Consider the following 71,736-nt stretch of genomic DNA (forward strand, 5'->3'; position numbering starts at 1 on the left):
GAAATTTCTCCTTAGCTTTTGGTTTTTTCTCTCCTTGATTAGATTCCATCTGTTGCTTCTTATCCTGCCCTCAGGAGAATAGCTTGACTCCCTCCTAAGTCTTTTAGAATAAATTTTATTCTATAATTCAATACAAATACTTCACCATAAAAATATATGAAGAATGGAAAATTAAATTTTAATACAGCTAGGAGAAGGAAACCACTGGTTATCATTTAATGCTGAAATCTTTTCTTAATTCCATCTCTCCTAACTTTATCCAGTAGAAAAGTTCTTTATATCAGTGAGATATTCCAAAAGCAAAAGGGATGAGCTAAATGAAGAATCTGTCAGCAGTTGTATCACCTGCAACTATATGGATCTAGTTAGAGAGTTCACACTTCCTAAGTGAAGGACAGAGACCCTTTAGCTAATTTATGTTTTGACTTTTATTTTCCATGGATGGTGAGTTGTAAAATATTTTCTTTGTCATTCCTTATTTCTCTGTTTAGTCCCTGCCACAGTCGCAATGTGTAGAAAACTGTCATCCTGGATTTGTCAAGCAGGCTCGGGAAGGAGAGCCAGTTTGCTGCTATGACTGTGTTTCTTGTCCAGAGGGGACCATTTCCACTCAGGAAGGTGGGTCACACCAAAGAAAATGGCAGGCCTTGAGGTAATGAATGCATTCAAAGCCTTTTCATAAAAGTGCAAATTAAAAGACAGATTGAATCTCAACTGTTTTCTTTTTTTAAAATCAAGTTTTTTATTTTAATCTACATATACACATCAATACATAAACAGTGTGGCACCTATGCATCATACATTTTAGTGCAAACAAAAATAATAATATTAATCATATCTCTTGATACACATATTTGCATTCAATTATAAACCTTCATTGTTTAATTATTGAATATTTCAGTGCATTCTTCTAGTGCCAATCACCATATTATTTAAACATACATACTAATTTCATTATTCAATTTCTTTTTTTATTTTTTAAGTTAAAAAACCTCCATTCTTTTGGCAAGTAGTGTAGTTCCAGCTTTTACATCTCAATACAAACATGACCACAGTTACCTATTCATCTTATTTATTCAATTTCATATCACATTATTACTTATTGATATTAAATTCATTAAGCTTATTTCATCCAATTTCAGTTCATGTCTTAACTTATTTCATTTTTCTTAGGATACTCATATCTATCTTTACAATATTATCTAAAATTCTTGTCTCATTTCTATATTCATTACCAATATTACCTTTATCTGTCACATTTGCAATTTTATCAATCCTTATTCTATTAGTTCCAAAAATTGTCCCCTTTAGTTGTTTATTCAAGCTTACCAACTTCATTCTACTTTAATAACCATATTTTCCTATTTACTACATGTCAGATATACACATATTTTAAATCAGATTTCACATAGTATTTTCTCAAATCACCTTATAGATAATCTATACATTGCAAAAATATTAGTCTAGTCAATTAATTATAGAAACTGATATTAATCTTTCCATAATGATTCTCATAGTTTTATACATCACTGATTGTCAATAATATATAATATTCTCATTGTAAATTCCCATTTCCATATTTATTTCATTAAATTCCGATCTAATATAGTGATAATCCTTAAAACAAGAAAAGAAAGAGAGAGAGAGAAAAAATATCAGTTCCAATCTTACCTATTTTCAATACTTATTCTTATATATCATAACACATTACCTTGTGGAATCCCCTTCCCTATCCCTTTTTACCCATTATCTCTCATCTTCTTAAAAATGTAATTTCTTTTCATTCTTGTTTGCTTCCTATTTCTCTTTATTTTCTGGTCCTTTCTCATAATTCCCCCTTTTCCCATTATTATTTCCCTCCATTTCTCATTCCAATAACTTATTTTATCCCACACTCTCTCTTGATCTTTCTTTTGTACTTCCCTCTTCTGCTTTTTCCATCTCCTTTGTTTCACTTTCCGACAATTCCCCCCTTCATTGTTACATCAAACCACAAGTTTTAATTTTAACCCCCCTCCGCTTAAATGATTGTTGCTCCACTTGATCTTCAAAACTGGTTTCCTCTTTGTTTGACTCCCCCTCTGGTTCTCTTTGTTCTTCTTCAAGCTGAATTGCCATTTCTAAGTTCTGTAATATATCGCTGCACATTTCCAGACTCACTTTCATCATTTCCTTCATAACTTGTAAATCCAGTCTTATTTCAACAAGTAATTCCCCCATTGTGTCTGCTCCTTCCCCCCACCTTCCTTGATAAATATATCCAATCCAAAAATCCATTATGTTATTTCAACCAGTGTCTTTTATATTTATTTTCAACAATCAATGCCCATAAATCTTTATTTCCAGGTCTTCTGTTAGGTCCTCTTCCAACCTTTTCTCAAAGTCACCGGGTGGTTCCAAAACAGAGTTTTCAAGTATCTTTCCCCTTGTAATATTCTAGTATCACTTTTCAGGGTTTTTATTTTATTATGATGGAGTTTCTCTTATTTTCTTTTAAATTCCAAAGTCCAATTTTTTAGAAAGACCAAGCACTTTTCAAAGAATCACTGAAAATTTTCCTGTACCATCAGATGGTGCTCTTAGTTCTATTTCCACATTCCACTCTTTCTTTCACTCTTTCCTTTTTATTATAACATTTTTATTAAATTCACTAATTTCAATTATTAGCTATTATTTCTTTTCAACACGTTCAATTCCAGAATTTACTTATGCCTATTTAGTGCCAAAAGTCCAATAGTTATCCAATTTAATTTCCAAGCCTTTTGTGGTCAAATATTTTCCTTTGAATTTTCTCCTCTAAGTTAGTTTGTTGCAATAATTCAAGCCAATTTTATAAATTCCAATTTCCTTCTCACTCTCTCTGGTCATCACCTCCACATGCTTTCCTCCAAAATAGTTCTTTGTTTCGTAATTCCAGGGTATCTTAAAGTCCATGTATTTTGCCTCGTTCACACTCCACTCACTACTTCACTGCTCCAGCACAGTCTTAGTTTCCTGGACTGCTTCTTGTCTTCATGGTGGCCATTTTGGACCACCGCTGCAACTTGTCTTTGGAAGGGTTTTTCTTGACAAGGAGGGGAGATGAGGCTCCCCTCAATGCTCCAAGCAATTCCCCCTTTCTTCACCACCTCACCAGGGTGGTTCCGGTTCTACTTTGGACCCTCCAACAAGTGAGCTCAGAGTGAAACTGCACAATTGTGGATTCCACTCTGATGATGAGCAACCAGAAGTTTTATCAAATCTCAACTGTTTTCTTGTTCATTTTTCTAATTGCTCAATTTATTTCAGGGGAGGAATAACAAAAAGAACTTGAGAAAAGGACTAGTTAGAAAGAGAACTGTTTAGCACATTGGACAAGATTTACTACTGCCACTTTTAAATTTTGGCTTTACAGTATCTGCTGAACAGAACAGAAAAGCAGAATTAGAAGGGACCTTGGAGGTCTTCTAGTCCAATCCACTGCTTAAGCAGGAGATTCTATACCATTCCAGACAAGTGGCTGTCCAGTCTCTTCTTAAAAACCTCCAGCAATGGGGTACCCACAATTTCTGAAGGCGAGACATTCCACTGATTAAATGTTCCAACTATGAGGAAATTTCTTCTTAGTTATAGTTTCTTTGCTCCTTGGTTAGTTTCCATCCATTGTTTCTTGTCTTGCCTTCTGGTGGTTTGGAACATAGGTAGACCCCTTCTTTGTGGCTTCTCAAATATTGTAACATTAAAGTACCCATTGAGTGTGGTTTGTCAGCCATTTATAGTGTTCTTCTATATATTAACTTCTAGCAACATCAGATATCTTTGAAACTTGAGGAATTATATTAGGATAATTATTGGAAGGATTATTGCAATACACTAATTATCAGCTCAATGGGAAGGTATCACTGATCCACAATGTGTTGTGTTAAATTATGGGAAGCCCTCATTCTGTCCATATTACCAATGTTTCCAATAGCCATTTCAGATTATTTGCAGGACGAGCTTTGTTTGCTAGCTCACTAGATTTCACAAAATAGAAATCTTCTGAGTCCAGAATATTAAGATTTACTATCCTACAGGATTCAGGAAGTGTATCTAGAAAGTTTAACTAATTCATTATTAATGTCTAATACTGTAGGTTCCTATGAAGGGTATGGACATTAAACATAGAATCCTACAGTCCCTAAGATTTGCCCAAATTCCTTGGATTTTAGGTACATATTTATATAATAGAAAATTGTATTCTTATTAATTTTATTCTGAGAAGATGTTAAAACATGCACTTGGGAAAATGTTTCTGGTACAGCTGTTGTCCCAAGAAGCTTCTTAAAATGTGAATGCATTTTGGTATTCACAGATACAGAAAAATGTACCAAGTGTCCATCTGATCAATATCCAAATGAGGACAGAACCCAGTGTATCCCCAAAATTATAACCTTCCTGACTTTTGAAGAAAATCTGGGCATCATCCTTGTATCTTTTGCCATACTCTTGTCCTTAACCTCATTCCTTGTTTTAATTATATTTATTAAATACCGAGAAACTCCCATTGTCAAAGCCAATAATAGAGACCTCTCCTATATCCTTCTGGTCTTCCTTTTGCTTTGCTTCTTGTCTCCTTTGCTCTTCATTGGTCAACCAAGAAAAGCCACCTGTCTTCTTCGGCAAGTAGTGTTCAGCATTGTCTTCTCAGCTGCTGTTTCTTCTCTCCTGGCCAAAACGATCATGGTGGTGTTGGCTTTCCTAGCAACAAAACCAGGAAACCAAGTGAAGAGATGGTTGGGGAAGAGCTTGGCCAACTCCATCATCCTTTCTTGTTCTGCTGTCCAAATTATCATCTGCTCCATCTGGCTGGGAGTTTCTCCACCTTTCCCTGACTCTGACCTCCACTCCCAACCTGGAGAGATCATCCTGCAATGCAATGAAGGTTCTGTTGTCATGTTCTACCTCACACTTTGCTATATGGGCATCCTGGCTGCCATCTGCTTCACTGTGGCTTTCCTGGCCAGAAATCTCCCTGGGACATTCAATGAAGCCAAACTGATCACCTTCAGCATGCTACTCTTCTGCAGTGTCTGGATAAGTTTTGTGCCAACCTATCTGAGCACCAAAGGGAAATACATGGTGGCTGTGCAGGTCTTCTCCATCTTATCCTCCAGTGCTGGTCTGCTTGGCTGCATCTTCATCCCCAAGTGCTATATTATCATCCTGAGGCCAGACCTGAATACAAAGGAACAGCTTACGTCCAGAAGAAATGTAGAAATGTGAGGCAGAGGAATTTTAAGTCTCAATAGTTTCCATCATTCCACACCTAGAAGATGATCCAAGCTCCTCTCCATACATAAGAGGGCCAAGGATTTTACTTGAAATAATTAAAGAGAATTTAGAATGCCCCCAATCTTGTTCTATAAAATTCCAAGATGTCCAATGAGTTTTTTTTTTTAATTCCCAAAGTAGCATATCTGTCTACTGCCCTTAGACTTTTGTGACACAAGAAAACATATTCAGGTTTTTAAAACATGACACTCATGCAATGGGAACTTGTTGATACACCCCAAAAGTATGGGGAGGTTGGATGCTCTCTAAATTCCATTGTTTTAGTTTTGGGTTTTGGCAATAAGATTCTTTCAATCCCTTCCTGGGGGAGAGTCCAAGTCACCTTTCTGCAGCCATCTTGTTCAGCCTTTCTCTGAAAATTGCCATTTGAAATAGGAAAAAGGAAATGCTCTATCTACAAATTGTATAATAAAAGTGAAAAGTGCCTGAACGTGATTGAGATTGTCATTAAGATTGCAACTCAAGTGTGTGTTGAGGAAAGTTGGACATTCTGGCTGATCTCAGATGGCCTAAATATATTAGAGATCTTTCCAGTAGTAGGTGGATTCTCTATAGAAGCATTATGCATTTATCTTTTACTTAGTCATATTGGAATTTTATATAATGCAAACACAAGCAATAAAATATAATCCAAGCAGCATCCTAAACTTTAAAAGAGCTGATTTTAACAAATTCAGTGACAGCCTAAACAAAATTTTGAGAACAAAAATCCTAAAGGGGAAAACACTATAGGAAGTGTGGGAAATGTTGAAATATATAATAATAAAAGCCCAGTCCAATACCACTGAAAAACAAAAACAAAAAATCCAAGAAGAAACCAGCATGGTTGCACAAAAATCTCTCTGATAAACTGAAAGACAAAATGGATAAGTACAAAAAAAATGGAAAGAGGGATACATAACTAAGGCAGCATATTAACAGTTAGCCTGAATCTGTTGAAGCAATGGCTCAGAATGAGCAAAGATTTACAACAAAAGTCAAAGACAATAAAGTAAGTTTCTTTCAACATATAAATAACAAGAAAAAAGTCCAGGAAACAGCCATTCCACTAAAAAGAGTAGGTGGCAAGGAAGTAACAGGCAGTAAAGAGAAAGCGGAGCTGCTTAACTTGTTCTTTGCATCAGTCTTCACACAAAAAGAAACTATAGCCTAACCTACCAAAAATCTAACTGTGAAAGACAGACCAGAAATAAAAATTAAAATAAGCAAGAAAATGTTTATCTCATCTTGATGAATATAAATCACTGGGACCTGATGGTTTATATTCCAGAGTTCTAAATGAACTGGCAGATGTTATCTCACAAACATTGTACCATATCTTTCAAAAATCCTGGAGCATCGAGGAACTACCAAAGAATTGGGAAAGAGCTGATGAAGTTCCCATCTTGTGGGAAAAAGCGGGTGGGGGGGGAACAGACTTTGGATACCACAGACCTGTCAGCCTAACATGAATACTAGGGAAGATATATATAAGGGGGATGGCAGGGGGTTGCTAAGTGGCAAAGGGGGTGGCAGAGGAGTGCTGGAGGTGGGCTCCTCACAGGGCACAACTCAGCTTCCCCCCGCCCACTCCTCTTGCTTGGCTTGTTGGTGGCCAAGAGGAAGGCAAGCCATGGCTGACTGTTGCTGCTTGGGTCCTGCCTGGATTCTCCACAGTTGCTTAGCCTTGCCTGCTAGGGGCAGGGTTGGGGGAGGGCAATCAGGGAGCATGATGCTATGCCTCCTGCATCGCCCCTTGCTTGCCACCCCTTCCCTCTGACGCCCACCAGCCTGCATGCTTTGGCTGAATGCGGGCTGCTGCTGTGAGAATGGTGTGAGTCAAGCCTCTTGAGAGTGGATCTTCCACCAATGGAACTTGCATAGTGGTCGCCCGCACTCAGCTAAAATGCTCGGAGGGATGCCTGGCAGAGGGTGATGCAGGTAGTGTAAGCCTCATGTTACCTGGTTGCCTCCTGCAGTCCCCTTCAGCAGCCGCGACACCCAGCAGCTGACAAGATGTGGGCTGAAGGGGAGACGAGTAGTGATGGGTCTGCCCTGACTGGCTCACCTTTCCCTCTGTCACCAGCTGCGGGAGGAAGGTAAGTTTGTAGGCAGTTGGGAAAGCCCAAACCACTGTAGTTTTTGCTTTCCCAACCACCTACAAACTTACCTTCCTCCCACAGCTGGTGGCAGAGGGAAAGGTGAGCCAGTCAGGGTGGGCTGGTTCACCTTTCCTGGAGCTCACTTCTCCTGCAGCTCCTGCAATGGGTGATGCTGCAGCCTCGCTTGAAGTTCCCAGCCCTTTCCCCAAAAGAGGGAGGGGTGGAAGTCCCTTTGTTGGACCCAGAAGCCTTGCCTGCCAGTTTTTCCATGCAACACAGGATTGGGCATGAACAGAAAATTGCACCTGGTCCCTGGGACTCTGGGAGATTTGTCATGAGCGATGCTGCTAGATGACTACCTTGTTGGAAGAGAGAGTGTGTTAGGTGGGTCTCCTAGCTTAGGAGGAGAGAGTGAAGGAGGAAGGGAAGGGATAGAGAGAGAAAGAGAGATGGAAAGAGAGAAAGAAAGAGAAAGAGAGGAAGAGACAAGAAAGTAAAGAAAGAAAAGGCAAAGAAAGAAAACGGGAGAGAGAAAGGAAGAGAAAGGGAGAGAAGGGATAGGCAAAGAAAGGGGGTTGGAAGGAAGGGAAAGAAAGAAAGAAAGAAAGAAAGAAAGAAAGAAAGAAAGAAAGAAAGAAAGAAAGAAAAAAAGAAAGAAAGAAAGAGGGAGGGAGGGAAGGAGAGAAAGGGAAAGAGAGAAAGAGAGAAGGAAGAGACAAGAAAGTAAAGAAAGAAAAGGGAAAGAAAGAAACAGGGAGAGAGAAAGGAAGAGAAAGGAAGAAAAGGGATAGGCAAAGAAAGAGGGTTTGGAAGGAAGGGACATAAAGAAAGAGAAAGAAAGAGAGAGGGAGGGATAGAAAGAGAAAGGGAGAGAAAGAGAAAGAGAGAAGGGAGAGACAAGAAAGAAAAGAAAGAAAAGGGAAAGAAAGGAAAAGTGAGAAAGAAAGGAAGAGAAAGGAAGAAAAGGGATAGACAAAGAAAGAGGGGGGATGGAAGGAAGGGACAGAAAGAAAGAGAAAGAAAAAAGAAAGAAGGAAAGAAAGAAAGAAAGAAAGAAAGAAAGAAAGAAAGAGAGAGAGAGAGAGAGAGAGAGAGAGAGAGAGAGAGAGAGAGAGGGAGGGAGGGAGGGAGGGAAAGTGAATGAGATATCTAGTCCAACCACCTGCTCCAGCAGGGTTAGAAGGGAGTGCTAGCATGTATGTTTGTGTGTGTGTGTGTGTGTGTGTGTGTGTGTGTGTGTGTGTGAAAAACAGGTCAAGTAGCTCTGGGGAGGTCAGTCATAAATTAGAACACTTGCTAAGCAATCGGTCATTAAGCGAGGAACTCTGGTATTTGGTTTGCCAGTCACGTGGCCACCTGGCCATGCCCACCCAGTCACATGACCCATCCTGGTCATGTGACCACCAAGCCACACCCACCCAACAAGCCATGCCCACCCAGTCACATAACCACCAAGCAACAACCACAAATTTTAGGCCACGCCCACAGAACCAGTTGTTAAAAAATTTGAATCCCACCCCTGGGTGGGGGGCACTGAGGATGAGTTTGTAGCACCAAGGGGGTGGTGGACTGAAAAAGTTTGGGAACCACTGATGTAAAGTTTAATCAAACTTTGTAACTTTGGGTGACCTTTCACAGCAGTCTCTGCAGAAAAGACACCATGATGAAAGACAACAGAAGTAAATTCCTTGGGTGTTGAACTATTTTCCTCCAGCATCACTTTCTGGACTTGTCCTGACTGGAAGGATCACAATACCCCCAGGGATATACATGTGACTTTTTGTTTAAATGTTATTCTCCAGCTTACCCTTTTCACATGTAGTCTTGGAAGAACTTCAAAATCCTCAGAGAAAATGTTTTTTCTCATTATAATTATCACCATCCTGGAGTTTTCAGTCCTCATCTGCGACTACTCTATTGACTTTGATGTAAACATCAACTGAAGCAACATGAAATGATCTTGTATCAGAAAGGATAAATGCATCAGGTCACACTGTAGGGCACAAAATTTGGGACAGCCATATATTGTCCTTCAGACTGTACCTTTCTCTCCTTTTCAGGTGAAGATTTGTTTGCCTGTCTGAATCAGGAAAGTAAGGATGTTTTGAATTCTCCTAATCCTTCTTGTCTCTTTTCTTTAGAAACAGAAAGGGGATTTATTTGGCTCTATAAATTATGGATTTCCTGCTTCTGATGGCGTTGGTGTCTCAGGGAGTCTCTGTGAAGCTTGGAATGAAGTGCCCACTAAATTTGGAGATCCGGGATGAGAGAAAACCATGGAACTATTACATGCCAGGAGACTATCACATTGGTATAGTCACTTCGATGTCAAGAACATCACTCGAAATGTTGCCTTTCAAGGTGGCTCCTATGAGTCCGTCTCTTTCGTAAGTTCTTCAATGTGATGGAGTTGCATTCCCTCCGCTTGCAGTTCTAACACTGCCATTTTCTTTTTATTTTATTGAGTCCTATGTTGCAGGAGCTGTCTAATGTCTTGAATTGTTTTGATTTCTATGGCTCTCCTCTTTTGTGGAATAGACCCAAAACCCAATATAGGACAAATAAACAAGTCCAGATTATTTATCCATTCCCATTCAATGCTGAGCTCATCCTTTGAATTCTGAGGTTGGTTTGAAGTTATGATTGAAGGGGTTATAGATGCCTTGCCCAGCCCATTTCCATATTTAAATAACTACTCATTGATATCCAATTTCTGATCCTTAGATGTATAGATCAATAAGAAGAGAGCTGGAAGTGACCTTGGAGGACTTTTATTCCAGCCCTTGGCTCAAGCAGGAGAGCCTATACAATTACAGACAAGTGACTCTCTTCTTAAAAACTTGTGGTGATGAAGCACCCACAACTTCTGAAGGAAAGTGTTCTACTGGTTAATTGTCCTCAATGTTTCTCCTAACTTCAGGTTGCTTCTCTCCTTGATTAGTTTCCATCCATTGTTTCCTGTCTTGCCTTCTGATGCTTTGGAAAATAAATTGCCCTCTCCTCTTTGAGGCATCTTCTCAAATATTGCAATACTGTTATCATGTCCCTGCCCCCCAGTCCTTCCTTCTCTAGATTTTCTACAGTTGCTTATTTGGGTCATTAATGAAACAAAATCTTCATTTTATGTTGGTTGTACTTTAACTTTTGAATGATTTAAAGTGCAGGTTACTGGGCAAATGAAAATTAGGAATGCTACAATTTGTGATTCTTAACTGCGGTGGAAGACTATCTCCATCCCATCTTCTCAATGCTCATAATATATATATATATATATATATATATATATATATCATCATGGGTGGCTATGATTTGCCCAAGGGTTTGGATCTGTATTAGCTTAAGACTCAGTAGGCTTGTGGCAACAAAGAGGATTAAATTGAAAAAAAATGTTTCTGTTGATGATGACAACAACATAAACATTATTTATAGTACAGTAAATAATTTTAAACTGCCAATCAAAAGTCCTTCTTTTCTCTAGACTTTCTACAGTTGCTTTTCTGGCTCACTAAGGAAACAACCTCCTCATTTTATGTTGGTTGTACTTCAACGATTGAATGATTTTAAGCAAAGTTACTGGGCAAATGTAAATTAGGAGTGCTACAAAAAACAGTGTATTTTAACTGTGGTGGAAGATTATCCATCTTTTTCAATGCTCATAAAATGATATGATCATGTGTTGCTAACATTTGCCTCTGGCTTTGGATCTCTATTGCCTTAAGACTCAATAGGTTTGTAGAGACAGGGTACTAAATTGAAAAAAATGTTTCTGTTGATGGTGATAACAACATGAACTATTTGAATTATTTACATGGATTATTTACAGTACGGCAAATAAATTTAAACTACGAACCATAATTTATGCCATTCAAATGATCAATAAGAATCTCCAGCTTCCAGACAATCTCACATTAGGCTACAACTTCTATGACAACTATGTTAATGCTATTGGCACTGCAGAAGCCTTGATGGACATTCTCTCTACTGGAGAAGCCAATGTGCCCAACTACAGCTGTGGAAGGAAGGAAAACCTTTTGGCTCTTGTTGATGGAGCTAAAATGGACATCTCCATCCAGATGTCAACATTAGTAGCCACCTACAAAATCCCACAGGTTTGTCTGTGTGTATGTGTGTGTGTGTGTGTGTGAGTGCATGTGCGTGTGCACGCGCACTTCTCTATTTGGCAAAGTGAGTGGAGTTGCAGTGTATGAGCCATAAATCCAACCATATTTTGTCTATATGGATGCGGTGCCCTTATAAGACACTGGGCTTGTCAATGGGAAGCAGGGGTGGGATTCTACCAGTTTGCACCTATTCACTAGAACCAGTTGTTAACATTCTAAGCAGTTCGAAGAACCAGTTGTTAGAAGAAATTCCTGGCCTAATCCTGTAAGGAAGGCAGGAAGGAAACATTCTGGTGTTGCTTACAGAAACTGCCTCTTCGTCAATCCTTATTACATTCTTGGCAGGACTAGACTTCCTGTCTCTGGACCGTCTCTGGAGTTTTTTTCCCCTCCTTTGCTGGTACTTTGCTTGTGTGGAGTGACCATTCAAAGTTACAATGGCACTGAAAAAAATGACTTATGACCATTTTTCACACTTACAACTGTTGCAGCATCCCCACAGTCATGAGAGGCCAGGAGAGGAGATGTGTGCCTTGATGTGAGTGATATTGAGTTGGCCATGCCCAGTCAATAACATGACCACCAAACCACACCCACCTGGTCACATGACCACCAAGCCATGCCCACCAACTAAGCCACTCCCACAGAACCAGTTGTTAAAAATTTTTAATCCCACCCCTGGCATTTGGAGACAGAGGCACCTTGTGATGGGGTGAGCTTCCATCCTTGCCACAACTCCTGTCAACCTAGCAGTTCAAAAGCATGCAAACGCAAGTAGATAAACAGATAACACTTCAGTCAGAAGGTAATAGTGTTCTGGGCTTCTCGGCTTATAGTCATGCTGAACATTTGACCATGGAACTTGACTATGGGTCCCTCGGCTAAGAAACAGAGATGAACACCAGAGATGAGTTGGACATGACTGGACAGAGAAATCTTTACCTTTATTTTGTCTATCAAATTCAAGGCTTGTTTTTCACTATGGCCTTTGCAGGCATTGTGGCTCTGGATTGGCATAGTCCAGGGGTCCTCAAACTTGGCAACTTTAAGATTTGTGGACTTCAACTCCCAGAATTCCTCAGCCAGCTATTCCTCAGCATTAAGTCTTACAATTGCCAAGTTTGAGGACCTCTGGCATAGTCCATGTGGAAGGAGGAAAAAGTAGTCATATCTTCTTATGACACCATCCCTATTGTTTTGGGGGCTTCCACTGTGCCTTTGTGAAGATGAAAAGAGACTCTGTGTTCAATCAAAAAGGAAGATGAAGCTTTGAGGAGGCATTTTGCACAAATTCTTAACCCAAATAATATTTTACAGGGTGAACAATTCTGTGATTCATGAAAAGAATTGCAATGATTGTCTACATGTTTTAAAATACGTACAACTTATGAGCTTTTGGGGACCAGACCATTCACAACTTTATTTAAAAATTACAAACACATTAGCCAACTTGTCAACTATTTTTGACCCTAGTATATTCACAATCAAATTCATCATACTTGATTATAAACGGAGGGCCCCCGAGAGGATTTTCCTCTGGATGAATTATTTTAAAAATTCCTGACTGGTGGCAGGTTCCTTTACAGAGGTAAATAATATCTATCTAATAATAATATCAACCAACAAGCTTGGAGAACAATCTTTCACCCTCATAATATCTATCATACCCACTTGGGTGAAAGTTTGCCAATTCTAGTTCCTAACTGAGAAAACGAAATAGAAATGATCCCTGCAATTACTGCTTCATTATTCTAATAGATGTTGTGGCTCAAACACATGCTAGCTTCTTCTTGAGGAGTGCTGAGATAGATAAATAGAGAGAGAGAGAGAGAGAGAGAGAGAGAGGGGAGGGAGGGAGGAAGGGAGGAAGGAAGGAAGGAAGGAAGGAATGCAAATGCTCTCAGTGTACATAAAAGAAAAGATACATTCATCAAGAATCATAAGGTACAACACTTAATAATAGTCATAGGGTACAAGAAGCAATCAAATCATACTAGGAAACAGTCAATAAAAATCATAAGGATACAAGTGACAAAGTTACAGTCATACAGTCATAAATGGGAGGGGATGGGTGATAAGGAGTGATGAGAAGATTAATAGTAATATTAGTGCAGACTTCATAAATAGTTGGACAGTGTTGAGGGAATTATTTGTTTAGCAGAGTGATGGCATTCTGGAAAAAACTATCCTTGTGTCTAGTATTTTTTGGTGTGCAGTGCTCTATAGCGTGGTTTTGAGGGTAGGAGTTGAAACAGTTTATGTCCGGGATGTGAGCGGTCTGTAAATATTTTCACAGCCTCTTTTTGACTCGTGCAGTATACAGGTCCTCAACTGAAGTCAGGTTGGTAGTAATTGTTTTTTCTGCAGTCCTAATTACTCTCTGAAGTCTGTGTCTGCCTTGTTGGGTTGCAGAACCAAACCAGACAGTTATAGAGGTGCAGATGATAGACTCAATATTTCCTCTGTAGAACTGTATCAGCAGCTCCCTGGGCAGTTTGAGCTTTCTGAGTTGGCGTAGAAAGAACATTCTTGTGCTTTTTTTGATGATGTTTTTGATGTTAGTTGTCCATTTTAGGTCTTGTGATATGATAGAACCTAGAAATTTGAAAGTCTCTACTGTTGATACTGTGTTGTCTAGTATTGTAAGAGGTGGTAATATGGAAGGGTTTCTTCTAATGTCTACCACCATTTCCAGTTTGTTCCAGTTACACCACGAGGCAACCTTGTACAACCTCCTGTCTGTATGTGAATGGGAAGATGAAAAGAGCCACCCTTGCAGGCTTTAGACCAAGGGTCTTCAAACTTTAAGACTTGTGGACTTCAACTCCCAGAATTCCTGAGCTAACATGACTGGAGGAGGAATTCTGGGAGTTGAAGTCCACAAGTCTTAAAGCTGTCAAGTTTGAAGACCCCTGCTTTAGACAGAGCTGATCCAATGTTGGTAACTGCTTTGTCTTCAAACATCCAATTAAAAAATTTGGCAGCCAGGGGAAACAAACTTATGCTGCATTTATAGATGTTAACACCTCTATCAATGCATGCATTTGTTTATAAATACTTAAAGGTATTTTACTGCGTTTCAGGCAATAAAGAGAGAAATATGGAGGAAATTGATTGCTCTTAAAATGGAACTCAGACTGTTGGCTCTGCTTAAAGCCCTTTTTGCAATCACTTGTTTGAAAGTGCAGTTTGGACTCAACAAAAGCATGAGGAGAAAGATGAATACTTACCAAAGATATGACAAGGGTGCACACTTGCTCCATTTTTATTCAATCTGGACACTAATGCAGAGGTCTCCAAACTTGGCAACTTTAAGACTTGTGGACTTTAACTCCCAGAATTCTCCAGCCAGATAATTCCGGGAGCTGAAGTCCACAAGTCTTAAAGTTGCCAAGTTTGGGGACCCCTGCATTAATGACTTACCAGGGCTAAAGAAAGGTCCTGAAATACATATGCCTAAAGACCTACGGCTGTTCAATTTTGGTGTGGAATGCCTCTTTGATCCCTCTTTCAAACCAGCAGTATCCTCTTTGTCCAAAATGTGGACTTTGTTGTCTTCAAAAGAGTGGCCTTTGTCCTTTAAATGCAGATGGACTTCTGAATCTAGTCCTGATGGATTTGTTCTTCTATTTTGTGCTATGGGGTTTTTTTTGTGCTATGAAGTGATTGTTTTGTTTCCCCAATGCACAGAACTGCAAATGGCTTGCTGCCTTGTACTGCATATACCACATTGCTCAGTTTGTGTCTGGGTGTTTTATCCTTTGAGATACACAAGCTTATGCTTTAGTGTATTGTAAGGTACCTTCCAACACTTTTATTCTGTTATTCTATTATAGGCAATTATTTGAACAAAACAGTTCTAACAAAACCATCCCAGGACATACACAAATTTTGGGCTTGAGGCATGACACTGTGGATATCTGCATATGTGGGTCTGATTGTGGTAAATTGGGGGAGTGAAATGAGTGAATGCAAATCATATTTTGTTCTTTTTAACTTTTATTTTATTTATATGTACAGTGGTGTTAAGTCTTGTTCATGTTCTGTACTTTATATCCTGTATCTTGATATGGCTTAATAAATAATTAATAGCAATAGGAATAGCAACAACACTTAGACTTATGCATAATACTTTCCTGGGCAGTTCAGCATATTAACAACTTGCCCCTAACAATCTAGGTCCACATTGTATCAATCTCCAAAGAATGGAAGGGTGTATCAACCTTGAGCTGGTCAGGATCAAACTCCAGGTTGTGAGTAGAGCAGGGGTGTCAAATGGAAGGCCCAGAGGTTGGTATCAGCCCACAATGTGGTTGGATCAGACCAGTGTGGCTTCAGGCGTATCTACCCAATGTGAAGAGGGAACATTGGGCCAGAGTGGCTTTGGATGAGTCTCTCCAATGTGAAGAGGAAACATTCCAGCAGTTTGGCAAGGAGCGTCAAGCTGTCCATGCCCACCCAGTCAGCCATGCCCACCCAGTGCTCTATGCCCAGTGACTGGTATCAAGTTGGCCATGCCCACCCAGTCAGCCATGTCTGCTCGGTCCCCCAAGGTCAACTGCAGCCCTGTTGCGGCTATCAATGGAATTGAGTTTGATGCCCCTCGAGTAGAATTAGCCTCCAATACTGCAATCTAACCACTGTGCCACCGCAATAAGCTTTTCTAAGATGTTCATGAATAGAAAGTTGGATTTATTAAAATCTAGTATTTTAGACTTAATCTGACCCTAAATATAGCAGTGCATTCTTTGTTGTTGTTTTTAGATCAGTGATGCCGTTGTTTCAGAGGCTCTGCATGATAAAAGTCTATTTCCTTTTTTCCACCGGATCCTTCCCCTAAAAGGAATCGCGTATCCAGCAATTGTCCAAGCGCTCCTCCATTTCAGATGGACCTTGATTGGGCTCTTTACTTCAGACACAGAGGAAGGAGAGAGTTTCATGAGGACTTTTACTCATATGCTTGTCAGGAATGGAATTTGTGTTGTTATATCTCAACGATTCTCAGCAACTGGACATACAACACCCCTCAGGGAGGCCATCTCTAAGTGGAAACAAGTCAATGTTTTTGTAAACTACATAGAATATGCTAATGTTTGGGACAGAATTCTTACTTTACAGTTAACATTTGAAGATGTGCCAGAACCTATTGGAGGGAAAGTCTGGATTGTGGGAACTATTGGGTATTTGGTAATGGGACAGGAGAGCCTTTATAAATATGTCCATAATATTTGGAGCTTTGCATTTCAGGAGAAAAAAAGGACAGATGTCTTTGAAGATGACATTTTTGAAGACAAACACTTAGTGAAATTTGAAGATCAGTGTTTTCATTGTTCTTTTGCAAAGCACATGTTTTCAGTCAAAGGCCAAAAAAGGTGCACTCAGAAAACAGTCCTGAAGTCTCAGGCAGAAAGGAGAAGTCAATTTATTCCAGTTCTCTGTCATTCGCACAGTGTTATTAAGACTCTGGCCTACACCTTGAAAGCTACGTATTCCTCCAGATCCAGAAGGAGAAGCAAGCAGGGCAAAGAGAGTTTGGGGGCTCCAAGGCTGCAGCCATGGCAGGTATGTAGTCCATACCAGAATCCATAAAAGTCCAAAGGAGAGTGCGGGGAACTTTCTCAACCCCCCTGTACAACAAAAGATTAACAACTTGATCAATGTAATCATTCAGGAAATAGAGTTGTGGAGATGGGTGATTTTTCTTAGCACAAACCTTAATATTACTAACTGCAGAAACATCTATGTTAGAACTGATTAGTTCTATGTTAGTTCTATGTTAGAACTGTTTGTTCTATGTTAGAACTGATTACATTAGTTCTATGTTAGAACTGATTAGTTCTACATTGCTTGGAATTGAAAAGTTCAGTATCAATTAGCACTCTGTCCCCACTATTCAGTGTAAATGCTTCTCTAGTGTAGGAAGAAAAATCCAGTCCAGATGCAAGCCAGGAGGAAAAAAATACTGAAAATAAAATGGAGGCTGGCAACAAGGAAAGAAGGTCTCTGTTTATTTGCTTTTCCAGAAACTTCAGTGACAGAAGCATGTTTCTGGGGTGGCTGACAAAATGGCTGAGTGAGTGGATGGATTTTTATAGGATTCTGGGGTTTGGAGATTGAGATGCTCCAGGTGGTTGTGCAATGTAGTGAGCCTTGTGACTTTTGCTATTCTAATGATAGTGGGTAAATCCTATTATGTCTTAAAGTTCATGTTCTGTCCTTAGAGTTTGAGTGGGGTGGTGTAAATTCTTAATCCAATCAGCTCCGGGATAAACTTTCTGACAGTGAGAACAATCAACCAATGGAACAGAAGTTGCCCTTGGAAGTTGTGGGAGCTTCATCACTTGAGACTTTCAAGAAGAGATTGGACTGTCATTTTTCAGAAATGGTGTAGGGTCTCCCGCTTGGGGGGGGGGTTTGGACTAGATGACCTACAAGGTCCCTTCCAACTTTGATTATCTGTTATCTGTTAAGCATGAAAAACTACTGCAAAACAAATGTTGCAGAGAACTGAACCAGACATTGTAAAAATAAAATTGCAGTCACAAAAGGCTTACCATGGAAGAAAGATAGCTCTTTTGAAAGTACTGATGTTTTTGAGACTACGCATTTGTTCAGGGCCACACTTCTTATGCACTTCTCTCTATTAAGAAAACATAAATATTTTTCCCCCTGGAAGCTCTGTATTCTTAAAACGATATCAAAATAGCTTTGTCAAAGGATTGATATAAATGTTGCATAGCAAAATCATATTTTATCCAATAGTTGTCTGCATTATAAACATTATAGAAGAATAAGTGATCAAGAACTAATTTTATTTTTCTTATATGTATCAATGTATTCATAACTATGTTTGTATAATCTTGTAAGCAATTGACAAACCAAATAAAATAAAATAAAAAAATAAGTAATTGTTATTCATAATTCCTCAGTTTTAAAAGGAATATTGAAAATTATTTCAGTACAATTTTAAGGCCGCTTTTATACACTTAATTATAGTATTTAGTCTCCACTTAAGGTTCAATTTTCTAGTCATCACAACAAGAAGTAGATTGCTAATAATTCACTGAAATCAAGTTAGATTATTAAGACAATATGGTGATAATTACAAATGTATGGCAGGAGGCTAGATAGTAGGAGATTGTAAGTTCAAATCCTCCTTTAATCATGAATGCTGTCTGGGTGACTTTTGTGATAATTTGCAGCAGAAATTCAATTCCAGAAAGCCTACACAGATGACTGATTCAGCAGGATTCAATTAACTTCTTTATATACATAATAATATGAAGCAAAGTTTACAATACCAATAGTAGAGTCTTCCAACGTAATACAAGCAGAGCAGAGAACAATACAGAACAGTTTCAGTTTAGAGCGAGAGCTTAATACAGAGCCACACCCGGGGTAACTTCTATTTTCAGTTTCCAAAAGCCCCCATTGGGTAACTTAGTTGCTATGCCTATTCATTGGCTGACTTTGTTACTAAGCTCTACTCTAGTTCATGAATATACTCTGACAACTTTAGCCTGTCATTCACTCTCAGCACAACCAACCAACAACAGGGTTGTTTTTGTGGGGAAAATAAAAAGGGAAAAATATGCTGGATATCTTAAAAGCCTTGAGTTATTTGTAAAAATAATAAATAATAAAAACAATAAAATAACAATTTTGGTCAATTACATGTCATTTTTTTTCAATCTATGATTGACCAATTTATCTGAGCTTTTCTTTCTTTTGAAGATAGTGGTTAAGAAACTAAATTGTCTTCTTTTAAATTTCCTGGATATTTCTCTTCTAGTTCCATCCCTTTCTGGAGAAGAATGAGTTTTGTAACATTTCCCATCGGAAATTGTACTTGGACCAAAATGGAGACATAACAGCAGATCTCGACATCATAAGCTGGGTATTTTTTCCCTTGTTGGGTCCCAGTGATGAGCAACTGGGGAGTTTTGAAAGGCAGAAATTTACAGTCAATAAAGATACTCTTATATTCCTCAAGTTACTCAACAAGGTGAGAGAAATATTGGTGTCCATTCTCTAGCTCCATTCTAAGCACCTATTTCAAGTTGGCCAAGTCAAGTCACCAAGATGGTTGATCTTCACTGAGAACTGAATTTAAGGAGTAGACATCTCAATCTTCTTAAAGTGCTTTGAAGGCATTGGTACTAGTGATCAAAGTTTCCTTTATATGTTAAAATATGGAGCACTGCTTTAAGGTGATTCCATACTGTCCAGCATGAATTGCTGGGTGACACATTTTCAACTTTGTTTGTTTCTTATTCTAGAATAGCAAAGGAGAAGGCAATTCTGTTAAAGTTCAGGGAGAAAGCAATTCTGTTAAACAGTTCCCAAGTTCAGGTTTGGGCTGAATCCAGTGAAACTGAATCAAGAGTGGATAGATACCTTCTTGGTCTCTGTGGCAAATATGCTTTGGGATTCAGATAGTTGTCCACTGAAAGGGAAGCTCCATAGTCAGTAATATGGAGGCTATGATTTTGTGACAAGAATTATTGACGGTTGCCTTTCATCCTCTCGGATAGAGGAATAAACCATCTGCTCATAAAAAATAACAGATAATCAGAGTTGGAAGGGACCTTGTAGGTCATCTAGTCCAACACCCTGCCCAAGCAGGAGAATCTTCACCATTTCTGACAGGCGGGAATCCAATCTCTTCTTGAAAGTCTCAAGTGATGGTGGTCCCACAACTTCCGAGGGCAAGCTGTTCCATTGGTTGATTGTTCTCACTGTCAGAAAGTTTCTCCTTATTTCCAGGTTAAATATCTCTTTGTTCAGTTTCCATCTATTATTCCTCGTCTGGCCTTTGGGTGCTTTAGAAAATAGGTTAACCCCTTCCTCTCTGTGGCAGCCCCTAAAATATTGGAAAACTGCTATCATATTTCCCCTGGTTCTTCTCTTCACTAGACCAACCATTTTATTTATTGTTTACTGTTTATCTTATTTGGTTTGTCAAATTGCTTATAAGATAATAGGTATAAGTAAAAACATAGTTATGAATACATGGATACATATAAGAAAAAGTAAAAGAAACAATTAGACAGGGACAGTAGGCATGTTGGTGCGCTTATGCACGCCCCCTACAGACCTCTTAGGAAAGGGGTGAGGTCAATAGTAGACAGTCTAAGGTTAAAGTTTGGGGAGTTTGGGGAAGAAACCACAAAGTCAGGTAGAGTATTTCAGACATTGACCACTCCATTGCTGAAGTCTTATTTCCTGCAATCAAGTTTGATATGATTAACCTTGAGTTTGTATCTATTGTGTGCTCTTGAGTTGTTATGGTTGAAGCTGAAGTATTCATTGACAGGTAAGTCATTGCAATGTATGATTTTATGTACCATACTTAGATCAGACCAAAGATGGCATAATTCAAGGTTTTCTAGGTCTAGAATTACAAGTCTGGTGGCATAAGGTATTCTACAACGAGTAGAGGAGTGGAGAACTCTTCTTGTGAAATATTTCTGGACTTTCTCAACTGTGCTAATATCAGATACGTAATGTGGGTTCCAGACTGATGAGCTGTATTCGAGTATTGGTCTAGCAAATGTTTTGTATGCTCTAGTTAGTAGAGTGATATTATCAGAGAAAAAGCTATGTAGGATTAGGTTAACAACTCTTAATGCCTTTTTGGCTATGTAGTTACAGAGGGCTCTAGCACTTAGATAATTAGAGATGAGTATTCCAAGGTTCTTTACAGAGCTTGGATCATCAATAACGTCTTGACTATTCAGCCTGTATTTTATTTTCTGATTTTTTTCCCCAATATCTAAGATAGAGCATTTGTTTGTTGAGATTTGAAGTTGCCATTTGTTTGACCATTCTGATACATAGTCAAGATCTTTTTGAAGGATGGCAGTATTGTCTGTGGTATTGAACAGCTTTACATCATCAGCGAAAAGAACGCAGTTGCTCTTAATATGATCACAGAGGTCATTTATGTAGAGTATGAAGAGACTTGGTCCTAGAATACTGCCTTGAGGGACACCACTATTGGCAGGTACAGAATTTGATAGGACGCTCCCAATTTTGACCATTTGTTGTCTGTTTTGATAGAAATGCTTCTATCCAGTTATGCAGTTGTCCAGAGATACCATAAGATTTTAGTTTTAGGAGTAGTTTGTCGTGTACCACTGAATCAAAGGCTTTACAGAAGTCTATGTAGATTGCGTCTATTGCTTTGCCCTGATTGAGTTGTGTAGTCCACATGTTTTTGCAGTGTAAGAGTTGCAGATTATAGAATAGTTTTTTTCTGAAACCAAATTGTTCATTGGAGAGTAGGTTGTTTGTCTCTAAGTGGAGGTAATGGATTGGTTAATAATTGATTCCATGACTTTACAGGTGATGCAGCATAAGGAGATTAGTCTGTAATTTTCAACTAGACTGGGCTCTCCCTTTTTGAAGATGAGGATGACTGTGGCTTGTGACCATAGTTTTGGTATGCCAAGTTCGTCTTCATATATTTTAGTCTCCAGTCCCCTAATCATCCTTGTTGCTCTTCTCTGACTTTTTCTAGAATCTCAACATCCTTTTTATAGCGTGGTGACCAAAAGTGGATGTAGTACTGTAGGTATGGTATTACTAAGGCTTTATAGAGTCGTATTAGTACTTCCCTTGATCTCGACTGTATCCCTCTGTTAATGCAACTTATGATTGCATTAATATCAGCATTCCAGGGAACATGCATTCCTGTCAGTAACTCCAAGACAAGCATAATCCCCAAATTATTTTTATTAGAATAGCACCTGGCACAGCTGTGAAATTCCAAAACTAAAAGTTTCCTGGCTTTCCCACAATGTCCCAATCTACAAACCATCCCCTTTTTACTCATCATCACATAACATGAACCAATCCCAAAGTAAGTTCCAATTCTTTCTGCACCATACTCTTTAACCTTGAACTTATCAAAAGAATTATATTTTGTCTACTAAGAGCTACTCAATTGACATCAACCCCCCTCCCACATTCTCCAGCTATGTGGCAGTGATGAATCATGATTCCATAGCTGACAATTAGCTTTTTTGGCTGCTGCTTCACCCTGCTGGCTCATATTTTACTGGTTGTCCACTGAGACTCCAAGATCCCTCTAACAGTTACTGCTATTGAGCCTGGTTTCACCTAGTCTATATGTGTACTTTGGGTTTTGTTGTAATGACGAGGCAGTCGAGTTGTTTGATCATGAACAACTGAATCATGATGATCTTTATTGGAGTCTACTCTTGCATTTATACACATTTTTAATTATCCTTCATCATTGGTTAACTTTGGTTACTGCTTAACTTTCGTTACTGTTTAGCATAGTAATCCATACAATTAATTATCTCTAGTTAAAGTCTAACATATGTTTACTTCCTCTCTCTAATCCTCCTTTAGATTAGTGACTTTGTTTACCTGAGTTGTATTTGCTTGGAAACATTCTTTATCTGAGGTTTGCCATCCGAGATTGGAACATTCCTGCAATTACAACTCTACAGGGTTTTTCTTGCCTAAGTGTAGGCATTGAATTTCATTTTGTTAGATATGGCCCACTCTTCATGTCTGTCAAGATCCATCTGGATCTTGAGCCTATCTTCTTGAGTGTTAGCTATTCCTGCCAGCTTAGTATCATCTGCAAATTTGGTAAGTTGCCCTTTTATTCCCTCATCTATGTTGTTAATAAGATATTTAAGAGTACTGGGCCTAAAATGGAATTTTATGGCATCCCACTGCTTACTTCCCTCCATGTAGACCCATTAAGGACTACTCCTTGAGTATGGTTTGTCAGCCAGTTGCGAATCTATCTGGTGGTGGTGCTATATATCCCACCTTTTTCTAATTTACCAAGAAGTTGTGGTCTACTTTGTCAAATGCCTTACTGAAATCTAAGTATATTATGTGCACAGTATTTTACTGGTCTACTAATTTAGTCAGGAAGGAGATCCAAAGCATTCAGTTCACCTGAAATCATATGGTGACATGATGTCCTGACCCAGAAACCTGGAGCCCTGAAACATGATCCATAGAAAAGACACGCCTGATATTGGAATTGCAAAGGACAATTTGAAAGGAAATGTTATTTAGATTTGGGTTTTGGCATGTAAGAAGGCATTTTATCTGATAATCCTTGAATGATATTGTTTATCTTGATTGTTTCCTATATTAAGTCTTGCTGAGCAGAAATGAGGCTCCAAATTTACCTAGTAATAAATGAGGGTCTGTCTTTCCATGTCAGTTAGTGTCACCTAACTGTAGCTCTTCAACAGAAAGGACCATGTCTTGGACATGAAGTCTATCTGGGCCTTAGAATTATCTTTTCCAACAAAGGGTCATACATGTTCATCTTGTGCAGCAATGATGATGTTATGTAGTTTGCGTAATGAAACATCTACAGGAAAACAAGCAAACTCAGAGGGCACCAGAGACTCCTCATTCCAACTCTGAATTACAAATACTCCTTTACTGGGACATTTTTTCATGACCATACCTCTCCATCATCTAACTATAGTTTAGACACTAGGCACTTGGTTTTATTCTCACATGACTAAGGTGTTAGCCATAGAAATTAAAGAAAACATACAAATAAACAAAGAGCTTCTCTTTTATGGTTGACATCTTTAATTGTAAGGATTGTTTGCTAGCTGTCTTAACTGGGAGACTATTTTAGACTACTTTCAGCAGTTTTGCAATGTTTGATGTAGTTTTGAAAAAACTTTTGTGCAGTGATAAGCTTCTTTCTTCATCATAGTTTTATTATATTTTCATAAATCTAATAAAACTTTAGTAAATTTTTCAGAATAAATTTGATTCTATAATTTAATATGAATATATCATTATACTTTAAATCATGGATATATGAAGAATGGAGGAATAAATTTTTATACTGGTTGTCACTTAATGCTTAAATCTTTTCTTAATTCCATCCCTCCTAACTTTATTAAGTAGAAAAGTCCTTTATATCAGTGAGATATTCCAAAAGCAAAAGGGATGAGCTAAACGAAGAATCTGTTGGCAGCTCTATCTCCTGCAACTATTTACAGCTACTTAGAGATTTCACACTTACCTAAGTGAAGGCCAGTGTCAGGGCTCTGCCGATCACCCTAATTAAATCATGAGCCTCGAGCCAAGCTTCAAAAAATTCCAAAAGATTTATTAGGAGCAACATGCTGGCATTAACCTAAATGAAGCCAACTCTGGCATATGTAATTTACCTGTGATCCTGTTTCCCTCCTCCCCCCTGAGTGTATCATAAATCAGATTCTCCAATGAAGTGCATTCACGGGCTGGGTGTTATTAACCACATTCTCCAATAAAGTATTTATGCTGGCAGAAGATCCAGTAGCCTAGCTACAACCTTTGTAAGATAAGTCTGGAATGTGCTTCTGGTTTTAAGGTGCCGTACTGCTCCTTCAGATTTCCTTCTCCTTGTTTGTGGCAACTCAAAGACAGGCATAGGAAAGTTTCATGAGTTGACAGCCAGGGACTCTTTGGCTAATATACATTTTGACCTTTATTTTCCATGGATGGTGAATCCTAACATATTTTCTTTGGAATTCCTTGTTTTTCTGATCAGACCCTGCCTCAGTCTCAATGTGTAGAAACCTGCCATCCTGGATTTGTCAAGAGGGCTCAAGAAGGAGAGCCAGTTTGCTGCTATGACTGTATTCCTTGTCCAGAGGGGACCATTTCCACTCAGGAAGGTGGGTCACACCAAAGAAAATGGCAGGCCTTGTGGTAATGAATGCATTCAAAGCCTTTTCATGAAAGTATAAGTTAAAAGACAGATTGAATCTCAACTGTTTTCTTGTTCATCTTCTAATTGCTCAATTTATTTCAGGGGATGAATAGCAAAAAGAGCTTGAAAGGGGAATTAGTTTGAAATAGTAGGGTTTGGCAGATTGGGCAAGCTTTACTACTTCCAGTTTTATAATTTGGGTTTATCTGCTGAACAGAACAGAATAACAGAGTTAGAAGGAAGCTTGGAGGTCTTCTAGACCAACCCTCTGCTCAAGTAGGAGACCCTATACTATTTGAGACAAGTGGCCGTCCAGTCTCTTCTTAAAAGCCTCCAGTAATAGGGTACCCACAATTTCTGAAGGCAAGACACTCCACTGATGAATTGTTCTAACTGTGAGGAAATTTCTCCTTAGTTCTAGGTTCTTCACTCCTTGATAAGTTCCATCCATTGTTTCTTATCTTGCCTTCTGGTGGTTTGGAAAATAGGTAGAAAATAGATAGCTTCAGTGCAGGCAGCCACTGCCCTCCATCCTGCAGTCTGGCTGGGAGGAAGCCCATCCAGTCACTTGCTTGCCAGTTTGCCCTGCTCCTCTCTGACTTGCTGTGCCCCAACCAGTTTCATGGAGAGGCTCCCGGCCAGCCCTGAGGAAGCTTCTGTGGGAACGAGGCGGCAGGAGGAAAGGGGGCTCAGGCAAATTGTCCTCCCATGGTGGCATTGCCTGACTTGGGCATGAGGCAAGTGAGGAGCTTGAGGAACAGCTGACTGCTCAGGTGAGGTGAGGAGGGGAGAAGGAAGGCAGTGGCAGAAGGAGCCTTTTGTGCTTGCGGGAGGGGCAAGGAGTGCCTGGTGAGCTGCGGGAATCAAAGCCATCTGAGGGACTTTCTGCCAGTCACTGGAGTTTGAATCCCACCTTCAAAATAAAAGCCAAATGGGAAATTTTGAGACAATCATCAGAGGACTTTGAGTTCTAATCCTCCTTTAAGCATAAAAACTTCCTGGCTGACTTTGGGCCGATTACCAGGAGACTCTTGAGTTCCATTCCCGCCTTAGTACTTATTGATTGAGGATGTGAAACTTGGAAATGTTTTCTCAGAATAATGTGGATACCAAACTTAGGGTTTCCTAGAGTGTGAGATGGCTGAGTGTCCAATATTGTGTGTGGTGTGAGGGAGGAAAGTGAAATTGTGGGAAAATGCCTGTTCCATGTTAGGCAAAGCCATAATTCTCTACCTTCTATTTATGGGAGAACCAGAGGCATTTATGTGGTCACAAATCTGAATAGAATAGCATGGAATGGAATGGAATGGAATGGAATGGAATGGAATAGAATAGAATAGAATAGAATAGAATAGAATAGAATAGAATAGAATAGAATAGAATAGAATAGAATAGAAGTCTTTATTGGCCAAGTGTGATTGGACACACAAGGAATTTGTCTTGATGCATATGATCTCATTCTACGTAAAAGAAAAGATACATTCATCAAGAGTCAAGAATCATAAGGTACAACACTTAATGATAGTCAAAGGCTACAATAATCAATCAAATCATACAAGGAAACAGTCAAGATAAATTGTAAGGTATAAGTAACAAAGTTACAGTCATACATTCACAAGTGGAAGGGGATGGGTGATACGGAGTGATGAGAGGATTAACAGCAATGCAGACTTTGGTCTGGTCCATCAGAGTTTTTTTTAGCCTGCTTAAAATGGAATTTGCAAAGGGATTCTATTCACAATTAGGAGCCATTCTGAAACCTAAACATTGATTACCAATTGATCAGAAATCTGTGGTTGGAAAGTGGAATAGCTTCCCTGGGTGCTTGTACATAGAAACCTAGAGTTTATTCACCCTTATTCACCCCCTTTATACATAGCCTGCCATTTACAATCTCACAGTTGTGAGAAGAATTTCTGTGGTAAGCAAGGCAATTTCTAAGCAAGTCATGCCTGATTTTCAACCTTTTTTTGGTCATGGTTTGGTGTGGATTGCTCATCGTATACACAGAATCATTTGGAAGAGAGGCTGTGTTTGAAAAGACGTGAAGACAGACTACCTTATTTTGGTGATAACAGATAATCAGTGTTGGAAGGGACCTTGTAGTTCATCTAGTCCAACTCCCTGCCCAAGCAGGAGACCCTACACCATTTCTGACAAATGACAGTCCAATCTCTTTTTGAAAGTCTCAAGTGATGAAGCTCCCACAACTTCCAAGGGCAACTTCTGTTCCATTGGTTGATTGTTCTCACTGTCAGAAAATTTCTCCTTATTTTCAAGTTGAATCTCTCCTTGTTTAGTTTCCATCCATTATTCCTTGTCTGGCCTTCAGGTGCTTTAGAAAATAGAGTGACCCCTTCCTCCCTGTGGCCGCCCCACAAATATTGGAAGACTGCTACCATGCCTCCCCTGATCATTCTCTTTACTAGACTAGCCAAGCCCAGTTCATCATATGTTCAAGCCTCCAGTCCTTTAATCAGCCTGGCTGCTCTTCTTTGAACTTTTTCTAGAGTATCAACATCTTTTTTATAGTGTGGAGAGAAAGGTGTTGATTGGTCTTATATCCTAGGATGGAATCTGCCATGTTGTGCTTATTTCGAAGACCTGGCAAACCATCTGGTGAGAAGAGGCTGGATGAGGGAAGAAGTGGCTGGGAGGGGAGGGGCAAGGAGAGGCCAGATGAGGTGAGGTGCCCCTCAACGTGAGTGATATTGAGTTGGACATGCCGATCCAGTCAAATAAACACCCAGTTGCACTTACCCAGCCAGTCATTAGGGCAGAGAACTGGTTGATAAATTATTTGAATCCAACCAATGTACAGTTCCAAAGATTTGCCCAAATTCCATAGGTCACTGGTATATTTTTATGTATTTGAAAATGGTATTCTTATTAACTTTATTCTGAGGAGATGTTAAAACATGCCCTTGGGAAAAAGTTCCTGGTAACAGCTGTTGTCCCAAGAAGCTTCTTCAAATGTGAATGGAATGATTTTTAAAAACAATTCTTTTGGTATTCCCAGATACAGAAAAATGCACCAAATGTTCCCCTGATCAGCATCCGAATGAGGACCGAGTCCAATGTATCTCAAAAATTATAACCTTCCTGTCTTACGAAGAAAATCTAGGCATCATCCTTGTATCTTTTGCCTTACTGTTCTTCTTAACCACAACCCTTGTTTTAATCATATTCATTAAATACCGAGAAACTCCCATTGTCAAAGCCAACAATCGGGACCTCTCTTACATCCTCCTAGTCTCCCTCTTGCTTTGCTTCTTGTCCTCCTTTTTCTTCATTGGTCAACGAAGGAAAGCCACCTGCCTTCTCAGACAAGCAGTGTTCAGCATTGTCTTCTCAGCTGCTGTTTCTTCTCTCCTGGCCAAAACGATCATGGTGGTGTTGGCTTTCCTAGCAACAAAACCAGGAAACCAAGTGAAGAGATGGTTGGGGAAGAGCTTGGCCAACTCCATCATCCTTTCTTGTTCTGCTGTCCAAATTATCATCTGCTCCATCTGGCTGGGAGTTTCTCCACCTTTCCCTGACTCTGACCTCCACTCCCAACCTGGAGAGATCATCCTGCAATGCAATGAAGGTTCTGTTGTCATGTTCTACCTCACACTTTGCTATATGGGCATCCTGGCTGCCATCTGCTTCACTGTGGCTTTCCTGGCCAGAAATCTCCCTGGGACATTCAATGAAGCCAAACTGATCACCTTCAGCATGCTACTCTTCTGCAGTGTCTGGATAAGTTTTGTGCCAACCTATCTGAGCACCAAAGGGAAATACATGGTGGCTGTGCAGGTCTTCTCCATCTTATCCTCCAGTGCTGGTCTGCTTGGCTGCATCTTCATCCCCAAGTGCTATATTATCATCCTGAGGCCAGACCTGAATACAAAGGAACAGCTTACGTCCAGAAGAAATGTAGAAATATGAGGCAGAGGAATTTTAAGTCATTCCACACCTAGAAAATGATGCAAGCTCCTCTCCATGCATAAGGGGGCCAAAGGTTTTGCTTGAAATAATTAGAGAATGTTTAGAAGATAATATCCCCAATGCTATACTATAAAATTCCAAAAAGTCTACTGAGTTTTTATTTCTCAAAGCAGCATATCTCTGTAATGCCCTTACCCTTTTGTAACCCAAAATGCCACATCACATCCAAGTCTTTGAAACATGACACTCATGCAATGGGATCTTGTTGATATGCCTATCAAAGTTGGGCACTCTCTAAATTATAAATTGATTTTTGGCAACAAGATTCTTTCAATTGCCTCCTGGGGGAGAATCCAAGCCTTTTTTCTGAATCCATTTTGTTCAGCCTTCCTCTGAGAACTAACATTTGAAATAGGAAAAGAAAATGCACTATCTACAAATTGTATAATAAAAGTGAAAGGTGCCTGAACATGATTGAGATTGTCTTTAAGATTACAAACCAGGTAGATGTTAGGGAAAGTTGGAGGTCCTGGCTGATCTCAGGTGGCCTAAAGAAATGATAGAACTTTCCTGTAGTACTTGGATTCATCCAGAGGCCTCACCTGGCACCTTGCCAGCCAAAATGGAGCTTCCAAGGATCTGTCCCTCAGAAGCCCTGTTTGGCCTTCCAGAGGCTTCCCCTGACCCTTTGCAGGCCAAAAGAGAGCATCTGGGGGTTGGATCCAGCCGTCTGAGGTTCTGTTTGGCCTTCTGTAGGCCTCCCCTGGCCTGTTTCAAGCTGAAATGGAGCCTCCAGGGGCTGGATCCAAGACCCCAAGGCTTGGGATCCCTAAGGGGCCACTCACCACTGGAGGTAGTTGACAGTGCAAAAAGATCTTCCCATTCTGTCTATCTGTCAACGTTCCAAGTTATACACCCATCACAAACAGAACTCTGAGGCGAGTTAGTTCCTCACAGAACAGTTTTATTAGGAGATATCATCTTTGCACAAACAGGTGGAAAGCCAACTTTGAGTGTAACTTGAGGTGGCACACTTAAACTGACATTTTAGGGGGGGAACCAATTTATAGAAAGGGTATTATTAATCAGAATTTAAGAGGAATATACAAATGTGACAGTTAAAAGTACTAAAGTATAATACTTATGAAGTTAATATATGTTAATTAAATAATAAGATAAACATTTGAAATAATATAATAAAATAGAAAATGTATAAAAGCATTGTTAAGATAAGAAATTGAATAAAACAATTGAATATGTAATTATGGTCATATTTGTATGTATATTTGAAAACTGTAATTATGCTGTTTACTAAAAAGAGATGTTAAAATGTGGAAAACTGAATAAAACCTGTTTTAAAAAAAAGAATCAGACTCCAACAAGAGCATGACAAGGACCTTCCAACTGCTGGCTGGCCAGAGGAGGAGCAGAGAAGCAACCAGGCAATCAGAGAGCACCCAAATTGGACAATGTGACTTATTGTTTGGTGGAAAAGGGAAATTTTCATTTTTTAATGAGATGGAAGGTATAGGAATTATTATCTCCCCTTTTAAATCCCATTAAATACTTAACATTTTATTACCTAAAACATTAAAATTAATAATCCCACTTAACACTATACAACATATACACTGCCCCCCAAAAATAAAGGGAACACTTAAACAACACAATTTAACTCCAAGTCAATCACACTTCTGTGAAATCAAACTGTCCACTTAGGTAGCAACACTGATTGACAATCAATTTCACATGCTGTTGTGCAAATGGAATAGACAACAGTGGAAAGCATAGGCAGTTAGCAAGACATCCCCAATAAAGGAGTGGTTCTGCAGGTGGTGATCACAGACCATTTCTCAGTTCCTATGCTTTCTGGCTGATGGTTTGGTCACTTTTGAATGCTGGCGATGTTTTCACTCTAGTGGTAGCATGAGACGGAGTCTACAACCCACACAAGTGGCTCAGGTAGTGCAGCTCATCCAGGAAGGCACATCAATGCGAGCTGTGGCAAGAAGGTTTGCTGTGTCTGTCAGCGTAGTGTCCAGAACATGGAGGCACTACCAGGAGACAGGCCAGTACATCAAGAGATGTGGAGGAGGCCATAGGAGGGCAACAACCCAGCATCAGGACCGCTACCTCTGCCTTTGTGCAAGGAGGGACAGGAGGAGCACTGCCAGAGCCCTGCAAAATGACCTCCAGCAGGCCACAAATGTGCATGTGGCTGCTCAAATGGTCAGAAACAGACCCCATGAGGGTGGTATGAGGGCCTGATGTCCACATGTGGGGGGTTGGGCTTACAGCCCAACACCATGCAGGATGTTTGGCATTTGCCAGAGAACACCAAGATTGGCAAATTCACCACTGGCCCTCTGTGCTCTTCACAGATGAAAGAAGGTTCACACTGAGGACATGTGACAGATGTGACAGGGTCTGGAGATGCCGTGGAGAACGTTCTGCTGCCTGCAACATCCTCCAGCATGACCAGTTTGGCAGTGGGTCAATAATGGTGTGTGGTGGCATTTCTTTAGGGGGGCGCACAGCCCTCCATGTGCTCGCCAGAGGTAGCCTGACTGCCATTAGGTACCGAGATGAGATCCTCAGACCCGTTGTGAGACCATATGCAGGTGCGGTTGGCCCTGGGTTCCTCCTAATGCAAGACACTACTAGATCGCATATGGCTGGAGTATGTCAGCAGTTCCTGCAAGATGAAGGCATTGATGCTATGGACTGGCCCACCTATTCCCCAGACCTGAATCCAACTGAGCACATCTGGGACATCATGTTTCACTCCATCCACCAATGCCACATTGCACCACATACTGTCTAGGAGTTGGGGGATGCTTTAGTCCAGGTGTGGGAGGAGATCCCTCAGGAGACCATCTGCCACCTCATCAGGAATATGCCCAGGCATTGTAGGGAGGTACGTGGAGGCCACACACACTACTGAGGCCACACATGCTACTGAGCCTCATTTTGACTTGTTTTAAGGACATTAAATCAAAGTTGGATCATCCTGTAGCGAGGGCGGAGCTGGCGTCACGACGATACAGCCTGCGGTCTTGGAGGTCTGAGATCGCTGCCAATATCTTTGCTCCTGGATGGTCCTATCGGATCTAAACCATCCCGAAGAGATGGTGAAAGTGAAGAGTGCATCCTGTTGATTCCAGGGACACTGCAAAGTCCCTGGTAGATCCAGAAGAAGCTCTTCTTGCCAGCAGCAAAGAGGCAGCCATTAAAGCTGCTGAAGTTGGGACAGCTCCGAAACGAAAGAGAACAGAAAGAGAGAGTGTGCCAGTTTGGTGAGAACTTTTTCTTTATTCTAAGATCTGAAAGGACACCCTAAGGAAAAGAAAGATTTTGTAACATTTTAGGCTAGAGACTCCCTTTTAGTTATTTCTTTTTTTTAAAGGAGGGGGAAAGTGAAAGCAAAGAAACTTTGTAACACTGCCAACTAGAGGCTTGGAAATATTCTATTTCTCTTGTGACCAGACAAATCTGAGAAAGAAAGAACTGAGACTTTTTTTCAAGAACATTGCTATTTGATAAGATAGAGGGAAGAGCATGGGCGAGTATTATTGCAGGTGCTCTTCTGGGTTTCTATTAACAGCTGAAGTCTGGTGTTGAAGTTTATAGGAAAAGATAAAGGTGATAAGTTTTTGGAGAAGAGTGTTATAACAAGAGCCTTGGATAACTAAACAAAGTGCAGTGTGTTCTTTTGATTTTTCCTAAACTGTGCTACCCCTCCTCAACAGTTTACTTTTTGAAATAGCTATTTGGAATTTTAGTTCTTTGGAGCTTGTCTTTGCTTTTTTCTTTTTCCTTGTCTTTGGAAGTTAAATTTTTATGCTTGCTTTTTTTCCCCCCATCTACCTCCAATACTGGGTTTTTCTTTCTTTTTATCTTCCTGGCTTTTTTTTTCCTTTTTCTCTTATGCAGCCTTTTATATTTGAGACCCCTTAATTGGATTAAGGTGTTGAAGAATCTGAAGAATTTTTCCTCTTTTGGGGGGAGCTTTTTATTCCTCACTTTTCTGTCTTTATTAGGATTTTACAACTTTTTCTCTTCTGTGTATGTTTATGGTTTTTTCCTTCATTTTTGAATTTTTATTGTTATCTAACCAATCGATTGGATTAAGGTATACAAGAACCTGAAGAAACTCTTTTTTAATTATTATTACTATTTGGCTTCTGTTTCCCTACTATTTTTATTTGGAATTGCAATTGATTACTCCACAATTGGATTAAGGTCTAGAAGAACCTGAAGATTTTGAATTGTTTGAAATGAGTAGGAAATTAACAGCTCCTGGTTCTTCAACTTCTACTTCCTCCTCCCCACTATCTGGAGGACAACGTTCAATACAGACAATGTTAAGGCAAGAGGAAGAACAAGAAAAAGAAAAAGTGACCCTGCAGATGATTATGCAAGGAATTCAAAGCATTCAAACAAGATCAGAGAATATTGAAAAGAGAATAGAGAATATCGAACAAAGAACAGAGAACATTAAACAAAGAACAGGGAAAACTGATGAAAAAGTTGAGAACATCCAACAAATGATGATGAAGTATGATGAGAGACTACTAAAAATTGAAGAAGAAGATAAACAAAGAGATAAGAAGATTGGAGACATTGATAACAGATTAATTGTGGTTGAACAAGATAAAAGTGGTGTGCTGAGATGGGAGATGGACAGATCAGAATTTTATCTTAGATTCCAAAACATAGAGGAAGAAAAAGGACAAAATCTAGCGGAGGTAATGATAGAAATATTGGCTGAAGCTTTGGAAATAACTGAAGAGAAGATGATGGATGGAATAGATGAGGTCTATTGAGTTTTCACAAGATACGCAATGAGAAATAGCCTACCAAGAGAAGTTCACATTAGATTTACAAAGAAAGCCATTAAAACACAAATATTGCAAGTGGCAAAAGAGAAAACATTGAAATATAAAGATAAGGAGATTGTGGTTTTGAAACAAGTACCCAGAAGAGTGAGAGAGATGAGAAGAGAATACCAATTCTTGACCAAATTGCTACTTTAAAAAGAGGTGAATTTTAGATGGCTGATTCCAGAAGGTTCAATGTTCATATGGCAAGAACAGAGATACAGAATTGATTCAATTGAGAAAGCTGAATCATTTTATACAAAATTTTTCAGAGGGAAACAGGAAGAGGCAGAAAAAGAAATTTCACTAATTGAATTCCAAGAGGACTGCCAAATGATGACTGAAAAGGAAGACGGTGCAGTAGGTGGAAAGGAGGAAGCCAAAAAAACAACGTGAACCAAGATCCATGAGAGCTGCCAAACCTAATTATAATTTTTGTGTGATTTTGTTGTCAGCACATTCAACTATGTAATGAACAAAGTATTTAATAAGAATATTTCATTCATTCAGATCTAGGATGTCTTATTTTTGTGTTTCCTTTATTTTTTTGAGCAGTGTGTAATAATAATAAGTCTTTATTGATTAGCCCTTGGGCCATGTCAAAGTGCAAAGTTCCAGCAACAATTTGTTACTAAAATTTAATAACAGCAATACAAAATGAAATTTGATAAAATACTGTTTAAAATGGAACTTGATAAAATAAAATTTAAAATGGAATCTAGACAAAATATGATTTAAGATGAAATAGTAATAAAATACAATCCAAAATAAAGTTGTAATAATGTACAATAATTTAAGATATAGATAAAATATAATAACATTATATTTCGGAGTCGCCCTTGCAATCTACCCCAATCAATCCACATATACAGATCTCAACCAAATCATTTTGTTTAAATACTGTGCTACTTTAAATGTTATTTTCAAGTTCTGGCCAGACATAAGGTAAGTTATTTTGATATGGGTATCCCAATGGGTCATTCGTCTGATATATGACCAAGGTACCTGTCTCTCATCCTCTTATACAGGCAACAGTCAAACAGGATGTGAGCCAGGTCCTCTACCTCTGCTGCTCTGCAAATGCAGAGACGCTCATTGTATGATATTGCATGAAATCTCCCGTATCTAACCATTGTGTCAAGCTGTTCAAATCTTTCTCTCGTGAATATCTCCCTAAGATGTTTTGGGAGTTGTGACTTCAAGTAGCTATCTACTTGGAAAGTACATTTGTATTTACTCAACCATTTCAGGTTACCTTCCTTACTAAGGATAGCTATATCAATTTGTGCATCTATATCCTTAATTCTTTGGGCAACTCTTATTTTAAGATTGTTCTCCTGTTACACAAGAGATAGGAAGACCACAGCTTCTTACAAAATTGGTTAGTTTAATGATCCAGGAGATTTGTGATCGTAGTTTTATTTGCTCTAGTAGGCATAATTTGGGTAGTCTATCAGTCTCCATTTCATTAACTTTGCACCTGTAGTCATAAACTCTAATTGTAGATAATGCCTGAATTGTATAAATTGCCAATTCAGCTCTAACTGCTGCAGCAGGTGTTCTTGGGTCTACACCCAAAATATATCTCAAATGCTGGGACTGTGTTTGTTCTAGGATTGTGCTTGAGTAAAGACCCCAAATTTCTGCTCCATACAAGAGCATTGTGGTAACCTTAGCCTTATAAACCTTGATGAATGGGACTAAGGACCCTGTATAACTATGTTTTTTTTAGTTTGAGCAAAAAATTCAAATGGGCTTTTGCTCTAAATGTACTCCGTTGATGATGGCAGGCCCAAGATCCAGTCTTGGAAAAAGTTACGCCCAAATATACAAAGGAATTAACCTGTTCAATTGGTTCGCCATCCAATTGCCACCTATGTCTCTGATGGTTTCTTCTACATAACATATATAAATCAGATTCTGCATGGTTTCCCCTTTTTAATTTCAAAAGGTTTATCTACAATTTCAGAAAAAAAGGACATATTAATCTACTCATTTAATCTTAAACCCTGATATTAATTCCATTTCATCTCTCCTCCTATATCATTTCATTTATTTCAGTATATTTAAAAGATTTAAAATATTTCAATATATTTAATAAATATATTCCATTATTAAACATATTCCATTATTATCTCTAAAGGAAAAGAGCATTGAATTCCATTATCAAAAATAGCAGTTCTATTTTCCATTTTATCAATCTATATGTCCCATTTCACAACTACAAATTTATTTATGTTACCCCCCCAGCACCCTGCAGAATCCTCACTCCAAATTCAGCCATTATCTCTATGTCTAATTAAACATTTTTCCCATTTCTTTAGAATTCCCACATTTCTTTGTTCCCAAATCCTGTTTCATATCCCTTCTTTCCTCTTGTATTTTCCCCTTTATTCTTTCACTCCAGTTTTTATCCCACTCTCTATTTATAACTCCCTTCCGCCCTTTGAATTTCTGCTGATTCTTTTTTCCCTTTTTTAATTTTCTGGATATTTCCAGATACTCAATTTCCCAAATCTTCAATATTTATTTCCAACTCTTTTCCTCTTTCTTTCCAGAGTTCTTTGTTCTTGATGGTAATTAAAGATGGCCCCTTCTATGCTTTGCTCCACCTCCTCTTCTGTCCTTTGTCTTTGTTGTTCATACTCTGCAATAGCATTTTCAATGAATTTTAAAGCAAAGCCCAGCATTTCACCTCATTCTTGTAATATTTCTTTTGTGTTTCTAAGTTCCATTTTTAATACCAGAAGAGATATTGCCATTTTACAGCTTTCTAATTAGCAATTTAGTCCAAATAGTGTCTTTAAAGTTAATTTCCAACAGTCAGCTTTTATTTTTTTCCTCTTAAGTTTTAATCCTCAGTTAATCCAATGCCAAATCCATATCAGCATCAACAATTAATCCAAGGGCAGAATCTTCCTGTTTCTTTCTTTGTTTCGATATTTCAATTTTTCAAAGTTCTTGTTTTATTGTATCAATTTTCCTTACAGTTTTAAGAAACAGAGTTTTTTGAAAGAAAAACAAGTTAGATTTAACTCAGATGGCACACTTTGTTCTGACAAGTCCACACCCCCTCTGTTTTTTCTTCCCAATTATTCAGAGCTTTTTAAACCACAATCTTCCAAAAAGATCAAATTCAATTGATATTAAATTTTCTCTTTAACGATCTATAGTTCAGCTTTATTAGTGCCAATATAAAATCAAAATATACTTATCCAAATTGATTAGATGATTCCTTCTCCAGCTTCTTCCTTTCTCGGTTCAAAGCCCCGCCGCTGTCAAAAGCAATTCACCTTTTTAAAATCTTCTATTTGCCATTTTAAGTCCTTTCTTGAAAATTGTTTGAAATGTTAATCCTGGGAGCAACATGGCTTATGGGAGAGAAAGGGCCCTGATCCCTTTCATTAGTTGCAGCTGGGAGAACAGGATATAAGAAGAGCATTTGCACACAGCACCTTGCTGGAAGCAAAGTGTGCATTATCTTTGTCAAGGCTTATCTGGGTTTTGGCATCCTCCCAATTGTGTGTGCTTTGTTATCTTTTGGAAGCCTACAATTTATTATCCTGGCCTATTGTGTTAATTACTTCAGCTTGGTTTGTGTTGGTTTTTTTTTATTTCTAATTTATCTCTACTTTGGTTTCAGACTGCATTTCTTCCCTTTGTAGATTGTTTTTGGAAGAGTTTGATCTCCAGCCAAGGATAACTGGACACTGGGGGCCAAGTTGGAGGTATTAAAGGGAATGTATCTAATTTTGTGACTTTGTTATTTTTGTGCCATGCCCCAGGTCATCACAGTCCTTCACTCATGAGAGAACTATCTTGTTTTGGCTACAAAACCTCATCTATCTCTACCTTCCATCAGCTCCAAGCTGTGTCAAGCTTGAAGCCATGTGAAAAGAAATCCCAATAGAGAAAACAAACAAACTACAGAAAAGAAAATGGCTACAGCCAGGGCAGCTTCAGGGTTGACACTGTCTCCTTAATTTTCATTTTTATATAGCTTCTTAAAAAATAATTGTTATCCTTTTACTGTTCATCAGTCACCCAGAATCATTTTATTGGTGAGATGAGCAACATACAAATGATAACTAATAATTTCCTGACAGTTAGAACAATTAATCAGTGGACTGAGTTGCCTCCAGAAGTTGTTGTACTCCAACATTGGATATTTTTAGGAAGACATTGGACAACCATTTGTCTGAAATGGTAGAGGGTTTCCTGCCTGAGTGTGTGTGGGGGTTGGACCTGAAGACTTCTGTGATAAATACCAAAAAAGAGACACGAAGCCAGGAACCATAAAAGCTTGTTTATTCAGCGTTTGCAAAGGCCAAAAAAATGGACCCCCTCTCCTCAAAGATAGGAGAATGGAGATCCTGCTCATAGGCTGGGTAAATACATTTATACTTTTCTTCATACAAGGTTTCATTCTTGTCACCTTTTTCCTGTTTCTCTCTGGTAAGCACCTATATCTACTGGTATTTTTCCACTAAACAGCACCCACTTATCTCATATCTTGGAAACCCCCTTCTAATGGCTTCTCTTTTCCTGTTGTGAATATCAGCATTTCTTAATTTTAGCAAACAAGACAATAGTTCATTATACAGTTCCATCAGGTCAAGGTGACCTGCTGAATATTTTACAAATATCTCTGCCAAAGGTTTGACATTTTCATGTTTAAGCCAGAAATTTGACATTTTTACAGAACACAAACAGCCTTGTTTTTATGATTATATAATATTCCAGTAATATTGCCATAGCTCATTAATAGGATAAATATGGCATTACTTATGTTTCTCATTTTCACAGGTTTAATCCTTAATATGTAATTTTTACATATCACAACTTCCAAGATCCCTTCCAACTCTGTTATTCTGTTATAATGATAACAACCAGGGGTGGGATTCAAATTTTTTAACGACTGGTTCTGTGGGCGTGGCTTAGTTGGTAGGCGTGGCTTGGTGGTCATGTGACATGGCTTGGTGCTCATGTTACTGGCTGGTCATGGCCAACTCAATATCATTCACATTGAGGCACGCATTTCCTCGCCTGGCCTCTCGTGACTGTGGGGATGCTGCAACAGTTGTAAGTGTCAAAAATGGTCATAAGTCACTTTTTTCAATGGTCACTCCACACAAGCAAAGTACCAGCAAAGGAAGGGAAAAAAAAACTCCAGAGAAGTTCCAGAGACATGAAGTCTGATCCTGCCAAGAATGTAATAAGGGATTAACAGAGAGGCAGTTTCTGTAAGCAACACCAGAATGTTTCCTTCTTGCCTTCCTTACAGGATTAGGCCAGTAATTTCTTCTAACAACCAGTTCTCTGAACTGCTTAGAATGTTAACAACCAGTTCTAGTGAATAGGTGAGAACTGGTCAAATCCCACCCCTGATAACAATATATTGAACCACAGACACCTTGCAATAAACTCACAACACAATCAGGAGAAAGAGGGTCAAACAGATAGAAACAGTAATATTTTCTGAGTGAGAAAACTTTGATGAGAAGGCTCACTTATTGGCTCCTCTTAAAAGTTTGAACCCCATCTGCAACTTTCCCTAGAGAGCATCTGCCTGTTGACTCATTCAGAATTCAGAGAAGTGACATCTCACCTCCTTGTTATAATTTAAATCATAGTAACTTGTTTGTAGTCTTGCCACACATCTCTCAAGGTATTTCTACAGACTTTCAGAACTTTTGCCACAAAGATATCAATAACAGGCTTTCTCCTCAATATCCCACTAGGGTTTGTGGGCTGATGTCATGGCACTGGAAAGTCTTGAGCGGAGATTTAAATGAGTCTGGAGACAGAGACAACCTGGGAAGGCTTTTAGGGCGGACAGAAGCTTTGTTTAATCCACTTTCAGCTTTGAAGACTCTGCTGGACTCTGGATTAGGAAGGTCCCTGAAGATTTTGTCTTGGAAGTCTTTGCTTTCTTCCTTTCTTGTTATTCTTTGTTCAAAATAGAATAGAATAGAATTCTTTACTGAACTCACAGTGATTGAACTCACAAAGAATTTGTCTTGGTGCAAATGCTCTCAGTGTACATAAAAGAAAATAAACACAGAACTGGAGGCTCCATCAGCACAACTAGTCATGTTGCTTCTCATCCTGCTTCAGAGGCCCCAGCCAGTCCATGGGAGGCTCGATCCCCAAAACCTCCTGAGTCCAAAGAGGGCAAAGTTGGAGTCAAAGAACCATTACAGGCCAGGAGAATTTCTCATTGGTGCCATGGTCTCTACAGTTAAGGTTTTTCTTCGGCCATTAAGCTTCACCACAACTCCTTCATCCCAAGCACACATGTAGGTTCATTTTCATGCACTGAATTACAGCAATTCCTTTTCTGAACAACTCCTAAGGTGAGCAGTCCTTGGTGCCCTCTGAGCTTGGTGTTTCCTTGCAGATTTTCACTAATCATGTTACCTAGTTTGGATAATGAAATGTCTGCAAGAAAACAACCAAACTCAAAGGGCACTAACGACCCCTCATTTTAACCCTGAGCTACAAATAATGTTATAATCTATAAAATTTCAATTTCAGTTGAACAGTGTGTTGCCTGGGTACATGTTATTTTAGAAAATAATGATCAAAATATTTACAGCAGTAGTCATTACATTGATATTAATTCTATAATAATAATGTTTGCTTATCCATTTTAACAAATCTCTCTTATAACATTAGTTCTTTTCTGATATTTCCATATTTTCAATTTCTGTTCTATTAGCCAACCATTGATAAAACAAATCCCATGTCAAAAAATATTCAGTTTCCTTCTTTTTCTTAATTGTCAATGTTAGTCTATCCATCTCTGCACATTCTAATATTTTTTTTAATTATGTTTTCATCTGTCGGGATTTCTTCTTTTGCCCAGCAAAAGTATTTCAGGTTTCAGATCTATATTTTGTCTTGTCATTTTTTCCAACCATGTATGTATTTTTCTCCAATATATTTTTTGCTTTTGGTAAAATGTTTGATAAGGGACTTTAAAATCTAAACATTTCCAGAATTTGATAACTTGTTGGTTTTGTTGATAGTGTGCCAATGATCCTTTCTAACTTTATCATTAATGAATCTATATTAAATTGGGAGATTAGGTTAAACTACTGTGAAGTATTTGAGAAGGTTATGGGCAATGGTGGCACAATGCTTAGAATGCAGTAGTTCAGGTTACTTCTGTTGACTCCTGACTACCAACACTTTGGCAGTTCAAGTCCTACCAGCTCAGGGTTGACTCATCCTTCCGAGGTTGGTAAAATTGAGGACCAAGCTTGTTGTGGGGTGAGAGGCTGACTGTGTAAACTGTTTAGAGAGGTCTGTAAGGCATATAGATCTATACACCAGTATATAAGTCTAAGTGCTATTGCTATTAATGAGAAGAGAAATGGGAAGAATGTTTAAAGTCAGTCCAACATTTCAGTAAGAGCGTAAGCATGCTAGCAACCTCAAGAGCGTATGCATATCCAGCATAAACAAAACTGTCCTTTCGAATATTTGGGATTTCTAGGGATACTTCCTACCCAATGTACATTACAGATTATTGGGTATGTCTGGCTTAATGAAAAGAGGGACTAACAGTGATATGACAGCAGTGTTCTGATAACTCAGGGACTACCACAAAGAAGAGGGAGTCATTCTCCAAAGCACCTGAAGGCAGGACAAGAACAGTGGATGGAAACTAATCAAATAGAGAAGCAACTTAGAATGGAGAAATTTCCTGGCAGTTAGAACTATTAATCAGTGGAACAACTTGCCACCAGAAGTTGTGAATGATCCAACAGTGGAAGTTTTTTAGAAGAGATTGGATAACCATTTGTCTGAAATGGTATTGAGTTTCCTGTCTCAGCAGGAGGTTGGACTAGAAGACCTCCAAGGTCCCTTCCAACTCTGCTATTCTATTCTATTCTATTCTATTCTATTCTATTCTATTCTATTCTATTCTATTCTACTCTACTCTACTCTACTCTACTCTATATATTATTTACATAGTATTTTGGTTTTTTAATGTACTTTTACATTAAACTTCTAGAATGTTGTAATACACACACATACATGATTAAATACAATCTTTCTTTAATTGATTATGTACATTTATACTTGTAGAAAATTAGTGACTGAAGATTGGAAAATCCTGTTCTTCCTTTTTGCCATCCAGAAAATCAACCAGGATTGCCAGATCTTACCCAACATCACCTTGGGCTACAGCATTTATGAAAACTATTACCATGCAGGAAAGACTGCAGATGCTTTGCTGGGGCTACTTTCAGATGGAGAGACCAAGATTCCCAACTACAACTGTGGAAGGCAGAGAAACGTACTGGCTGTTCTGGAAAGGGCTGATACTGACATCTCCATCCAGATTTCAACCATGTTGAGAACCTATAAAATACCACAGGTGTGTCTTTGTTTGGGATATCATTTTCTGTTGTGTGACATTCAATTAGAGATCCTCAGTTGTAAATTAAGAGAAGAGTGTCATTACAAGAAGGATACATGTTTAATTTTGCATGTAAAGTTTAAAATACTTGGTAAAGCCACACTTGGAATACTGCATCCAGTTTTGTTTGCCACAATGTGACTCTAAAAACAATGTGGAGAGGAGCAACAAAGACAATTAGGGGACTGGAGACTAAAACATGACAGGAAGGGTTGATGGAATTGGGTATGTCTAGTTTAATGAAATGAAGGACTAGAGATGACGTGATAGCAGTGTTCCAATATCTCAGGGACTGCCACAAAGAAGAGAGAGTCAAGCTATTCTCCAAAGCACCTGAAGGCAGGACAAGAAAAAACGGATGGAAACTAATCAAGGACAGAAGTAACCTCTCCTTCCTAACAGTTAGAACAATCAATCAGTGGAACAACTTGCCTCCAGAAGTTGTAAATACTCCAATACTGGAACTTTTAAGGAAGAGATTAGATAACCATTTGTCTGAAATGGTATAGAGTTTCCTGCCTAATCAGAGGGTTGGACTAGAAGATCTCCAAGGTTCCTTCCAACTCTGCTATTCTATTCCATATTCCATATTCCATATTCTATTCCATTCTGTTCTACCATCTTTTCATTCCTTTTCAGGTCAGTTACAATTTTGCTGCCGAGATTCTGAGCGATAAAGTTAGATTTCCTTTCTTCCACCCAATGCTTCCTGCTGAGGGATTCCAGTTTCCAGGGATGGTCAAGCTGCTCTTACATTTTCAGTGGACCTTGGTTGGTCTAATGGCACCAGACACTGACAATGGGCAGAATTTCATGAGGACAATGACTTCCATGCTGATGAGGAATGACATTTGTCCAGTTATAGCAGAAACCTTTTCCACATCTTACCGTAAGAAACGCATTGATCAGAATCCGTATCACAGTTGGAGACAAGTGAATGTTTTTCTTTATGCTGCAGATAAAGATATGATCACTGGGGGTGTTAGCATTCTACGAATAGTATTTAAATTCTTTGAACAACCTTTTATAGGAAAAGTGATGATTACAACGATTTGTTGGGACCTCACCATCTATTTTATGGGTTTGAAGTTTCCGTTTCAATTCATTGACAGCATTTTTTCCTTCCTTATTAAGGGAAGCCAAATGGCAAAGTCTCTTTTGCCTGTGGATTTTTACTATTTCATCAAAAACATAGCAGAAACATCCTTTACATGTTCATACTCCAAGGATACCTTTTCTATGAAAGTCTGGAGACGTTGCAGGGAGACAGAAGAACTGGAGTCTCTGTCCCAGGAAAACAGCAATGTGATCCAGTCTCTGGATGGCTATTTAACTTATAACACAATCTGGGCTGTGGCACAAGCCATCCATGCAGCCTCTATGGCTAGTTCTAAGAGGACAAGGATCAAAGGGGGTCAAAACATGGAAACACCAAAGCTGAAAGGATGGCAGGTATTTTTTTTCTGTCTCAGAATCCATTTCAGAAGTGAAAAAAGTAGGCAGTTATTTTTGAAAAACTGATTTATTTTGACTATGAAAAATAAAATGAACCCCAACTTTCCAGTTCTGTCTTTCTTTCATTCCTTTCGCTCCTTTCCTGTTTGTTGCAATGTATCAACTCCATTATGAGAGGAAAGCAGAAAGGAAAGAAGGAAAGGAAAGATATTGAGATTCTAGAAAGAGTACAAAAAAGAGCAAGAAGAATGATTAGGGGACTGGAAGCTAAAACATAAAAAATATTTACTGGCATTAGATATGTCTAGTTTAATGAAAAGAAGGACTAGGAAAGACATGATACCAGTGTTCCAATATTTGAAGGGCTGCCACAAAGAAGATGGAGTCAAGCTATTCTCCAAAGCACCTGAAGGCAGGACAAGAAGCCATGGGTGAAAACTAATCAAGGAGAGAAGCAACCTAGAACTGAGGAGAAATTTCCTGACAGAACAATTAATCAGTGGAATAACTTGACTCCAGAAATTGTGAGTGTTCTAGCACTGGACATTTTAAAGAAGATATTGGATAACCATTTATGTGAAATGGTATAGAGTTTCCTGCCTGAGCAGGGGATTGGACTAGAAGACCTCCAAGGTACCTTCCAATTCTGTTATTCTGTTGTTGTGGAAGGAAGGAAGGGAAGGAGGGGAAGGGAAGGGAAGGGAAAGGAGGGGAAGGAAGTAGGAAGGGAACAGTTATAGGGAGACATGGAGAAGAGATGACATAGTGCACAGCCAGAAGGAGAGGTGAGAAAGAAACTGTGACTTGATATTAAGGATAATTTCAGCCCGTTTAGGTAAGCTACTCAAGAAACAGATACCACAGGGAATCTGGATTTGGGTAATACCATCTTAAAGCCTATCCAATTTTCTCTCTGTCATAGCTCACCTTGTTTGTCTAGATCATGTAAATTTGAAGTAAATTAAGGTTAGAGTTAGCCATTGAATTTAGAATGTCCTGTCTAAATATAGCCAGTTTTTCTTCTATTGCAGCTCAATTTCTTTCTTCAAAACTTTCAGTATTACAATAACTCCATAAATGGAATGTTTTTGGAAGAGAAAGGAGACCTCTCAGCAAACCTGGATATTGTGAAGTGGGAGGCTATGGTCAACAAATCCTTTAGGAGAGTTATCTTTGGGAGTCTAGAAAAACAAGGATCTTTGGATTTCAAGGTTATGATCCACCAGAATGCTGCTGCAGAGATGGAAGGGTTGAAGAAGGTGGGGTTAAATCTTAATTTCACTTTTCTTGATGTTCTTACCTAGAAGATCACACTCTTGGGGCAAGAAATGCCTCTGAATGTCAGTCTAAAAAGGACAGTGTCCCAGGAAGACTAAATATTCATTAATTAGATGTCCATGAGAAATGCATCCTCAACTATTCCAATAAAGAGCATATTAGACTTGTGAAAAGGGAGGAAGATTTGAGCCACAGTGGGAAGTGATTTCTATGCTTTTTCTTAGAAGAAACCTTCTATTCAGTATTTAATACAAAATGTTCAAATCTAGAAATCATCATGTGTGAAAAGTTAGAAGAGATGATCTACAGGAAAGCTTCAGGGAGCCCAGGGGTCTGCAACCTGCATCTCTGGAGCCACATGCTGCTCTTTTGGCCCTCTGCTGTGGCTCCCTGCCAGCTGATCCCACCATTTGGCTGGCCCTTCCTCTCCCCTATACTACTCGCCTGGCCTGAGAAGAGAAGGATGATGGCAGGGGATGGAGACTGGATCCATATTCCAGAGCAGGAGGTGACTGGGTGGGAGTGAGTTGGCCACGCCAACCCAGTCACACCAGTTGTTAAATTATGGGCTCCTAGTGTTTTCTTTTCTGTGGGAAATGGGTCCAAATGGCTCTTTGAGTGTTTAAGGTTGTCGACCCCTGAGGCAGCCTGTTCAACTTAATGAGATTCAAGATTTTATCGCCTTCAAATTTAGCCAAGCTGAACCTTCCTCTAGAAATCACCAATCCCTTTCTCCTTTGCCTTCTTTCTGGAAAGAAATTTATTTTCTGGATTTCTCTCCTTTCTCTGCCCAGACCCTGCCTCCTTCCCAATGTGTGGAAAGCTGTGTTCCTGGATTCATGAAGGTAACTCAGGAGGAGAAGCCCATCTGCTGCTATGACTGTCATCCTTGTGCAGAAGGATCCATCTCCACCAAGGCAGGTCTGTGACCAAGAGAAAGGGGCAGAGGTTTGGATAACATCAGCAAAAATTTGGCTTTTAAAATATCCACTTTATAATATGTATAATATGTTTAATAATGAAGGATAAGAAATGTCCTTGGAAATTAAACTGGGGGACAGGACATGAAAAGATACTGGAATAAGGAGGCCTTAGCATTATTAGAAAGGTGACATCTCTTTCTTTTCGTCTTCAACATGCATCTTTCATGTGTCAGCTAAAAAGCTTTGGTCTTTTTAGCTTCCAGACAAAGGGAGTGGGGGAAAACAAGGAATTTTTGAAATGCCTAAATAATCACCTCGGCAGCCTAAAGTTGTTGGAGCATAAGAAGACTATTGGAGAGCATAATAAATGACTCTTGGAGATGAACGTGTCCCATTGGAGAAGTCACATCCAGGGGGTAGGGGGAAGACCAGGGTCAAGGGGGAAATGTATGATGTAATTTAGTATCGGCTGCACCCAGTCACATGCCAACATGGCAATTTCTAATAAACCAATTTACTTTTTCTGAGATGTAGCTAGAGACTTTTGATTTGAATGAGAGTGGATTTGTTGGAGCGCTGACATCTCTCTTATACACTTATACTTCTCTTTTATACATCTCTTTTGGCTGAAGAGGCAGAATGTCCAAGATATAATATAATTACTTTGATCAGGTCTTCCTACAAAAGGGGTGTCAAATTCATGGCCTGCAAACTGGACGCTTCATGTGCTGACCATGCCCACCCCTGGTTTAGTGAAGGGGGAAAAGTCATGATACATCAAGTGATGATGTGACACCATGAGTTTGACACCCTTGTCCTACAATTATCCATGTCTATGGACACCACTTCAATGTGGCAGCCAAAGTTTATGGCTTCAGATATCCTGAGGAGCCACAAGACAAGCAATTTTCATTTTCAACTTTTCTGTCATGTATAAGAAATTAGGAACTAGGGTAGTGTTCAAAAGTACTGCAAGTTTTATTTCATGCTACCTATACACATGCTACCTAAACCATTAAGGGTCAAAGCAAATTGGTGGTAGATAAGAGTCAATGGATTTCAAGGAAGGTTGGATTTAGATTTCTTACAGGGGCAAAGAGACTCCAAACTGATGGTGCATTTGACCCCGCCTTTGGGCTCAACCTGCTCATCTCCCACATCTTTCTTGCTAGTTCACAAAATCCAGACTATCCCACTCTCCAAAATGGCTCCTTTCCTTCCTTCCTTCCTTCCTTCCTTCCTTCCTTCCTTCCTTCCTTCCTTCCTTCCTTCCTTCCTTCCTTCCTTCTCTGATCTCCTCATTCCCTTGCTCCCTTCCTCCTTTTCATTTCCATCCATTTCCCTCCCTCCTTTATCTTCTATTCCCTCGCTCCCTCCCTCCTTTTCATTCCCATCTGTTTCCCTCCCTCATCTCCTTATTCCCTTGCTCCCTTTCTCCTTTTCATTCTCATCTGTTTTCCTTCCTTCCTTCCTTCCTTCCTTCCTTCCTTCCTTCCTTCCTTCCTTCCTTCCTTCCCTGGCAATTTGTTCCCTTCTAACTGGAGTAAAAGGAAGAAGCAAAAAACACTAGCAGATTTTTTTCTCATCAGATTTCCCAAGGAAATTCCCTAACTCCAATCCAACATTAAACTATGACATTGCTAAGACTACTTGAGTCCTGAAGGGGAGCCCCCAACTCATTGGGTCTTTGGATCTCCATTTGTACTATATATTGACTTCCTCTACACAAAATTGTTCACACTACCATCACCAATTTCACCAACACTATCGCCTAGACATCTAACGAATCAAAGTAAAGCTGTATAGGAAAATTTATTAGCCCTCTTTTTCAGATGCAGAAAAATGCAGCAGATGTCCAGAAGATCAGTATCCAAACATCCAGAAAAACAATTGTGTCTGCAAGATTAAAACCTTCCTATCCTATCAAGAAAATCTGGGAATCATCCTGGCTTCCCTTGCTTTGTTCCTTTCTTTAATCACAGGCTTTATCTTGATAATCTTAATTAAATTCCAGGAAACTCCAATTGTCAAAGCCAACAATCGGGATCTCTCCTACATCCTTCTAGCTTCCCTTCTACTTTCCTTCCTGACCTTCTTCCTGTTCCTTGGCCAGCCAACGAAAGCTAACTGCCCTCTCCGACAAACAGCCTTTAGCATTGTGTTCTCACTTGCTGTCTCGGCGGTCTTGGGCAAAACAATCATGGTGGTATTAGCCTTCTTGGCCACAAAACCAGGAAATAAATGGCAGAGATGGCTAGGAAAGGGTCTGGCCAACTTCATTGTCTTTTCTTGCACTGGCCTCCAAGTTATCATTTGCAGCATCTATTTGGGCACTTCTCCACCATTCCCTGATTCTGACCTGCACTCCCAGCCTGGAGAGATCATCCTGCAATGCAATGAAGGCTCTGTCACCATGTTTTATGGAGTCCTGGGCTACATGGGCTTACTGGCCACCATCTGCTTCCTAATGGCTTTTCTGGCCAGGAACCTCCCTGGAGTCTTCAATGAAGCCAAGATGATCACCTTCAGCATGTTGGTCTTCTGCAGTGTCTGGGTTACTTTTGTGCCCACCTACTTGAGTACCAAGGGGAAATACATGGTGGCTGTGCAAGTTTTTTCTATTTTGGCCTCCAGTGCTGGCCTGCTGGGCTGCATCTTCATCCCCAAGTGCTACATCATTCTTCTAAGGTCAAATCTCAATAGAAAAGAACATTTGATGTCAAATATAACACTGAAAAGTGGATTCAGAGTGAAGTAATCCCCAAACTTGTCAAATAATAATTCTGGCAAATAATAGAATTTAGATTTATATACCACTTCATAGTATGTTATCCCACTTTCTAAGCAGTTTACAGAGTCAGCATATTGCCTCCATGAATCTGGGTCCTCATTTTACTGACCTCAGAAGGATGGAAGGCTGAGTGTCATGCCCCAGTTGGAATCTGATTCTGAGGGAGAGGTGGAACAGCTGACAGGGAATAAGAGTGTGGCTCCAGTGGCTCTGGAGGAAACTGGGGAAGGGCACAGGCTGGCTGGCCATTCAGAGGAAGACCCAGGTCCACCCCGCTCTTCATCCTAGGGCATGCAGGGAGGAATGGATAAGAGAGCAACATGGTTTACAGGGGACAAAAGGGCCCTGATCCCCTTCATGGGATGCAGCTAGGAAGTCTGTTTAAGAGAGAAAACTGCGCATGGCGAAGTTGCTGGAAGCAAAGTGTGCATTATCTTTGTTGAAGCTTATCTGGGTTTTGGTGTCCTCTCAACTGTGTGTGCCTCATTATCTTTTGGAAGTCTGCAGTTATTATCCTGTCTGTCCTGTTAATTATTTCAGCATGGTTTGAGTTGGTTTTTTATTTATGTGTATTTGGGGTTCGGACTGCATTTCTTCCCTTTATAGACTGTTTTTGGAAGAGTTTGTTCTCCCGCCAAGGATAATTGGACATTTTGGACCAAGTTGGAGGCATTAAAGGGAATTTATCTACTTTGGTAACTTTGTTATTTTTCTTCCATGCCCTGGGTCATCACACTGAGTGCCAGTGAGGATCAGACCATTCAAATGTTTTTACTACCAGTTCTGTGGGCATGGCTTGGTGGACGTGGCAGGGGAAGGCTACTGTAAAATCTCCAGTCAGAGGTGGTATTTGCCAGTTCTCTGAACTTCTCAAAATTTCCACTAGTGGTTTTCCAGAACTGGTCAGAAGCTGCTGAATACCACCTCTGTATCAGACTCCTGGCAGCAGAATCAGCGTGCTATACTGCATTCAAACCACTGTACCACCATGGCTCCTAACAGCCTTTGAATTTAAACAACTTGCCTCCAGAAGTTATGAATGCTCCAACACTGGAAGTTTTTAAAAGATTTTGGATAACCATTTGTCTGAAGTGGTGTAGGGTTTCCTGCCTAGGCAGATGTTTGGACTAGAAGACCTCCAAGGTCCCTTCCAACTCTGTTATTCTATTCTATTCTATTCTATTCTATTCTATTCTATTCTATTCTATTCTATTCTATTCTATTCTATTGTTTCTGGAAAAAGCAGACAAAAACAACGTCTTTTGTCATTGTGATAGAAATGAATATTCATTTCTTAGTAAATATGACTTCCCCTTTTCAATCTGATCTTAAACATATAGCAAACTGTGAATATCTCTGAATGCTTTGGATGAGTGAAGCAGAATTTTCTCAAAGGTAGATTGGAATCAGAGACCTGGACACAATTTTGTTGGGTCACAAGTAGGTGTATTTGTGCTCGTGTGGGTTCATAAGCTGTGCAACTCATCCAGAACTAAATATGCTAAATTATGGAAACTGAAGATCCATAAAGCTGAAGCCATTTGGTCTTGCTAGGGTTCAGTCGAAATCTCTTATCCCTGATTCCCACAATATTGTTTCCTGAGTGATTAGCTTGGCCAAGCTGTTGACATTTCATAGCATAAGAGGGTTGACACTCTCCTTTGGAGTTTCATGGTTCCTGGTAGGAACCCCAAACTTACGTCTGCAGCATCAGAGTCTCCATCTTCTCTTGGCCCTTCTTGCTTCTCCTCCTGGATCTGGACGAATATGCAGCTTTCAAGGCATAGGCCAGAGTCCTAATAACACTGTGCAGATGGAGGTGAAAAGAGATCCATATCCTTCTCCTTTCCTCTACGGCCCTCAGTAGTGCTCTCTGGCTGCATCTTTTCCGACCTTTGACAGAAAAAACATGCTTTGAAATAGAACATCGAAAATATCTATTTTCCAATTGCACAAAGAGTTTGGTTCCAAAGGGACCATCTCCTGCCTTTTTCTTTTCCTGAAAAGCAAAGCTCCAGATGCTATGGACATATTTGCAAAGACTTGGCTGTCCCAATACCAAATGCTCAATGCTTTCCACGATCCAGACTTTCCCTTCAATAGATCCTGGCACACCTTCAAATGTTAACTGGAAAGGACGAATTCTGTACCAAAGGTTAACACTTTCTATGTATGTTCACAAAGATGTTGACTTGTCTCCACTTAGAGAGGGCCTCCCTGAGGGGTGCTCTGTCCAGTTGCTGTGAATCGTTGTGATATAACTACACAAATCCCATTCCTGCCAAGCATAGGAGTGAAAATCCTCTCCTTCATCTGTGTCTGAAGTAAGGAGACTGATCAAGGTCCATCTGAAATGGAGGAGCAGTTGGACAATTGCTGGATATGTGATCCCTTTTGGAGGAAGGATCCTGTGGAAAAAAGGAAATTGACTTCTATCATTCAGAGCCTCTGAAACAATGGCATCTCTGATCTGAAAATAATAATGAAGAATGCTATGCTATATTTGGGTTCAAAGGAAGTCCAAAATACTAGATTGTAATAAATCCAAATTGCTATTCAATAACATCTTAGAATGAATTATAGAATTATAATTATAGAATTCTATAATGAATTATAGAATTATAAAATACAGAATTATATTTTATTAAGGTAAAGGTAAAGGTTCCCCTTGCACATATACGCTAGTCATTTCCAGCTCTAGGAGGCAGCACTCATCTCCATTACAAAGCTGAAGAGCCAGCACTTTCTGAAGACATCTCCATGGTCATGTGGCCAGCATGACTAAATGCCGAAGGGACATGAAACACTGTTACCTTCCCACCAAAGTGATTCCTATATTTCTACTTGCATTTTTACATGCTTTCAAACTGCTAAGTTGGCAGAAGGTGGGACAAGTAATGGGCGCTCACTCTGTTACACGGTGCTAGGGATTCGAACCACCAAACTGCTGACCTTTTTGATTGACAAGCTCAACATCTTAGCCACTGAGCCACTACATCCTTATTTTATTATAGGGACACATATATTATTAATTGCACACTATCAAGATAATAGGGGGTACCTAAATTTTTTTAAAAAGTTAAAAAAGAATAAGAATGAAGAATGCAAACCATATTTTTGTACCATGTTAGCAGCAAAGGAAACCAGGCCACCAAAGAACAGGTGGCTGGATACCATCAAAGCTGACACCAATCACAGCATAGAACAACTCAAAGAAGCAGTGAAAGATTGAAAGATCTGTCCCATAAAATTGCCAATAGTCAGACATAACTGAATGAATAACATCACTGTAACATCATCGACTCAACTCAACAGTTTTGTTCAAATGATTGCCTCCATTATATTTTGTTTGTGAACTCTGACACAAGAAATATGTTTATTATTAATATAAGGACCTCAATACTTCATTGTACAGTCCAATATATTTATCCCTCCTTCCTTATAAATTGACATTGGAATAAATGTTATTTCTACTATCTCTGGAGAACAAGCATCTTCACTATAAAGGGTTTGGTTAAATCTTCCATAACTAAGCATTATGTCCAACTCCTGAAATCTTGCTCAAGTAAATACCATCCTAACATGTTTGTGCATGTTTGCATAGAAATTTGGAAGGTCCATTTATAGAGCCTCATCCCATTCAGAGTGCCAACCCGAATGATGGTGGCCATAGATTTCTTTTTGTAGATCATTCTCCATTCTCTTTTTTAAGATCATTCTCCAGTTGCACAGACAAACAGAGACACCAAAGTTCCTGATACAATTTCTCAATTGTACAAACCAAAAGGTGTTTAATTAAATTTTTGTTTGTTTGTAAAAGATCGGATTTTTGGATTCTCTCATTTTCCATAGCTTTAATTTTAGACTATGAAATATATTTCCTGATTTTAGACAAAGAGCAAAGTGTATAAATTCTCATATCAGCTCTGAGGGAAGCAGCTAAAGTCCTTTTATCCACCCATAAAATACTTTTCATATGCTGTGGTTTTCTGTGTTCTAGTCATGCTATATTTTAAGTACCAACATCAGCTCTATATGAGAGTATTTGGGTAACCTTGCCATTATAGAGTGGAATACGTTGAGGTAATGAAGCTAGAATGCTATGGTGTGTGTTTTTTTTTTAAATTTAAGCAGCAAATTCATTTATGGCCTTCTTCTAAATCAGTTCCTTTGACAAAGAGAGAACTTCAATCCAGTATCAAAGTAAACTACCATGAGATAAGGAAAGATAATTTATTCTATTGGCTCATCATCAACCAGCCATCTATGACTACGATGTCATTTTCAAAGGCCATACATTTGAGTTTCATTTATTAATAATCACAGAATTGATGAAGGAGAATATTTGAAGCCTACATTACCAAACTAGGTAACTTCAATAGTACTAACAGGGAGTGAAGTTTGCTCACATTTTTTAATTTGGTTATTTTCCATGTCAGTATGAGTGGAAGTGGTCATGGTTTTTCCTTGTTTGGGCATTATTTAAACAAGCACAGTGTTAATTGCCAAACAAATGCAGTAAAAGGAATGTATATTTAATAATACATGTACTAACAGTGGCCAGAATAGTGTTCATACAACATTGGAAGGGAGAGGAGATCCCCACAGAACAAAATTTTTAGCATGTACAAAAATGAATAAACTAACATTTGAAATTAAAGAAAAGGAAGACACTGAATATTTTGAGGCATGGGATCTATGTTGTCGATGGTTAAATAAGAGAAACAGGAGTTAGAATTTTGAAAATTACAAGAGAAATATTAATTTTATTATTACGGTTGATCACTGTAACTTATTAATTTTGATTAATATTAACAATTAATATGTATTAATATTATGAGGGAAAAGCACTGTCCTTATGAGATTGCTATTAGAGAGTACTATTATTATTACTACAAGCGCAAGCACACTGCAACAACCTTGAACAGCACAAAAAAGAAACTTCAAAAAAGATCTTCTATATATCTTCCAACAAGTTGGATATCCCAACTAGTTCATCAAAAAGTTACTGGTCACACACAAACCTGTGGAACTTTGTAGGTGTCTACTAATGTTGATATCTGAATGGAGGTTTCCCTTTTGGCTCCATCAACAAGAGCCAGAAGGTTTTCCTTTCTTCCACAGCTGTAGTTGGGAACATTGGCTTCTCCAGTAGAGAGCATATCCAGCAAGGCTTCTGAAGTAGCAAGGGTGCTGGCATAGTTGTCATGGATGTTGTAGCCAAGTGTGAGATTGTGCAGGAGCTGGGGATTCTTATTGACCGTTTGAATGGCAAAAATCAAGATTAGTTGTTTAAAATAATGGGATTTACTGTAAAATATGTTCATGTTATCATCATCATCATGAGCAACAACATTATTTTTCCAACTTAATTCTTTTTGTCTCCACAAGCCTATTGTGTCTTAAATCAATACAGATCCAAAGCCAAAGGATAGCCACCTTTCAGCACATAATTTTATGAACATTGAGATGAAATAGGGAATAGAATTAAAATCATGTGAAGTATTAGTACCATTTTCAAAACTTTAATAAGACCACACCAGGACTATTGAATCCAGTTTTGGTCACCACATTGCAAAAAAGTTGTTGAGACTGGAAAAAGTGTGGACAGAGCAACTAAGATTATTAAAGGCCTGTGTCAGTTTTGGAAGCCATATTGACACCAGATGCTTCCACACTGCCACATTCTTGAGCCTGGGAAAATGGGGGGGGGGATTTCTTGGAGTGTATGTGGTCAGACTTAATAGCATTCTTCTTCTAAGTCAAGGTCATGGTATTTCTGCACCTGGGTGAGGGGATGTCTCAAGTTGGGACGATGGTGATTGGGGCATGTGATGCAATGATCGGTGCAGGGGATGGATTAGTAGTTTTTACTTATTGCAAGGAAATCTGGAACTTTCAGGTTCAGGATTCACCAGATGTGCCAGTTTACTATCCAAATAAAATAGAACTGTTGAGAAGATGTCTATCTCAGAGTTATTGTTTGGAGTGGAGGTTTTCTGGAACACTGACAGCCTGGAGATTAAAACATATGAAGAATGGTTGCAGGATTTGGGTATACAATCAAGATCAAGTGAGGTACTAATGCCATTCTACAAAGTCTTAGTAAGACCACACCTAGAATATTACCACATTATAAAAAAAATGTTGAGACTCTAGAAAAAGTATAGAGAAGAGTAACCAGGATGATTAGGGGACTGGAGACTAAAACATAAGAAGAACGGTTACAGGAACTGGGCATGGCTAGTCTAGTGAAGAGAAGGACAAGGAGAGACATGATATCAGTCTCCCAATATTTGAGGGGCTGCAACAGAGAGGAAGGGGTCAATCTATCTTCTAAAGCACCTGTAGGCCAGACAAGGAATAATGGATGGAAACTGAACAAGGAGAGATTTAACCTGGAAATAAGGAGAAACTTTCTGACAGTGAGAACAATCAACCAATGGAACAGCCTGCCCTTGGAAGTTGTGGGAGCGCCATCACTCGAGACTTTCAAGAAGAGATTGGATTGCCATTTGTCAGAAATGGGCAGGGGGTTGGACTAGATGGCCTATAAGGAACCTTCCAACTCTAATTATCTATTATCTGTTGTCTGTATGGCTAGTCTGGTGAAGAGAAGGACTGACATAATAGTGGGGTTCCAGTATTAGAGGGGCTGCCACAAAGAAGAGTGGTTCAATTTATTTTCCAAAGCACCTAAGGGCAGGACAAGAAACAATCATTGGAAACTTAACAAGGAGCAAAGCAACCTGGAATTAAGGAGAAACTTCCTAGCAGCAAGAACAATTAATCAGTAGAACAGCTTGCCTTTAGAAGTTATAGATGCTTCAGCACTGGAGGTTTTTAAGAAGAGAATGGACAACCACTTGTCTGAAATGATATTGGGTCTCCTGGCTTGGACTAAAAGTGGGGGGGATTGATTTAATTGGAATCTTGGTGGTTGAACATAGTAGTCATTAAGTGAGACATCCTTTTAATTGCTTTGGTCAATGACTCCAATACTGGCATTCCTAGTTGCAGTTATTAAGTAATTCTGTGCCTTGTTAAGCAGAATGTGGGGATGTTTCATGAGTTGGCACGGGAGCCTCGGAAGCTTAACGCAGGCCATGTATTAACTGCATGGGTGGTGGAGTGAAATGGAATGCTGCAGATTTCCTAGAATGGCTTTGAACTGTGTGGCACTTGTTGGCAGCAGTTCTGGATTTGGAACTGAAGAAGAGGCCTGGGCGCTTCAAGAGCTTCTGACAGCTGCTACTAGATATAGCAAAGGACCAATCTATGGTGCCTCTGGCAGTCAAAATGGGGCACGGGTGGCCATTTCTGCAAGCAAAGTGCTGCAGGAGGCCATCCAGGCCAAAAACAGGGCATGTGGGGGCCATGCGCAGCTCCCTTTGCCCCATTTTGGCCAGCAAAGTGCTGCAGGAGGCATCTGTCCCATCTCCCTGCAGGCAGCCCAAAGGAGGAGGCCTACAATGCTGATCAAGTCCTTGAAGAAATCCGGTTTGATGCCCCTGCCATGGATAGATACATAGATAGATGATGATGATGATAGAAAGATAGACTTAGAGTACATAACTTTATTAGTTTGAATGCATACTAATCAGCATACATTAAAAAGAAATTTTGTTGCATGCAGCTCTCAAAGGTTCACCACATCAACTATACACTACATAAACACAATAAACGAATAAACAAACAATGTCTCAATATATTCCATTTACTCTCACCTATTCCTTTCTTTCACCTGTCCATCTTTCCTTCCTTTATTAATGAAGAACCTTTTTCTACTACACAAATATAGAGTGAAACAATGTATCAAATTAAACTATGTTTGTGTGTGTGTGTGTGTGTGTGTGTGTGTGTGTGTAAAAGAAAAAACAGACATCCTGTGATCTCCGGAACTTAAAATTACATTTAATAGACTTACTAAACTTTCGTCAGCCTCTGCTGACATCGTCAGAGTATTAAGCTACCATTACAGAGATCTTTGCCTTTATATATCATTAACCCAGGCTGCATCAAACATGGGAGAAAACAACAAGAGATAAGCCACCTTTGATCAACATGATGGAAGCAAAAACAGAGCTAATTACAGATGGGAGGCAGTTGAGTGGGCTTATTACGTGTGCAAGTACTAAATTGATTAATGATATATAAAAGCAAAGATCTCTGTAATAGCAATAGCACTTAGACTTATATACAGCTTTATAGTGCTTTACATCCCTCTTTAAATGGTTTTCAGAGTCAGCATATTTCCCCCAGCAATTTGGGTCCTCATTTTACCTCCTGGGAAGGATGGAAGGCTGACCTTGAGCCTGGTGGGATTTGAATTGCCAAATTGTAGGCAGCTGGCTGCAGAAGTAGTTTGCAGTATATATATATATATATATATATATATATATATATATATATATATACATATATATATATATATATACATATATATATATATATATATATATATATATATATATATATATATATATATGTTGTGATTCGGCACCAGCTACAGGTTTTTTGAATGAAAGCTCCAGCGAGGAGGACTTGTATGAATCAGCAAGTATTAGTGATTGCAATGATGAGGAGGAGGCGAATATTACAAGGAGGTCACATTTGATTTGCAGGACCGGCCTGAACCTTCAACCTCTTCGGCTTCTCAATCAGGTTATCAGCCGGGAACGGTTGTTAATGAGGAACATATGGAGTCTTCAGGTGAAAGTAATAATTTAGATAATCGCTGGGTGGATGTCAGAAGCAGGCGTCTCCTTACGAGAAACCAACGGGAGCACAGGAGGAGGGCAGATCAGTAATTAGCCTAATTAGTTGCTACTCAATAAAAGAAAGAGGAATGACTCTGCATGCTGTCGAGAACAAATTGTCTGCAAGAAGAGCTGAGGACTTTGACTTGGAGAATTTGGGTCTGAAGTATTTTTGTTGGAATTGGATTTGTTGGAACTATTATTTTGGATTGTTTTGTCGAGGCTGGCCACAGCTGTGATCGGTGGAGACTTCTGGTTGCTGCCTTTGTTTGCGAGGACTGCTGCTTTCAGCCTTATCTGCTTACTTTTGATGATGCTAACAAAATCAGCCTTATCTGCTTACTTTTGAAGGTGGGACATAACATTTCACAGCTGTGATTGGTGGAGACTCCTGGTTGCTGCCTTTGTTTGCGAGGACTGCTGCTTTCAGCCTTATCTGCTTACTTTTGATGATGCTAACAAAATCAGACTTGAAATCACCAACATCCTCTGCACTAGCAAACCACCCAAAAGCAACTTATCCAAAGAAGAACAAACTGCACTACTTAACCTGAAAGAAGACACCAGCATAATAATCCTACCAGCAGACAAAGGCAACGCGACAGTGGTTATGAACACATCTGACTACCAAACCAAGTTAACCAACCTACTCCAAGACCCCGCATACAAACCCCTAAAGACAGACCCCACCACCTACCTAGAAAAAACTACCAAATCCAAAATAAAAACCTCCCCCATCAGTGAAGAAATCCAGCAAAGAATCATACCCAGAGAAAAATCATCCAGATGCCCCAAGCTTTATGGTCTCCCCAAGATACACAAAGAAGGAACCCCACTCAGACCAATAGTCAGCTCCATAGGCTCACCTCTACAAAACCTGGCCAAATTTCTCGCCAAACAACTACAACCCTATGCAGAATCCATCAACTCACATGTAAGAAACTCATTCCAGTTCATCGAAATCATAAAGAAACAAAACTTACAACCCAGCGACCTACTAGTAAGCTTCGATGTCATATCCCTCTTCACCCAAGTGCCAATAAAAGAAGCCTTGACAGCCATCCAAAACAAATACAACCCTCCCAAGCACATCCTAGATCTAACCAACCACTGCCTATCCAATACATACTTCACCTACAATGGACAAAAATACAAACAAATAGAAGGAGCACCCATGGGATCACCCCTCTCACCTGTCATCGCAAACCTCTACATGGAACACTTTGAAACACAAGCTCTAGAAAAATACGACCACAAACCCAAACTCTGGCTCAGATACGTAGATGACACCTTCATAATCTGGCCACATGGGAAAGAAAAACTGAACAACTTCCTCACACACCTCAACAGCCTACACCCCAAAATACAATTCACCATGGAAACAGAAGCCAAAAACCAACTTCCCTTCCTAGATGTCTTGGTATACAAAAGATCCAATGGCTCCCTAGGACACACCATCTACCAAAAGAAAACACATACTAACCGCTATCTACATGCACTCTCACACCACCACCCAGCACAGATCAATTCCGTAGCCAAAACACTCATCTCCAGAACAAAATGCTTAGCCGATGAACAACACCAAAAAGCCGAACTACACACCCTCACCAACGTACTTACAGCCAATGGATTCCAAAAACACAAGATTACCCACCTAATCCAAAAAGAAACCCCAACCAAAATCCAAGACAGAGAACAAGAAAACGGCAAAGCCCTCCTCCCATATATAAAAGGCACTACAGACAGAATCAGCAAGATCCTCCAAAAACACAATATTAAAACAACATTCTGCACAAACAGAAAAATATCCACCATCCTAAGAAACCCCAAAGACAGAGTCGAATTAGAAAACCAAGGAGTATACGAAATCCCCTGCACTGCCTGCCCTGCCACATACATTGGACAGACTAACAGAAGAATTAGTGCACGCATTGAAGAACATAAGAACTCAATCAAAAAGAAGAAACGACCTCTTCCTGGTCCAACACCTCAAAGCCACAGGACATAAAATTAACTTTAAAAATACCAGAACTATTGCCAAAACCGAACACTTCAACAGCAGAATAATCAGAGAAGCCATAGAAATAGAAAACGCCCACACAGCATGAACAAACGAGATGACACCTCCCGCCTCCCAGCCATTTGGAAACCCGCCTCATGAACAGACGAATACCTGCAACCTCACCACTGCCCACTCCAAACCCCTCCGAGCCATACATGAAGCAAGCCGACACCAACTATGGAGATGCAGCGCGACCTCGAACTCAAGCCGGGCAGCAAGAAATCCAGCCAATCAGAACACGGCCAACCCCCAACCAATCAAAACACAGCCAGGCCCCCACCAATGAGAAGACACCCCACCCAATCAGAACACAGCCAAGCCCCACCCATTCAAATCCCACCCCCACTGACAGTTAGAAAGAAAAAGCAGCTGCAACCTCACATCACTCTGAAAAGCAAGAGCCAAAGACAGAGGCCTGATGATGATGAATGAGACTTCATCGAAACGTTGCCTAGACACTTTGAATCTTACGCGGGAAAAAAAACCAAAGATATATATATAAAGATATATATATATATATATATATATATATATATTTTTCACGTTATTAAAAGTTGTTGTGCTTTTAAAATTGTAGCAACGTTTTGGCAGAATCTCATCTGCCATCATCAGGCTTCTGTATAGTGTTCACAGGCTTCTGGTGGCAGATGAGCTTCTGCTGAAACATTGCTACAACTTTAAAAGCACAACTACAATGACATGGGAAAATACCCGAACAAAGCTGAATGCTATACATGTAAGTACCCGCAAAAACTTAAGAAATATATATATGTATATGTATATATATGTGTATATATGTATATATGTATATATATATATATATATATATATATATATATATATATATATATATATATATATGTGTGTGTGTGTGTGTGTGTGTGTGTGTGTGTGTTGATTGAATGAAAAACTTAATAGGAAGCTCAGCAAAGCAGTCTATGGAAACAAACATCCTTAAAACACTCATAGTGAACCCAACCCAACATATTTTTAAAGATACTTTTGATTAAAATAAATGAAGTGGATGTTGTCCTTGTAGAAATTAATACCCACATTTTTAATATCAGTGTGCATTTCAAAGTTGATCATTGGATCCTCCCTGGGGACAAAAGGCATTAATGAAAAATAAAAGGGTGGGCAATTGTGGCTGATTAACAGATACTTTGCGATTAGTTACATCATGTGATTTCCAGTGGTTTCATAGAGAAGCCCATGTCTTATTTCATGATATTTTAGAAATCAGATCAAATACCAAATCAAAATAAAAGTTCCAGACCCCAGCATAAATCAGAGATTCTTGTGCCTCATTATCATTTCTCTGCTATTCAGACTGGGTCTCAGTAGGATAATGTAACATTTGGGGAAAAAAATACAAGCCAAGAGACCAGCCCCAGATGTTAAGATGGAAAAGATCTCCACAACCACCATGGACTTCCCTTTGGTGCTCAGATAAGTGGGGAGGAAGGTGATCCAAACACTGCAAAAGACCAGCATACTAAAAGTAATGAACTTGGCTTCATTAAAGCTGTCGGGCAATTTCCTAGCCAAACAGGCCACTGTGAAACTGATAAAGGCCAAAAAACCCAGGTAGGCAAGGACAGCATAAAACATTGAAGGTGAGCCTTCATTACATTCCAAGATGGTCTTTCCTACTAAGGAGTGGAAGTCCAAATTGGGAAATGGGGGAGAGGTTACTAGCCAGGTGACACCAAGAATTCCTTGGATCAGGGGACAGGCTAAGATAATGGAATTAGTTAGTGGTTTTCCTAAGAGTTTCCTTGTCCTGTTCCCTGGCTTGGTGGCCATGAAGGCAAGAACCACCATGACAGTTTTTGCCAAAACAGAGGAAACTGCAAGAGAAAATAGAATGGCAAAGGAAATTTGTCGGAAGAGACAGGTGATCTTCCTGGGTTGACCAATAAAGAGGAAGGAGCAGAGAAAGCAAAGCAGGAGGGAGACCAGGAGAATATAGGTAAGATTTTGGTTGTTGGCCTTGACGATTGGTGTACCATGATGTTCAAGAAAAATAATCAGGATTGCAAATGTGATCACAAAGAGAGAAAAAGCTAGAGAAGCTAAAGCATATCCCAGAGGTTCTTCATAGGCAAGGAAATGGAGCTTCTTGGCAATACAGTGGTCATTATCTTTGTTTGGATATTGGTCTTCTGGGCAGAGATCACAGTGGGCTGCATCTGGAATCAAAAACCTTTATCTAAGAATTTTGAGGGGCATTTGCCATGGGCAATATCTCTCTCTCAGGGGTTACATGACTATCCTTTTCTTTTGTGGCCAACCCACAATAGTAATGATAAGGTGATGCATTGTGCACTTTATGATGTATCAAAAAGAACTAATCATCCTTCATTTATGATGATCCTGAGATTAGATCAGCCAGAGACAAATATCTATTCAGTTCTAAAAAGCCTGGTTGCTGGGAAGGAAAAGGCCCTGTACAGTCTTTGGGCACTTCCATGCCCATGTATCTTTAAGTCTCAGAGAGATTGCCAACTGTGTTTTCCCCCACTTTATATTGCAATCCTCAACTGACTGATAGATGTGTCAAATAGCTATTCTGCTAATTGTTTATGGAGATTCTCAGTTATCCAGGTCATAGTTGTCCCAAAGGTGCTTTTTCAAAAGGCAACTGGACTTCCTTTGTTTTTCTTTGAAGACCTTTTGCGTTTCACCCAAAAAACTTCCTCAATTCTGACAGAATGATGGAGGATGGAAGGATTTACTGTATATTCCTTACAGCCATTTGGTGGTTAGCACACTTTCTGAAAGTCATTGAGGCCACTTTGAGGTTCATCTGTGCCCTCAGGATCACCTGAATAGTACAAATGGGTGTGGAAGCTTCTTAGAAAGGACCATGTTGTAAACAGGAGGTAGGGAGTGTAGTATCCTCTTAGATAGAAGCCTCAACATTGAAATTTACAGAAAACCCACACAGAGAAATCAGTATTTACATTTTAATTCACACCACCCACTGGAGCACAAATTAGAGTGATCAGAACTTCACCACCAGGCTGAAGGTTTGCCTACTAGCAAAGAGAGAAAACAAAAAGAACTAAAACACATCAAGGAAGCTCTCAGAACTTGTGGCTATCCCAACTGGGCTTTCATCAAATAATAAAAAAGACCCAGCAGGAGCTTCTCATAACAGATAACGAAGAGTACAATAAATGAAGCAACATTGTCATTCCATACATTACAGGACTATCTGAAAACTCAGGAGGATTTTCTGCTAACACAACATACATGCATATTTTAAACCCAAGAATCTGCACTGTATATCGGACATTAATACAATTGAGCAAGTCCAGAAGTATTTCACAAGAAGAGTACTACACTCCTCTGCTTGCAAAAGAATACCCTTCACCACCAGGCTTGAAATTTTGGGTTTGGACAACCTAGAACTATGCCACCTATGGTTGGACTTAAGCGTAGTACACAAAACTATATGCTACAATGTCCTACCAGTCAATGACTACTTCAGCTTCAACCACAACAATACAAGAGCACACAACAGATATAAACTCAATGTAAACCGCTCCAAACTTGATTAAAGAAAGTATGACTTCAGCAACAGAGTGGTCAATGCATGGAATGCACTACTTTACATCCTCTAACTCCCACTCTTTTAACCTTAAAATATCTGCTATTGACCTCACCCCATTCCTAAGAAGTCTGTAAGGGGCATGCATAAGTTATTACTTATTACAGACCAATCTCCTTATGCTGCATCACCTGTAAAGTCATGGAATCAATTATTAACCAATCCATTATCCTCTACTTAGAGACAAACAACCTACTCTCCAATAAATAATTTGGTTTCAGAAAAATACTATCCTGTAATCTGCAACTCTTACACTGCAAAAACATATGGACTACACAACTTGATCAGGGCAAAACAATAGACGCAATCTACATAGACGTCTGTAAAGCCTTTGATTCAGTGGTACATGACAAACTACTCCTAAAACTAAAATCTGATTATATCTCTAGACAACTGCATAACTGGATAGAAGCATTCCTGTCAAACAGACAACAAATGGTCAAAATTGGGAGTGTCCTATCAAATTCTGTACCAGTCAATAGTGGTGTCCCTCAAGACAGTGTTCTAGGACCAGCCCTCTTCATACTCTACATAAATGACTCTGTGATCATATTAAGAGCAACTGCGTTCTCTTCATTGATGTTTTAAAAATGTTCAATACCACAGACAATACTGCTACCCTTCTAAAAGATCTTGACTGTGCATCAGAATGGTCAAACAAATGGCAACTTCAAATCTCAACAAATATATGCTCTGTCTTACATATTAGCAAAAAAAATCAGAAAATAAAATACAAGCTAAATAGTCAAGACCTTGTTGATGATCCAAGCTCTGTAAAGGACCTTGGAATACTCATCTCTAATGATCTAAGTGTGAGAGCCCTCTGTAACTACATAGCGAAAAAGGCATTAAGAGTTGTTAACCTAATCCTATGTAGCTTTTTCTCTGGTAATATCACATTATTAGCTAGAGCATACAATACATTTGCTAGACCAATACTCGAATACAGCTCATCAGTCTGGAATCCGCATTATGTATCTGATATTTACCCAGTTGAGAAAATCCAGAAATATTTTACAAGAAGAGTTCTCCACTCCTGTACTCATTGTAGAATACCTTTTGCCACCAGACTTGAAATTCTAGACTTAGAAAACCTAGAATTATGCCATCTTCGGTCTGATCTAAGTATGGTATATAAAATCATACGTTGCAATGACTTACCTGTCAATGAATACTTCAGCTTCAACCATAACAACACAAGAGCACACAATAGATACAAACTCAAGGTTAATCGCATCAAACTTGATTGCAGGACATACAACTTCAGCAATAGAGTGGTCAATGCCTGGAATACTCCACCTGACTCTGTGGTTTCTTCCCCAAACCCCAAAAACTTTAATCTTAGACTGTCTACTACTGACCTCACCCCTTTCCTAAGAGATCTGTAGGGGGTGTGCATAAGTGTACCAATGTGCCTACCATCCCTGTCCTATTGTTTCTTTTATTTTTCTTATATGTATCCATTTCATGTATTCATAACTATGTATATATTTATACCTATTATCTTGTAAGTGATTGACATCAAAATAAATCAAAATAAATCAAAATAAGTGCACAATCATGCCTACCGTCCCTGTCCTATTGTCCCATTTATTCATACCTATTTCCTGTATTCATACTCGTGTTTATTCTTATACCTATTATCTTGTGATTGACAAATCAAATAAATAAAAATAAAAATACGCTCAGGCAGAAGTTTGTCCACCCCAAGGACACAAACTGAGCAATTTGATATATGCAGTACAATGCAGTGAGACATGTGTAGACCTGTCCATTGGAGAAACAAAACAACCACTTCACAAATACATGGAGAACACATCTTTCAGGGCAAGATTCAGCAGTCCATCTGCATTTGAAAGACAAAGGCCACTCTTTTGAAGATAGCAAAGTCCACATTTTCAACAGAGAGGACTGCTGGTTTGAAAGAAGGTTCAAAAGGCCATCTACTGCCAGGATTCCAACACTTAACTCAATTTAAATCATGAGTCTCTAGCCAAACTCCAAAAGATTTATTGGGAGTTAGAAGATGCGGCATTGCCTGGGTGTAGCCAACTCCAAGAAACATAATTCATTGTCACCATTGACCCTGGTTTTCCCCCACTCCCTGGGTGTATCATAATTCATGTTTTCCAATGGGACACATCCATAGTCAAGAGTCATCAATCATACTCTCCAGTTAGAATTTTGCACGGCAGAAACCTCGGTCACCTAGAAATTAGCAGTTTAAAATAATGGGATTTACTGTAAAATATGTTCATGTTATCATCATCATCATGAGCAACAACATTATTTTTTCAACTTAATTCTTTTTGTCTCCACAAGCCTATTGTGTCTTAAGTCAATGCAGATCCAAAGCCAAAGGATAGCCACCTTTCAGCACATAATTTTTATGAACATTGAGATGAAATAGGGAATAGAATTAAAATCATGTGAAGTATTAGAACCATTTTCAAAACTTTAATAAGACCACACCAGGACTATTGAATCCAGTTTTGGTCACCACATTGCAAAAAAGTTGTTGAGACTGGAAAAAGTGTGGACAGAGCAACTAAGATTATTAAAGGCCTGTGTCAGTTTTGATCAGAAACCTCGGTCACCTAGAAATTATTTTTGAAAACATTTATGGAATGCAAGCTGCCCACTGCTTCCCCCTCCCTTTCTGTTGGCAACTCCAAAAGACCACAGAAGTATTTTATGAGTTGACATCTACATTAACATTGAACAACCTTCTCTCAAAAGAGATGTTTACAACACAGTCCTTTCAGCAGTTCCAAAAAGGTTCCACACCTATTTGCACTGTTCAACTGATCCTGAGGGTACAGATAAACCTTCAAGTGGCCTTAATGACTCTCAGAAAGAGTGCTAATGATCAGATGACTTGCAAGGAATATAAATCTTTACATCCTCCTCCATTCATTCAGAACTGAAGAAGCTTCTTCAGTTGGATGAAAAGTAAAACATCTTCAGGGAAAAACAAAGAAAATTCAGTTGCCTTTTGAAAAAACACCATTGGAATAGCTATCCTGCTATTTTCTATGTCTATATATTATTATTGGTGTGTGCTGTGAAGGTTACAAAAAAGAAAAGGTGATAAAAATGAGCACTGCATCTTTCTTTTCCTGATCAAAAGTGATTTACTGGAAATTTATTCCAAAAGGGGAAAAGGAAACAAAGATCCAGATCCAAAATAGCACTATTGGCTTTGTACTTCCCATCTACTTATCTAGATGTGTTGTGGTTCAATGGCATCCTGTGCAGATGGGCAGTGGAATTGGATAGTGAGGAAGAATGGGGACCAGTCTGGGAGTCAGGGGAGGACTCGAACGAGGATCCTGCATCCGATGCAGAGATGGGGCCAGGATCATCTGGGAGTTGTGTGCTGACTCCGGAGCCTCCAGAGTCTGGCAGCAGCAAGGCAGAGGAAGAAGGGGAGCCTGTTCCCAGTACACGTGCATGCAGAGCTGCTAGAAGGCAAGAGCAGCTAAGACAAATAGGGGCAATTTGGGAGTAAGGCTTGGAGGTGATTGCTCCTCCCCCTAAGATATAAAGGAAGTGCAAAGATAGAGAAACCTTTGCAGAAAGCAAAGTCTTTTGCTCTGTTCGGATTAAACCTTGCAGCTCTTTGTGGACTTTGTGCTTCAGTTGGTTTTTTTTACAGTTGATTTGGCACTTTAGTTGTTGGCAGCAGTTCAAAGGAGATAAAGGTGGGTGCTTATCTCAAGGGACTACTTGGGATTCATTACAGGCTGGGAATGAACATAATTCCCAGCGTTGAAATAAAACAAGAGTTGTTTGGACTAAGCATGTGCTTAATTACTGTCTCAGGAAGCCTTGGTCAGAACAAGACTTTTTTTGGGGGGTGCGGGGGGTTGGGGCTTGCATGAAAGAGTTAGCAAACATGGATAGCCAAATCTTCTTTTTCCCTCAACAGGTCTATCAATTGCCTGGGGCTGACAATACTGAGAGAAGAAGTGCACCCCAAATAATAAAAACTTAAAGCTTGAACTTCATATCCCATTCCTTCAGAAAAACAATGTTGCTTGGTTTTCCTTAGGAGATGTGATAGTAGGAATGAAAAAGCTAACAAGGGGCCCCATAAATTTTGCCCTGAAAGTACCCTACCATCAGAGGATAATTAGGATGGCAGAAAAACAATTACTACAACCTGCCTTCATTCGAGGACCTGTATACTGCACAAGTCAAAAAGGGCTGTGAAAATATTTACAGACCCCTCATATCCTGGACATAAACTGTTTCAACTCCTTCCCTCAAAATGATGCTATAGAGCACTGCACAACAGAACAACTAGACACAAAGACAGTTTTTCCCCGAAAGCCATCACTCTGCTAAACAAATAATTCCCTCAACACTGTTCAACTATTTACAAAGTGTACACTACTATTACTGTTAATCTTCTCATCCTTCTTGTCACCCATCCCCTCCCACTTGTGACTGTATGACTGTAACTTTGTTGCTTGTATCCTTATGATTTATATTGACTGTTTCCTAGTATGATTTGATTGTTTACTGTACCCTATGACTATCATTAAGTGTTGTACCTTATGATTCTTGACTCTCAATGAATGTATCTTTTCTTTTATGAATACTGAGAGCATTTGCACCAAGACAAATTCCTTGGCCAATAAGGAATTCTATTCTATTCTATCTTATCCTATCCTATTCTATACCCTACATTAAATTGCTGAGAAACTGGAAGGGTGGCCTATGGAGGCAGGGCACTTTAATGGCTTCCTGAATCTTGGAAGAACTATATTACAAAGGTACTGTACCTGTCTGATTAGAAATGGTCCCTTCTGAACAAGGGGCACATTGGTAGCAGCAAATCTGCTTGCCCTCTGGAATGCTCCTCCTCTCTCCTGCATGACACCTCTTCATGCCACACCTGGCAAAGGGCACCTTCTAAAAGAGAAAAGAGAAATGCTTGAGATGACCTAAGCAACAAATAACCTTCATGTACTCATTTTCACATTTGTTTTTCCATCTTCAGAATGTCTTTAAAATAAATGGCCCATGGAACAGCTCCTGGGGGACTCCTGCCAATGCACAATGGATGCTAAAGTTTGGAACTGGCATCCTGGCATGCCAAGGAAGTCTTGAGCCATTGAGCTACAGCTTTCTAAAGCAAAGAATTATGACAGTCCTGCTGAACAGGAAAGGTCCAAGGAAATTGCTGTTCCCTACTCTAACGGCATCTTAAGTTCCCTGAAGTTCTGTCCAATCTCAACCCTTCATAGACTCAAACATGTTGCATACAAAGCTTTTCAACAAATGGCTGCCATGTTTTCTGTTTAAATAGATGTATTTTCCAGAATGAAAGAAGTTCTGCATCTCCAGGAGAGAATGTATCTTTCACTGAATTTACATTTCCTTCCAGCTTGCCTTTGTGACCCAGATGATTGCATCTGCATTAATGGTGAAATCTTGGCTTGGGGGAACCCCAAGATCTATTTGCCCAACTTTTGTGGAGCTAAAAGATTGATTGGGCAGGAAAACCCAGTTGAGTAGATCATAACGAGCAGATTCCAGTCCATTTTCTGAGAAGGAGACTTCATCTCCAGCACTGTTGTTGAATTGGACCTTCCTCAAATAGGAAAGAATCTGAAAAAAAGAGAGAAAGGGATCTTCAGAAATTGGAGTACTTGGCTGAAAGCCACAAATGAGACACCATGACTTCTATCATTCTGTGATGGCCATTGTCTTAGGAGATGGATCTAAGTCTGAGAACCTAGAGGTTCTTCCCTAGGTAGAGATCAGGAGTAACATTAAATATTTAGGTACTTCCCCATGCTACATTTCTATTTATCATGACAAACAAATGAGGTCACACACAAAGCTAAACCAAAGAAATCTTAACAAAGACTTAAAATAACTTTATTGTTACTTTAAAAGTACGCTAATCGTCATATATTAAAATGAAATTTTGTTGCATTCAGCTATCGAAGGGTCATCACCTCCAATATACATTACACAAACATTACAAAAGTACAAATAAATACATGAAAAAATAGGCATTACCAACATATATGACACAGAGAAACAACACAGTATAGTTTAAATGTATACATGGACATGGTGAGCAAAACTAATCTTGCAAGTTTACCAAATGGATGGCACAGGGAACAAAGCTAGTACAGAATCTGGTAATCCTGCTAGAAATACTTCGAAACCTCTTCCCAGAAGGAAGCAACAGAAACAGACCATAAAACGGGTGTGTGGGGTCTAAGCACATGGTGCTTATAAGCAGTATCCTGAATAATAGGAAGCAAACTTCCTATAATCTTCTCAGCTGTCCTTACCACTCTCTGTATGGACTTTCTATCTGAGGCAATGCTATCACCAAACCAAACAGTGATGCAAAGTTAACCAAAGGTTAACATGAATTGAGTTGAAAATCTTTTTAAGAGGTTTGTAGGTTTGCAACATTCAGGCTACATACTGATGGAAACTGAGGTGGTTCTGCAAATATGCCCACTAAGACCTCAATTTACTTGTCAAAACACAACCATTTTGTCATACTGCTCTGGGCTCACACCTCTTTCCTGGAGTGGTTATCTCCTGAACCACAGGCTACCATTGAACAATTTTCTAGGAATAAGATCTTTCCTCTATCAATCTTAAGGACAACTTTTTTTTGGTTTGCTTCTCTTTCCCCCACTCTGGCCCTTTTCAACAAAATCATAATAATTTATAGGGTGTTTTTTTAAAAAAATTATTACTTTTATGAGCTCTTCTTGGATACACTGATATGGTAGCATAGAGATACTGTATTTCATCAATAATTCAAGAAATGCATTTGGGAAGCTTCCTCTATGGATTGGATATAAAGTCACTGTCAGGTGTGGCTCCATTCAAAATCCAAGAAAGAAACCCTTATACTCCATTTTTATAGAGAAAAGTACTTTTACTGAATATGAAGTGGTAGCAAAATAAGAAATACAAGATCGGAAGCAAAAGGCATGGGAATTATATATAGAAAGTTATCCCAAGTCCCCCACCCCCAATTCAAACTGGACATCCAATCTGAAGTGTGTATAATGTCATGTGTGGTGTCTCACACATCTGGTATGCCAAGACAGTTGACCTAGAAAAGATAAGTGGCTGCATTTCTGCAGCAATTCACACAACTTCAACCTCCAGCATCCTTCCCCCCCACGAAGACCAATTATTCCTTCCCCCTGTTTCTAAAGCAGCCAGAAAGAGTCAAGCAGAAGAAGAAATCTTGGAGGCTGACATTTGGCCCTCCTGCAAAATATTACCTGCCAGGCCTGAACATTTGAGATCCTGTTTCCAAGCCTCAGCATGGCTGGATGGGTTTCCGATCCTTGCATTGCATGTAATGCATGTACCACAGCATAAACGGCATTGTAGATGTGGTAACTGTCATCAGTCATGCCTGTGTCAAAAATATACATTGGCAATTTCAGTAAAGTTTCCTTTCCTGTGCATGTATTTTTCCCCTTTGGAGAGATTTTGCCTGGTTGGTGGATTGTGCAGTTAAAGAGATTTTTCCACCATGGACGGAGAAAGACATCACCTTGTGGATTCAAGGGATCTAAAGACAGGAGGAAGTGGCTGAATCCCGAGACATCGCCAGCGTGGTCCCTGAAATGCAGAGCCCCATGGAAGGGCTTTCCATTTCTCAGTATGTCTTGAGGTTTTCTCACATTAAGTTTCCAATGGGAAGTTAAGATCCAAACTTTCAGAAACGATGTGTTTTTCAATTGCTCATGATAATACAGAAACATCTGTACATTTGCAATGCTAGTGTGGTCTGCAAACAGAATCATCACTTCAGCTTTAGACCAGGTATTAAAAATCTGATACGATTTTGACTCCAGATTACGATAATAATCAGATGTCAACATTTCACAGAAAGCCAGGCAGATCTCCTTCTCTTTGAGCATTGGAATCAGAGATGCAAGGAAATGTCCACCACTGTCATTTTCTGGGGCCAGAAGCCCAACCCAGTTCCACTCAAAATACAGGAGCAGCTGGACTAAACCATAATACTGAGCAGATTCCTTGGGATTAATCCGGAAGAAGGGAGGATAAACTGCTCTGCCTTCCTGAGTGAACTCAAAGCCAACACCAAGCTGGAGAAAGTGAGAGTGTTCTTTCAAAGACAAAGTAAAGTTTTATGGTGACTTTAGGGGTCAGCATTGTGTGGCTTATTGCTCCACCAGTCAGGTTTACTCATTGGAATTGGCAAAGTTCATCTCCCTCCCTATTTAAGAAGAGCCACCAAGTTACATATTTTGCCTGGTTGAAAGAGATTAGAAGCAGAGGTGGCATTCAGTTGTTTTGGACCTGTTCTGGAATACTGGTAGTAGAAATTTTGGGCAGTTCAGAGGAACTGGT

The 71,736-nt window shown here is 39.4% G+C and overlaps 4 protein-coding genes across 8 annotated transcripts in view; 3 read left to right on the forward strand and 1 right to left on the reverse strand.

The window, feature by feature from the left end:
* The window catches only part of LOC148126712 (vomeronasal type-2 receptor 26-like), a 20,622-nt gene extending 14,933 nt beyond the window's left edge, over nt 1-5,689 (forward strand). For 2 of the 5 annotated variants that reach the window (XM_087927834.1, XM_087927836.1), the window contains 2 exons: nt 492-618; nt 4,334-5,689. In XM_087927834.1, the coding sequence (XP_087783960.1) occupies nt 492-618; nt 4,334-5,244 (1,038 nt within the window). In that variant the 3' untranslated portion in view covers nt 5,245-5,689. Of the gene's footprint in view, nt 1-491; nt 692-4,333 lie in introns of those variants that run through there. The other 3 variants (XR_015742437.1, XM_087927837.1, XM_087927835.1) reach the window with 2 other exon arrangements.
* Nucleotides 5,690-9,165: 3,476 nt separating this feature from the next.
* Nucleotides 9,166-30,270, forward strand: LOC148126713 (vomeronasal type-2 receptor 26-like). Its single transcript, XM_087923117.1, has 6 exons — nt 9,166-9,781; nt 11,218-11,503; nt 16,280-17,077; nt 19,308-19,520; nt 25,071-25,197; nt 28,252-30,270. Exons 1-6 carry the CDS (start codon nt 9,570-9,572, stop codon nt 29,160-29,162), a joined length of 2,547 nt encoding a protein of 848 aa, XP_087779243.1. The 5' UTR covers nt 9,166-9,569; the 3' UTR covers nt 29,163-30,270.
* A 9,865-nt stretch (nt 30,271-40,135) lies between these two features.
* Nucleotides 40,136-50,787, forward strand: LOC113451821 (vomeronasal type-2 receptor 26-like). The gene is made up of 7 exons (XM_087923118.1): nt 40,136-40,341; nt 42,140-42,431; nt 43,113-43,925; nt 44,960-45,187; nt 46,001-46,127; nt 48,112-48,657; nt 50,606-50,787. The coding sequence occupies exons 1-7, from the start codon at nt 40,136-40,138 to the stop codon at nt 50,785-50,787; spliced, it is 2,394 nt and encodes a 797-aa protein (XP_087779244.1).
* Nucleotides 50,788-54,275: 3,488 nt separating this feature from the next.
* LOC113451822 (vomeronasal type-2 receptor 26-like) lies at nt 54,276-68,253 on the reverse strand. The gene is made up of 3 exons (XM_026723214.2): nt 68,148-68,253; nt 61,063-61,933; nt 54,276-54,336 (listed from the first exon to the last, which is right to left on the reverse strand). Exons 1-3 carry the CDS (start codon nt 68,251-68,253, stop codon nt 54,276-54,278), a joined length of 1,038 nt encoding a protein of 345 aa, XP_026578999.2.
* Between the last annotated feature and the right edge of the window lie 3,483 nt (nt 68,254-71,736).

This window comes from Pseudonaja textilis, chromosome 2 (assembly GCF_049901715.1).
Source record: "Pseudonaja textilis isolate UNSWEBS1 chromosome 2, rPseTex1.2, whole genome shotgun sequence".
NCBI classification, from domain to species: domain Eukaryota; kingdom Metazoa; phylum Chordata; class Lepidosauria; order Squamata; family Elapidae; genus Pseudonaja; species Pseudonaja textilis.

What these genes read in the sequence shown, in the direction of transcription:
- LOC148126713 (XM_087923117.1), top strand. Translation starts at nt 9,570, where the DNA reads ATGGATTTCCTGCTTCTGATGGCGTTGGTGTCTCAGGGAGTCTCTGTG. An exon ending in CCACCTACAAAATCCCACAG is followed by an intron (nt 11,504 to 16,279) that starts GTTTGTCTGTGT and finishes TGTTGTTTTTAG; the next exon opens with ATCAGTGATGCCGTTGTTTC. An exon ending in GACCATTTCCACTCAGGAAG is followed by an intron (nt 25,198 to 28,251) that starts GTGGGTCACACC and finishes TGGTATTCCCAG; the next exon opens with ATACAGAAAAATGCACCAAA.
- LOC113451821 (XM_087923118.1), top strand. Translation starts at nt 40,136, where the DNA reads ATGTTGCTTCTCATCCTGCTTCAGAGGCCCCAGCCAGTCCATGGGAGG. An exon ending in CCTTCATCCCAAGCACACAT is followed by an intron (nt 40,342 to 42,139) that starts GTAGGTTCATTT and finishes TTATACTTGTAG; the next exon opens with AAAATTAGTGACTGAAGATT. An exon ending in AGCCAAGATGATCACCTTCA is followed by an intron (nt 48,658 to 50,605) that starts GCATGTTGGTCT and finishes GGTTCCTGGTAG; the next exon opens with GAACCCCAAACTTACGTCTG.
- LOC113451822 (XM_026723214.2), bottom strand. Translation starts at nt 68,253, where the DNA reads ATGAAGAGGTGTCATGCAGGAGAGAGGAGGAGCATTCCAGAGGGCAAG. An exon ending in GACCATTTCTAATCAGACAG is followed by an intron (nt 61,934 to 68,147) that starts GTACAGTACCTT and finishes TTTTGATTCCAG; the next exon opens with ATGCAGCCCACTGTGATCTC. An exon ending in CTGAGACCCAGTCTGAATAG is followed by an intron (nt 54,337 to 61,062) that starts CAGAGAAATGAT and finishes TTGGCTTTGGAT; the next exon opens with CTGTATTGATTTAAGACACA.